This window comes from Oncorhynchus mykiss, chromosome 16 (genome assembly GCF_057628025.1).
Source record: "Oncorhynchus mykiss isolate SJ-2025 chromosome 16, ASM5762802v1, whole genome shotgun sequence".
Lineage (NCBI taxonomy): Eukaryota > Metazoa > Chordata > Actinopteri > Salmoniformes > Salmonidae > Oncorhynchus > Oncorhynchus mykiss.
The window spans coordinates 23,659,711-23,731,799 of NC_143037.1; the positions used below are offsets into that span (position 1 = coordinate 23,659,711).

Here is a 72,089-nt window from a genome sequence, read left to right on the forward strand (position 1 = left end):
GAGAAGAAGGTGAGGACCAAGGTGCAGCGTGGTAAGTGTTCATCATTTTAATAAACTTTACTGAACACTAAATACAAAGTAACAAAAGAGAACAACCGAAACAGCTCCGTCAGGTGCAACACACACTAAACAGAAAATAACCACCCACAAACAAAAATGGGAAAACAGGCTACCTAAGTATGGTTCTCAATCAGAGACAACAATTGACAGCTGCCTCTGATTGGGAACCATACCAGGCCAAACACATAGAAATATAACACACAGAACAAAACATAGAATGCCTATCCCAAATCACGCCCTGACCAAACTAAAATAGAGACAAAAAAGGATCTAAGGTCAGGACGTGACACCGTAACAGTTTTCCAACCTTGGGTTGGGTTTATTTCAATCCTTCTCACATGCCCACAGCTGGCAGTGGCAGCACCCAAGTAATCGTCAATTCGGAGCACAGCTGCATGCAACCCAAATGTAATGCCCATGGTCAATTTGGTTAGGAATTCAATATCCCTATGGGGCAGGTTAAGGTCCATCAGTTAATTACACAATGTATAGTGTGTGGTCTGCACATGGGAAGCAGCAGCTCTGCACACACACACACACACACACACACACACACACACACACACACACACACACACACACACACACACACACACACACACACACTCTAACAGTGCCAGGTACGAGTTGGGTTACCCTTAGGACAGAGGGAGATGGAGAGATAGACAGCGAGCGATAGGGAGGTAGAGAAAGGAGGAAGATAAGAAACAAGCAAACAATGAGAATAGAGCAGAAATGGACAGATGAAAAAGAGAGGGCAGATAAAGAAATAATGGACGTTAATTAGACTCAATGACCTGAAAGCAGACGTCAAATTCATTTCTGAAAGGGATTGGGCAGCTCAATGACTTTGAAAGTACTTTGAGATGATTTGGGTATGAAATGTAACCCATGCTAACCAGTGGGGTAAAGTACTTAAGTAAAAATTCTTTAAAGTACAACTTCAGTAGTTTTTTGGGGTATCTGTACTTTACTATTTATATTTTTGACAACTCTTACTTTTACTTCACTACATTACTAAAGAAACAATGTACTTTTTACTCCTTACATTTTCCCTGACACCCAAAAGTACTCGTTACATTTAGAATGCTTAGCAGGACAGGAAAATGGTCCAATTTGCACACTTATCAAGAGAATGTCCCTGTTCATTCCTACTGCCTCAGATCTGGCGGACGCAAACAAAATGTTTATGTCGTAGTGTTGGAGTGTGCCCCTGGCTATCCGTAAATAAAAAAAACAAGAAAATTGTGCTGTCTGGTTTGTTTAACATAAGGAATATGAAATTATTTATAATTATACTTTTACTTTTGATTCTTGAGTATATTTTAGCAATTACATTTACTTTTGATACTTAAGAATATTTAAAACCAAATACTTTTACTTAAATAGTATTTTACTTGGTGACTTCCACTTTTTCTTGAGTCATTTTTATTAAGGTATCTTTACTTTCACTAAAGTACGACATTAAATAATTTTTCCACCACTGGCTATATCTCTGCAGATTATCTCTGCAGTGAACATAATTGTACACTCGTAAAACAGACAAAAAATTAGGGATATGGGGCTTACGTTGCAAACTTCCCTTGCTTGGCTAATCATTTAGACCACCCTCCAAGATGGCGACAGGGATTTCCCCCAAGGGCATATGGCAAGGGTAAGTGGACGAGGGTGTCTTTTAAGTGTTTGGACCGCAGCCCTTGTGTCCGAAGTCTGAATCAATCCCTGATTAGAGAGAACAATGGCCGTGGTGACATTTCCCCTAGGTACAGATCTAGGATCAGCTTCCCCTCCACCTATCCTAACCTTAAAGCCTTAGTGCGGTGAATGAACCCAAGATCAGTGTCTCGGGGCAACTTCACCCAACACCGAAAATCAGCTGCACTGACTTGAGAAGAGGTATACTGTCAGTCATTTGTCCTGCTACTGTCCTATACTGACATCTAGTGGCCAACAGTGATATCGCACATACTTTGTCCTGTGAATGTAACGCCTGCACACGCACACACATATTATCGTATCATAGCAATTGTATTATTAACAAACATGGGAGTATCCATATAATTGTAAAAAATGCAGACAATGCACATGGTTAAACAAAAAACGAACTTTTACTTTTCTTTAGTACCATGCGCAACAAGCTACATGCTAACTGTTTCGTCAATGTTACAAAAAAGAGTACTTCCACATATCAAAGCAGACGAAACTAGCCCTCAATGTCGTGGTCACGTTCCAGGCTGTGTTTATTGCATGCACCGTGCAGAATATCACACCTTTTCCTAGCGAAGACAAGCTTTATTACGGGAAACAGTCCTACAGCAAACCATTCTTGAAAGTTGCTTAAAGTTAGCTTGTTTATTTGTTTTACGATGGCAGATGAAAGTTGCTATCAAAAGGTTATCACAGTAATACAAAATAAAAGGCTATAACACTGCAAATCAGCTTTACCTGCCAATGTTGTACATCATAAAAATAAGCTAAACCTTACTATATTAAAGACTGATTGAAGTGTATTGCAAGTAACTGATACCCAATCGTACAGTAAAACAATATACACTCTTAAAACAGATGCCGGCTTAAACCCTTGAACTAAGTGGTTGGCACAGTACAACTGCATGTCTGCCATTTTTAGCATGGCTGATAAGGCTCTAAAGCTCTATCTGCAAAAATATTCCACTTGCATAACATGGGACAGCTGTGCTAGTAGTGTATTGCCTTTGCTCATGGCGACTGTAAATACAATAAACACACAAAAGGCTTTTTTTTAATCACCAACCCACTTTGAGTGTAGTGATACGTTCTGCTACATACATGATACTGTACCTTCTAACACAAGAAAATGTCATCTACAGTGGGGCAAAAAAGTATTTAGACACCAATTGTGCAAGTTCTCCCACTCAAAAAGATGAGAGAGGCCTGTAATTTTCATCATAGGTACACTTCAACTATGACAGACAAAATGAGGAGAAAAAAATCCAGAAAATCACAATGAAGGATTTTTTATGAATTTATTTGCAAATTATGGTGGAAAATAAGTGTTTGGTCAATAACAAAAGTTTATCTCAATACTTTGTTATATACCCTTAGTTAGCAATGACAGAGGTCAAACGTTTTCTGTAAGTCTTCACAAGCTTTTCACACACTGTTGCTGGTATTTTGGCCCATTCCTCCATGCAGATCTCCTCTAGAGCAGTGATGTTTTGGGGCTGTTGCTGGGCAACACGGACTTTCAACTCCCTCCAAAGATTTTCTATGGGGTTGAGATCTGGAGACTGGCTAGGCCACTCCAGGACCTTGAAATGCTTCTTACGAAGCCACTCCTTCGTTGCCCGGGCGGTGTGTTTGGGATCATTGTCATGCTGAAAGACCCAGCCACGTTTAATCTTCAGGGTAGCCTAGTGGTTAGAGCATTAAACTAGTAACCGAAAGGTTGCAAGTTCAAATCCCTGAGCTGACAAGGTACAAAATCTGTCGTTCTGCCCCTGAACAGGCAGTTAACCCACTGTTCCTAGGCTGTCATTGAAAATAAGAATTTGTTCTTAACTGACTTGCCTAGTAAAATAAAGGTTTACAATTTTTTTTTTAAATGCCCTTGCTGATGGAAGGAGATTTTCACTCAAAATCTCACGATACATTTATTCTTTCCTTTATACGGATCAGTCGCCCTGGTCCCTTTGCAGAAAAACGGCCCCAAAGCATGATATTACCACCGCCATGCTTCACAGTAGGTATGGTGTTCTTTGGATGCAACTCAGCATTCCTTGTCCTCCAAACACGACGAGTTGAGTTTTTACCAAAAAGTTATATTTTGGTTTCATCTGACCATATGACATTCTCCCAATCTTCTTCTGGATCATCCAAATGCTCTCTAGCAAAATTCAGATGGGCCTAGACATGTACTGGCTTAAGCAGGGGGACACGTCTGGCACTGCAGGATTTGAGTCCCTGGCGGCATAGTGTGTTACTGATGGTAGGCTTTGTTACTTTGGTCCCAGCTCTCTGCAGGTCATTCACTAGGTCCCCCCGTGTGGTTCTGGGATTTTTGCTCACCGTTCTTGTGATCATTTTGACCCCACAGGGTGAGATCTTGCGTGGAGCCCCAGATCGAGGGAGATTATCAGTGGTCTTGTATGTCTTCCATTTCCTAATAATTGCTCCCACAGTTGATTTCTTCAAACCAAGCTGCTTACCTATTGCAGATTCAGTCTTCCCAGCCTGGTGCAGGTCTACAATTTTGTTTCTGGTGTCCTTTGACAGCTCTTTGGTCTTGGCCATAGTGGAGTTTGGAGTGTGACTGTTTGAGGTTGTGTACAGGTGTCTTTTATACTGATAACAAGTTCAAACAGGTGCCAATAATACAGGTAACGAGTGGAGGACAGAGGAGACTCTTAAAGAAGAAGTTACAGAAATCAACCATTTTCAGCCCACTGATGAAACACACCTCCTCCATTGGGAGTCTGCGGGCCTCCCAATATCTGGAGAGGGAATGGCGAAGGGAGAGATCCATCTCGCTCACTGTTTGTCTGCAGGGGGGGGTGGGGGGGGGTGTATGAAACAGTACAAATCTGGGTCTATAGTGAAAAAAAGTATTTGTATGTTGTATTTATTATGGATCCCCATTAACTACACCCAAGGCAGCAGCTACTCCTCCTGGGGTCCAGCAACATTAAGGAAGTTATGTACAATTTAGAATATTACATGACATGTCATAACACTGTGGGGTGCAATGCACATTTCTGTTGACCACTTAAATGCTTAGACACAGCATAGAACTGGCACTGCATCCTCACTGCCAGAGCCGCCCTGGCTCTGCATCCTCACTGACAGGGGTGGCAGGGTAGCCCAGTGGTCAGAGTGTTGCACTACTAACCGCAAGGTTGTGTCCTTCTTCCCCTGAACAGGCACTTAACCCACTGTTCCTAGGCCATCACTGAAAATAAGATTTTGTTCTTAACCGACTTGCCTAGTAAAATAAAATAGAGAAGATACACTGTCTTCTATCAAAGACTTCCCCCCCAATGACGTAGCCAGAAACGTGTTAGTTGGGTGGGCCTGCAGAAATGTGTGTGGCTTTTATAGCTAATGTCATGCTATTCTACACATTTTGCCATTCAGGCTGAAATATAATGTTGCCATTTTTAAACAAATTTCCTGCAATTCTACACATTTTGCCATGGGGCAGAGTGGAAAATGTGCAGTTTTATTGCTCATCTCATGGTATTCTACACAATTTGCCATGAGGCTGAGTGAACATTTAGCATTTATAAAGCTAATTAAAGCTAAAATATACAGTAGGTGTGTTGACTGTGATACAGGCGCTGGATTATGAGCTGTCTTGTTTGCTAAATGAACAAATTAAGTAGTCAGTGGCATGGTGCATATAGCCATAGGAGCACAGTGACATATGCCTTTCAGTTAGTTATTTTTGGCAACCCATCCAGTGAGAGTGAATGTCATTCCAGGTCATCTGTTCTGTTACATTTCATCAAGTCTGACTAACCCAGTGCACTGCTTGCTATGAATTCTATCTGATGGCTTTTAAATGTCTAGGTAAAAATAAAAATAATGTCCTATTTGGAAAACTGACAAGTAAAGAGCATAACATTTCTATAGAAAAACATGAGTGGGTGGGCCTGCAGTAGAAAGGATACCTAGTCAGATGTCCAACTGAAAGTATTCATAATATATTAAATGTGTCTGCTGCATTTAACCCAACCCCTCTGAATGAAAGAGCTGCCTTCATTGAGATCCACAGCACTCAGGGAACAGTGGGTTATGCACCTTGCTCAGGAGAAGAACGACAGATTCTTACCTTGTCAGCTCGGGGATTTTGATCCAGCAACCTTCCGGTTACTGGACCAATGCTCTAACCACTAGGCTAGTGTGTGTGCATGGAAGCTGCCACTTACCTGTCCTGTGGGTGCGAGATGAGGCTGAGGCTGTGCCAATGAATGCTATAGCTCCGACATCTCTCCCAGTCCTCCTGAACACTGCAGTCCAGCTCGGTCACCCGCACACTGCCCCCTGCCTTACCCATCAGCATGCTGACGCTCTGCATTCTCCCACTTCGTCTATCTGTCTGTCCGTCCGTCTCTGTCTGTCTGTCACAATGTCTGTCTGTCGCTCAGTCTGTTCGTCTGTCCTTCCTTATGTCTGTCTGTCTCTTTGTCTCTGTCTGTCGGTCTTTCCCTAGTTCTTGCTGGCCGGCTGGCTATATACCAATAAAATGCTAATTAATTACTTAAAAATAATACAATGTGATTTTCTGGATTTTGTTTTAGATTCCGTCTCTCACAGTTGAAGTGTACCTATGATGAAAAATGACAGACCTCTACATGCTTTGTAAGTAGGAAAACCTGCAAAATCGTTAGTGTATCAAAGACTTGTTCTCCCCACTGTAGATGTGTGGATGGAGAACTTTGTCAGCTGTGTGTGTGTGTGTGCTAGCTATGAGTACTGAGAGGATTATATACCCCTCTGCTGCTATTTTAGAGGGGCACAATGCACACCCTGGGATTGGTGACACTGTACACCAATTTAAAAAGTTGGAACACACACACCAGAGATAATAAGAGAGATGTCGGGGAAAGGGGAAACCAGCAAAGACGGAGAACTCGCTGTCATACGCACGCACACACACACACACACACACACACACACACACACACACACACACACACACACACACACACACACACACACACACACACACACACACACACACACACACACACACACATGGGATTACAATGGGGGAGACCAAATCCTTCCAAAATACCCTCCAGCCACAGTACATTACAACTCTGCATTAGTGCCCTGTGGTATACGGTCTAATATACCACAGCTGTCAGCCAATCAGCCAACCAACCACCCAGTTTATAACAGACCATATACCACAGGTATGACAAAACATGTATTTTTACTGCTCTAATTACATTGGTAACCAGTTATGAAGCAATAAGACACTTTTGGGGTTTGTGGTTTATGGCCACTATACCACAGCTAAGGGCTGTTTCCAGGCACTCCGGGTTGCATTGTTCATAAGAACAGCCTTTAGCCATGGTATATTGACCATATACCACACCTCCTCGGGACTTATTGCTTAAAAATCCTATATATATATATATTTTAAATGGTCTGGCTCCCTAGTGGTTAGGGGCTCTACACACAGCGCTTAGTCTGCCTATAGGAAGAGGAGGCTCTGTGCACACGCACACACACACACAGAGCCAGGTACGAGTTGGGTTCCCCTTAGGACAGAGGGAGATGGAGAGATAGACAGCGAGCGGTAGGGAGGTAGAGAAAGGAGGAAGATAAGAAACAGGCAGACAATGATAATAGAGCAGAAATGGACAGATGAAAAAGAGAGGGCAGATAAAGAAATAATGGATGTTAATTAGACTCAATGACCTGAAAGCAGACGTCAAATTCATTTCCGAAATGTATTGTGCAGCTCAATGACTTTGAAGTTACTTTGAGATGATTTGGGTATGAAACGTAACACATGCTCACTGGTGGGACATTGACTTAGTGGTTTTTGAATATTAGTTTTCCTAAATATTATCAGTTGCTGGCAGTTACTTGTTTTGCAAAACCAATTGCAGTCTCTCCCTGACTATAGGTAAGGAAACAAATCTGTAAATGTGTAATTTGGCTGAATTATTCCTTTAATATCAGGGATTGGCCAGATTCCAATCACATAGGCTGCTTTATACACGTGCAAGTTCAAGGTAAGGTTTTATTAGTCATACTGTATGAGAGGCAGGCAGCCCAATTATTATATTTTACCACACTAACTGGTATTTTGACAAATCATATCAGATCTTTTTCAGAGCCGATCTGATTGGTCAAAAGGCCGATTTGTGAAAAAACATGTCAGAATTGGGCAGCCTGCGTGAACGCAGCCCTGGTGTCCCAGGTCTGAATCAGTCCCTGATAAGAGAGAATAATGTCCCAGGCTGAAGTTTCCCCCAGGTACTTCCGGCGCCGAAAGAGATGGCCGCCTCGCTTCGCGTTCCTAGGAAACTATGCAGTTTTTTGTTTTTTTACGTGTTATTTCTTACATTAGTACCCCAGGTCATCTTAGGTTTCATTACATACAGTCGAGAAGAACTACTGAATATAAGAGCAGCGTCAACTCACCATCAGTACGACCAAGAATATGACTTTCGCGAAGCGGATCCTGTGTTCTGCCTTTCACCCAGGACAACGGAATGGATCCCAGCCGGCGACCCAAAAAAACGACTTCGTAAAAGAGGGAAACGTAGCGGTCTTCTGGTCAGACTCTGGAGAAGGGCACATCGTGCACCACTCCCCAGTATACTTCTCGCCAATGTCCAGTCTCTTGACAACAAAGTTGATGAAATCCGAGCAAGGGTAGCATTCCAGAGGGACATCAGAGACTGTAACGTTCTTTGCTTCACGGAAACATGGCTCACTGGAGAGACGCTATCGGAGTCGGTGCAGCCAGCTGGTTTCTCCACGCATCGCTCCGACAGAAACAAACATCTTTCTGGTAAGAAGAGGGGCGGGGGCGTATGCCTTATGGCTAACGAGACGTGGTGTGGTCACAAAAGCATACAGGAACTCAAGTCCTTCTGTTCACCTGATTTAGAATTCCTCACAATCAAATGTCAACCGCATTATCTACCAAGGGAATTCTCTTCGATTATAATCACAGCCGTATATATTCCCCCCCAAGCAGACACATCGATGGCTCTGAACAAACTTTATTTGACTCTTTGCAAACTGGAATCCATACATCCTGAGGCTGCATTCATTGTAGCTGGGGATTTTAACAAGGCTAATCTGAAAACAAGACTCCCTAAATTTTATCAGCATATCGATTGCGCAACCAGGGCTGGCAAAACCTTGGATCACTGCTATTCTAACTTCTGCGACGCATATAAGGCCCTGCCCCGCCCTCTTTTCGGAAAAGCTGACCCCGACTCCATTTTGTTGATCCCTGCCTACAGACAGAAACTAAAACAAGAAGCTCCCACGCTGAGGTCTGTTCAACGCTGGTCCGACCAATCTGATTCCACACTCCAAGACTGCTTCCATCACGTGGACTGGGATATGTTTCGTATTGCGTCAGACAACAACATTGACGAATACGCTGATTCGGTGTGCGAGTTCATTAGAACGTGCGTTGAAGATGTCGTTCCCATAGCAACGATTAAAACATTCCCAAACCAGAAACCGTGGATTGATGGCAGCATTCGCGTGAAACTGAAAGCGCGAACCACTGCTTTTAATCAGGGCAAGGTGACCTAATACAAACAGTGCAGCTATTCCCTCCACAAGGCAATCAAACAAGCTAAGCGTCAGTATAGAGACAAAGTAGAATCTCAATTCAACGGCTCAGACACAAGAGGTATGTGGCAGGGTCTACAGTCAATCACGGATTACAAAAAGAAAACCAGCCCCGTCACGGACCAGGATGTCTTGCTCCCAGGCAAACTAAATAACTTTTTTGCCCACTTTGAGGACAATACAGTGCCACTGACACGGCCTGCAACCAAAACATGCGGCCTCTCCTTCACTGCAGCCGAGGTGAGTAAAACATTTAAAAGTGTTACCCCTCGCAAGGCTGCAGGCCCAGACGACATCCCCAGCCGCGCCCTCAGAGCATGCGCAGACCTGCTGGCTGGTGTGTTTACGGACATATTCAATCAATCCCTATCCCAGTCTGCTGTTCCCACATGCTTCAAGAGGGCCACCATTGTTCCTGTTCCCAAGAAAGCTAAGGTAACTGAGCTAAACGACTACCACACTAACTGGTATTTTGACAAATCATATCAGATCTTTTTCAGAGACGATCTGATTGGTCAAAAGGCCGATTTTTGAAAAAACATGTCAGAATTGGGCAGCCTGCGAATTGGGCAGCCTGCACTCACTTCCGTCATCATGAAGTGCTTTGAGAGACTAGTCAAGGACCATATCACCTCCACCCTACCTGACACCCTAGACCCACTCCAATTTGCTTACCGCCCAAATAGGTCCACAGACGATGCAATCTCAACCACACTGCACACTGCCCTAACCCATCTGGACAAGAGGAATACCTATGTGAGAATGCTGTTCATCGACTACAGCTCGGCATTTAACACCATAGTACCCTCCAAGCTCGTCAACAAGCTCTGGGTCTCGACCCAAACCCTGGGTCTCGACCCCGCCCTGTGCAACTGGGTACTGGACTTCCTGACGGGCCGCCCCCAGGTGGTGAGGGTAGGCAACAACAATCTCCACCCCGCTGATCCTCAACACTGGGGCCCCACAAGGGTGCGTTCTGAGCCCTCTCCTGTACTCCCTGTTCACCCACGACTGCCAGGCCACGCACGCCTCCAACTCAATCATCAAGTTTGCGGACGACACAACAGTAGTAGGCTTGATTACCAACAACGACGAGACGGCCTACACGGAGGAGGCGAGGGCCCTTGGAGTGTGGTGTCAGGAAAATAACCTCACACTCAACGTCAACAAAACTAAGGAGATGATTGTGGACTTCAGGAAACAGCAGAGGGAACACCCCCCTATCCACATAGATGGAACAGTAGTGGAGAGGGTAGCAAGTTTTAAGTTCCTCGGCATATACATCACAGACAAACTGAACACAGACAGCATCGTGAAGAAGGCGCAGCAGCGCCTCTTCAACCTCAGGAGGCTGAAGAAATTCGGCTTGTCACCAAAAGCACTCACAAACTTCTACAGATGCACAATCGAGAGCATCCTGGCGGGCTGTATCACCGCCTGGTACGGCAACTGCTCCGCCCACAACCGTAAGGCTCTCCAGAGGGTAGTGAGGTCTGCACAACGCATCACCGGAGGCAAACTACCTGCCCTCCAGGACACCTACACCACCCGATGTTACAGGAAGGCCATAAAGATCATCAAGGACAACAACCACCCGAGCCACTGCCTGTTCACCGCACTATCATCCAGAAGGCGAGGTCAGTACAGGTGCATCAAAGCTGGGACCGAGAGACTGAAAAACAGCTTCTATCTCAAGGCCATCAGACTGTTAAACAGCCACCACTAACATTGAGTGGCTGCTGCCAACACACTGACTCAACTCCAGCCACTTTAATAATGGGAATTGATGGGAAATTATGTAAAACATATCACTAGCCACTTTAAACAATGCTACCTAATATAATGTTTACATACCCTACATTATTAATCTCATATGTATACGTATATACTGTACTCTATATCATCCACTGCATCTTTATGTAATACATGTATCACTAGCCACTTTAACTATGCCACTTTGTTTACATGCTCATCTCATATGTATTTACTGTACTCGATACCATCTACTGTATCTTGCCTATGCCGCTCTGTACCATAACTCATTCATATATCTTTATGTACATATTCTTTATCCCCTTACACTTGTGTGTATAAGACAGTAGTTTTGGAATTGTTAGTTAGATTACTTGTTGGTTATTACTGCATTGTCGGAACTAGAAGCACAAGCATTTCGCTACACTCGCATTAACATCTGCTAACCATGTGTATGTGACAAATAACATTTGATTTGATTTGATTTTAGGATGAACTTCCCCTTCACTATTCCTAACCTTAACCATTAGTGAAGTAAATGCAAAACTGACCCAAGATCAGTGTATAGGGGCAACTTCACCCTACACCGAAAAATCAGATGCACTGACTTGAGAAGAGGGGGAGTATAGTGTCAATTATTTGTCCTGCTACTAATGTAGACTGACATCTAGTGGCCAACAGTAGTATAATACAGACTGTGCTGGAAATGTAAAGCACCCACACCCACACACATTATAGTAACATAGAAATTGTATTGTTAACAGAGATTGGAGTATCCATATACTTTAAATATGCAGACATGGTTAAACAAAACATGACTTTCACTTTTCTTCAGTACCATGCACAACACGCTAGGCTACATGCTAACTGTGCACAGAGCATGCACTGTGAGTTCAGGACCCCTTTCAACAAAGTTTAAAAAAAATAAAGAATACAACTTCTACATATCAAAGCAGATGAAACTAGCCCTCAATGTAATGGTCGCGATCCAGGCCATGTTTATTGCATATGCACTGTGCAGAAAATCAGAACTCACAAAGCCCGGAGAAGGGTCTTTCTTGAATTGCGTCAGGCATATGTGTCCCCCGCGTTTGCAACCATGAAAAACACTTAAAAAATGTCAAATAGTTACACATCATACATGTTTTTTTTTGTTTATCGCGAGCTGTTTATCAATGATAAACATATACTGCATTCGGAAAGTATTCAGACCCCTTGACTTTTTCCACAGTGTTATGTTACAGCCTTATTCTAAAATGGATTAAATAAAAACAATTCCTCTTCAAACTACACACAATACTCCATAATGACACAGCGAAAACAGGTTTTAGACATTTTTGCAAATGTATACTTACAAAAACAGAAATACCTTATTTAAATAAGTATTTGGACTCTTTGCTATGAGACTCGAAATTGAGCTCAAGTGCATCCTGTTTCCATTGATCATCCTTGAGATGCTCCTACAACTTGATTGAGTCAACCTGTGGTAAATTCAATTGATTGGACATGATTTGGAAAGGCTCACACTTGTCAATATAAGGTCCCACATTTGAGAGTGCATGTCAGAGCAAAACAGGAAGGGTACCAAAATATGTCTGCAGTATTGAAGGTCACTAAGAACACATTGGCCTCCATCATTCTTTTTTTTGGTCCTTTTTCTCCCCAATTTCATGGTATCCAATTGTTTTTTTAGTAGCTACTATGTTGTCTCATCGCTACAACTCCCGTACGGGCTCGGGAGAGACGAAGGTTGAAAGTCATGCGACCTCCGATACACAACCCAACCAAGCCGCACAGCTTCTTAACACAGCGCACATTCAACCAGGAAGCCAGCCGCACCAATGTGCCAGAGGAAACACCATGCACCTGGCAACCTTGGTTAGTGTGCACTGGGCCCCGCCCACCACAGGAGTTGCTGGTGCGCGATGAAACAAGGATATCCCTACCGGCCAAGCCCTCCCTAACCCGGACAATGCTAGGCCAATTGTGCATCACCCCACGGACCTCCCGGTCGCGGCCAGTTACGACAGAGTCTGGGCGCGAACCCAGGGTCTCTGGTGGCACAGCTGGCGCTGCAGTACAGCGCCCTTAACCATTGCACCACCCGGGAGGCTGGCCTCCATCATTCTTAAAGAAGTTTGGAACCACCAAGGCCCTTCCTAGAGCTGGCCGCTCGGCCAAACTGAGTAATCTGGGGAGGAAGGTCTTGGTCAGGGAGGTGACCACCGGTCACTCTGACAGAGCTCCAGAGTTCCTCCGTGGAGATGGGAGAACCATCCAGACGGACAACCATCTCTACAGCACTCCACCAATCAGGCTTTTATGGTAGAGTGGCCAGACGGAAGCCACTCCTCAGTAAAAAGCCGATGACAGCCCGCTTGGAGTTGCCAAAAGGCACCTAAAGGACTCTCAGACCACGAGTAGCAAGATTCTCTGCTCTGATGAAACAAGATTGAACTCTTAGGTCTGAATGCCAAGCGTCATGTCTGGAGGAAACCTGCACCATCCGTACGATGAAGCATGGTGATGGCATCATGCTGTGGGGATGTTTTTCAGCGGCCGGGACTGGGAGACTAGTCAGGATCGAGGGAAAGATAAACGGAGCAAAGTACAGAGAGAGATCCTTGATGAAAACCTGCTCCAGAGTACTCAGAACCTCAGACTTTGGCAAAGGTTATCCTTCCAACAGGACAACGAGCCTAAGCACACAGCCAAGACAATGCAGGAGTGGCTTCTGGACAAGTCTCTGAATGTCCTTGAGTGGCCCAGCCAGAGCCCGGATTTGAACCCGATCGTTCATCTCTGGAGAGATCTGAAAATAGCTGTGCTGTGATGCTCCCCATCCAACCTGACAGAGCTTGAGAGGATCTGCAGAGAATAATGGGAGAAAATCCACAAATACAAGTGTGCCAAGCTTGTACCCAAGCCGACTCGAGGCTGTAATCACTGCCAAAGGTGCTTCAAAAAAGTACTGAGTAAAGGGTTCGAATACTTATGTCAATGTCATATTTCAGTTTTTTATTTATAATACATTTGCAAAAATTCCTATAAAACAGTTTTTGCTTTGTCATTATGGGGTATTGTGTGTAGATTGGTGAGGGGAAAAAACGATTTAATCCATTTTAGAATAAGGCTGTAATGTAACAAAATGTGGAAAAAGTCAAGGGGTCTGAATGCTTTCCCGAATGCCCTGTATGCATTGTTTAAAGTCGTTAGGGCAAGCAAATTGGCTTGTCCCAGTAGCGATAAGTAGAGTAGTAGTGACATGTTTTGGGGATTTAGAGATATCTATCAATTATTTTAAATGCTAGAAAGTAAACCAAATTATTTAAATATTGTATAGATCAATAAAAACAACGAATGCTATTAGAATACTTTTATAAGAATGATATTAAAACCAATATAATATGTGTCCCTAAGTTTTATTTCATTTGGTGTTACTGCCTTGAATATCACTCATTACAAAGATATACAAGAACCTTGAGCATTCCCTCCGGTGGCAAACTGTTATTGGGGGAGGGGTCTATATTAAATAAAATTATTAGTTAATCACACCCTTTTAGTATGTCATACATTTGAGGATTTCACTGATCATTTGGTGTGTCTAAATATCAAGTGTCATTGGTGTTAGTAAATGTAAATAAAAACCTTTGTCAGCCAAATGATTAACCTTACCACTTTAGCAAACAAGAATGATCTCCAGTGTTCTGCAACAGAACCGATACTTTCATCGTTATTATTTTTTGTTCCAAATAGAGTATATTCCTAATGTCTAGTGTAGAACTCGTAAGTCAGTGAAGTGATGATGCCTGTAATAGACTAAACACAATCCTATTCACGTCATGTCATGATGTTCAGTGCTTCAAGCAAAACCCCCTCCATGTCCACCCTTTTCTGTCGCTCCCTCTCCCCACCCATGAAATATCAGTCACTTCTCGTGCCTGCACTTAACAATCAAACATGTAAACAACTAGTTTACCTGTTCCATAGCAAGCAGCTCAATCCCGTACTTATTGGTGGAGTAAATGAATGAGTGAAATTGAAATGAATTGTGAATGCCCCGGATTCAAACCTGTGTTCAGCGACTGTCAAGCCAACACCTTAACTGTTAAATTGTTGGCTTAACAATTGCTGGACCCGGGTTTGAGTCCTGGACTGGGCAACCCCTAAAATTGGCCCCAATATACTTCCATGGTTGGTTAATTTGACTACTTCCCTTAACTGACCGATTTTTAGCTACAACTTCCGAGTCCATTTGAGAGGATCAGCTTAAGCAAAGTGAGGTGTAGAATTACTGATCTACAAACAGTATTCCCTGACAAATAATAGGTTTTGTGTGATTGAGATTCGCAGAGCCACGCCTCCCCTGGCTCAGGCCATCCCCTGCCAAACACACATGCACAACCAGACATTGATTGGTTGATTGATTCGAGACAGCTTGTGTCAATTACAGAACATTTCCTAGGATTTTCTACCTGCAACAACTAGAGGATAATGCTGGGAATACCGGTCAAATCACAGTGCCTTCATTTCCACAACAAAAAGCATGGACCTAAGCATGAGACGCACAGCTACAATCTGGAACGCGCTCAATGATAAGCATCGTCTCCCCTCCGTGGCTGCACAGCCACCAAGACAGTTCCTCAGACAGTGAAGACTGTTCCTCAGACAGTGACGTCTGCAATCTGGAATTCATAAGGAAGTGCTGTCTGGAACACTACCATTCAGCTTAAACACTTTAGAACTCTCTCTTTTTCTCTCTCTCGTTTTATTTCTCTCCCACTGTGTCTCTCTCTTTCTCACATGCATACAAACAGACACACAAAGATAGGCATACATACACACACACACACCAGTGGCGGTCAGTACCGTTTAAGATGAGGGAGGACGATTTATTTAAATCACAGCATATTGGATGACTCTCGTTCATATTCCATTCACCTAGTTCAATGTAACAGCAATAGGTTTAGGCCACTACGTGATACTAGAATACTTTTCCCTATACCCATCATGACGTTGCTACAACCTAGCCTATGAATGAATGTTTATAACGTAGCTGCACACAGGTTGAGAGACAAATTTGAGGCAACAGACAGTGACATCAATACCACCTTGCACAATACCACCTATATCAGCATACCAGCTGATATAGGGTGTAATCATTAGTCCAACAGTTGCAAACGAGAGTTTCTATTGGACAAATTCAAGTATGTCTATCCCTGTTTTTTTTCTGTTTGCTTCCGTTTAATAAGCATATTTCAACAGAATCGGCAGAACGAATTACACGCGTAAACACAGTTCACTTTCATAGCAGCCACGTTGTAGTCCGCGCTCTCCTCCTCTCATCTTGTCCCTTCGCCTATGGACTTCAATACACAACAGTAAAAAACCTTTCCAAGCTGAACCACTACACACAGCCTACATCGTTGTCACCATATTAGCTAAAGTAGCGTCATAGTCAGCATAGTTAATAGAACCAACCCATTAGTAAACCCGCTACAATCACACAGTAACGTTAGTGTACAGTGCCCTGGTGGCAATAAATTAGTAATACCAAAAGCTTACCTTGACTTGGAAGAGTTCCAGTCTTGTATTGGATGGTCATAGCCAGCTAGCTAACATAGCATCCCTCTGTTTGAACAGTGTGTTTCAGTAGGCTAAATTAGCTAGCTGCATTTGCTAACTAAGTGAAATTGAAAGTGAACAAAAAATGACAAAATCTCTCTCTATTTCTCTTTTGCTTCTCCTTCATTTTAGAAGAAATACATATTTTCATACCTCTTCAACTATTGTTTTTTCTCTCTATACACTGCAGTGCTAGCTAGCTGTAGCTTATGATTTCAGTACTAGATTAATTATCTGATTATTTTATTGGGTGGACAACATGTCAGTTCATGCTGCAAGAAATCTGATAGGCTGGAGGATGTCCTCCGGAAGTTGTCATAATTACTGTGTAAGTCTATGGATGGGTTGAGAACCTCGTGCCTCCTGGGTTTTGTATTGAAGTCAATGTACCTAGAGGAGGACTGAAGCTAGCTGTCCTCCGGCTACACCATGGTGCTACCCTACAGAGTGCTGTTGAGGCTACTGGAGACCTTCTTTGCAAAATAGTGTGTTTTAATCAATTGTTCGGTGACGTGATTGTATTTAGTATTGTTTTATCTAAAAATACTAACTTTTTGAATGTTTTACAATTTACATTTTTATGAAATTCACTGAGGAGGATGGTCCTCCCCTTCCTCCTCTGAGGAGCCTCCACTGACACACACACACACACACACGAATGCAAGCAAGCACACGCACAACTGCACAAACGCACACACGCACGCACACACACGTATTTAGATATTTTCTCCACGCTCTTTATATAATAATTAGAAAACATCACTCTGGATCGTCAATCATCTTTTGCCACAGAATCTGAATCTCCTCTCTGTAACACACAGCGCTCTGTTATTCTCCCTTCTTCTTTGGCCTTCTTGGTCCACCTTTTCCCCTCTTCTCCTCATCATCCAGCTCCTCTTCCTCCTCTCCGTGTGGGACTCTCAGGTGAAGAAAGTGGGCAATTCTTCCCTCTGAATTGACCCTTGACCCTGGGAAGAGGAATTGGCTATTGTTAAAGGTGTACTGTCAAATGTTGTTTGTTTTGCTTCTTAGCCAAATGTTTTTGTAGTAACTAACAGATTGCACCTTCAAGAGTGAGTAAATGAGAGAGTGAGTGAGTGAGTGAGTGAGTGAGTGAGTGAGTGAGTGAGCTAGAGCATGTATTTGTGTGTGAGTGCATGCGTGCAAGCGAGCGATAGAGTATTTCTGCTGATACTCCTCTGCGTTCCAATTCTCTACCCTTCAGCCTTAAGTGTACACTTGTTCACTTGCTGCATTTAAAAATACAGCACTGGTGTGGAAGTTGTGGAAACTCCCTATATCCCATGCTTACACCAATCCAATGCTTTGAAATTGGCGAGTGTGGGGAGGGGTGCACAAGTGCACACTGCGTGGGACTTGGGACATAACACCCGTGTTGTGCTTCTCTCACCAGTGGTGGAGACAGGGGATATATCCAGGCTCTCCTCACAGTCCACGCTTTCCTCCCCAGAGAAGTCATCTGTCTCTTCGGGGCCACAGGTTCCCAGAGACTTCATGCGGGCTTGAGCCATCCTCTGTACAGCTGTGAAACCACACAGACAAACAGGCAGACAGACGGAACGACAGACAGACAGACAGGCACAGAAAAGAGGGTAATAGTTTTTAGAACCAAAACAGTTTTAAGATCAGCTATGCCAAAAATGCCAAATTGTACTTTAGTATGCAGCCACAGAAAGAAATGGACGGACAAACAGATCGGGACACGAGACTTAATGCACGGCTTCAGGTATTGCTAATAGTAAATATACTATATCATAAGGAACAGGTCATGTGAGAGTGTGTGCGATGTTGCCTGTCTGCACTGCAGCTGTGTGCCCCATCCTATAATCCTGGATGATCCAGAGCAGTGGAGACTCACAGCTGTCTCTGCCCCTAATCTCACAACACCCACACGTTCACACACACGTTCACTTACACACACGCACACACACAAACTAACCCAACACACACACACCTCATGATTAAGCCATTTCCACTTAAAACCCTTTCAGTCAAGACAGATATAGACTAATCCCAGGCCAGAAAACATGGCTACAGACAGGAAGTGGTTTCCTCAACTCTCCCAAATGCTTTATGGGTCACTGTTTACATAATAAGATGATGGATAGTCAACCTACCTTTGAGTGATGGAGGCTGGTACACATGCGCATTGATGTTCTTGGTGAGGACGCCATTTTCCCCAATGACCCACTATGCAGGTAAAGAGAAAAACAATGTCAAATCTACAAAGGCACACTATTCCCTATGTAAGGCACTACTGGCCAAAAGTAGTGTGCAATATAGGGATCAGGGTGCCATTTAGGCTGCATCAAACTAACTCACTGCACATCCAACACATTGGCCTAAGAAAACGGTGCCTTGCTCTCAAATGAAAACTGAGACAACCACAACAGATTGTCACATCATGCAAGGGTCTTCACACCTGGTTCTTGAGAGCCACAAAGTGTGCAGATTTTAGTTACAGTCCAACACCTGATTCAAGTAATCAGTCTTGATAAGACATGTACAGATGTAGGATCTTCATTTGATCGCCCTGTTGCAGTAAAACCTTCCTGCAATGCAGGAATATTAACACTGTGTAGTGTATTTGAAGTTTAAAAAGGCTTCTGACGTTTGCAATTTCCACTTTGAAATTTCAGACTTGATTTTCCCTTACGATAAATGTATCAACCACCACAAGAATGTCCATAGAGTTGATGTGAGTGCTCACAGAAATCAAATTAGCATAATACAACAATCCCCATCAAAATCCGTTTTAAGATGCAGATGTCTTTTTGCATGGGCTGCGCCTCAATCCACCACATCCGCCAATGCGGTGGAAGGTGGCCGAACTACAGTGGTGTTTGTCAGACCTTGAGAAATATTCCCACGAAAACAAATGGTTAGGCCTGCAAAACTAATATGGCCAACATGGAAAGATAAGACTCTCACGATGGTGTCCATTTTGCTTGTCTGAAGGTAGCCCGGTACTAGTGTCAAACATTTATGGAAGTGTATATGGAAGTAGTTTAGTGCCCAAATGTTTTATTTTAATATGGGTCAAAAAATAAAAATAAAAATACTTCCCGATCTTTCTTATACCTCTCAGATATAGGACAGACACTTTAAAACATAACTTCTTTTGATGTATTGTTCCAGTAGCTGTTATTCCATGTGTGAATCAGCTATTCAAAGTGTTTCTATGGGCTAAATGGGTCCTAAAATTCATAATCAAATAGCTAAAGGATCTTAAAACAATTCCATTTGTTAGTTTAGAAAATCCTGCACAACCCATTGCTCTCCAGGACAAGAATTGGGGGACCACTGCTGACATAATGTAATTGAATGCTGTGGTTAGTACTTCAAGGACTGCATGTAGGTTTAGTGGTGTGATAGTACTTGCAGGCATTTCAGGTGGTGCTGTTTTACCTGGTGATTGTCGTTTTCCTCCTCGGGAGACGGTTGGTCTGTCAAACGGAATAGCGTAGCGGGTGTTGGTCTCCGCCTCCGAATCTGAACAAAAGTGAAAGCATTTGTTTGGATCTCTCAAACTGCTTATGGGTGAATCCTAACTTCCACCTCATTCCAATTTTCATTTAATTGGCAATGCATGACCAAGTGAAAATGTGAGTGACCAACTACTGTAGTTCTGTAGCAGTGAACGAGACAAGGCATGCCAGCCCGTGATGTAACACTATTCAGAAATTTGGGCCCTGGATTGTCCAAAATCAGGATTACATCATGTTGAAAATGCACGTCCTGGTTTATGAGTCTTGCTGGGATCGAGATAGCCGGATTACACCTCCCTCCACTATTTTGCTTTATTTCCTTATCCTCAGCCTCTGTAATCTTGTGCTTTTTCCACCACAGCCTAATCCTGGCTGTTCCTTCCCTCCTCTGATGCACTTCCAGTTCTCTTCACAAATAGTCTTGGACATTCTTACAGCCTCTCCCCCTGTTCTTTAGTCAGACAGGCAGACAGATAGTCAGTCAACTCTCATCCACTCATTTCAAGTCCAGTCTACATCCATTGCTGTCTCGCTTGCCTGCTCCATCTCCCTCCCTCATACAGTGCCTTGCGAAAGTATTCGGCCCCCTTGAACTTTGCGACCTTTTGCCACATTTCAGGCTTCAAACATAAAGATATAAAACTGTATTTTTTTGTGAAGAATCAACAACAAGTGGGACACAATCATGAAGTGGAACGACATTTATTGGATATTTCAAACTTTTTTAACAAATCAAAAACTGAAAAATTGGGCGTGCAAAATTATTCAGCCCCCTTAAGTTAATACTTTGTAGCGCCACCTTTTGCTGCGATTACAGCTGTAAGTCGCTTGGGGTATGTCTCTATCAGTTTTGCACATCGAGAGACTGACATTTTTTCCCATTCCTCCTTGCAAAACAGCTCGAGCTCAGTGAGGTTGGATGGAGAGCATTTGTGAACAGCAGTTTTCAGTTCTTTCCACAGATACTCGATTGGATTCAGGTCTGGACTTTGACTTGGCCATTCTAACACCTGGTTATGTTTATTTTTGAACCATTCCATTGTAGATTTTGATTTATGTTTTGGATCATTGTCTTGTTGGAAGACAAATCTCCGTCCCAGTCTCAGGTCTTTTGCAGACTCCATCAGGTTTTCTTCCAGAATGGTCCTGTATTTGGCTCCATCCATCTTCCCATCAATTTTAACCATCTTCCCTGTCCCTGCTGAAGAAAAGCAGGCCCAAACCATGATGCTGCCACCACCATGTTTGACAGTGGGGATGGTGTGTTCAGCTGTGTTGCTTTTACGCCAAACATAACGTTTTGCATTGTTGCCAAAAAGTTCAATTTTGGTTTCATCTGACCAGAGCACCTTCTTCCACATGTTTGGTGTGTCTCCCAGGTGGCTTGTGGCAAACTTTAAACGACACTTTTTATGGATATCTTTAAGAAATGGCTTTCTTCTTGCCACTCTTCCATAAAGGCCAGATTTGTGCAATACACGACTGTTTGTTGTCCTATGGACAGAGTCTCCCACCTCAGCTGTAGATCTCTGCAGTTCATCCAGAGTGATCATGGGCCTCTTGGCTGCATCTCTGATCAGTCTTCTCCTTGTATGAGCTGAAAGTTTAGAGGGACGGCCAGGTCTTGGTAGATTTGCAGTGGTCTGATACTCCTTCCATTTCAATATTATCGCTTGCACAGTGCTCCTTGGGATGTTTAAAGCTTGGGAAATCTTTTTGTATCCAAATCCGGCTTTAAACTTCTTCACAACAGTATCTCGGACCTGCCTGGTGTGTTCCTTGTTCTTCATGATGCTCTCTGCGCTTTTAACGGACCTCTGAGACTATCACAGTGCAGGTGCATTTATACGAAGACTTGATTACACACAGGTGGATTGTATTTATCATCATTAGTCATTTAGGTCAACATTGGATCATTCAGAGATCCTCACTGAACTTCTGGAGAGAGTTTGCTGCACTGAAAGTAAAGGGGCTGAATAATTTTGCACACCCAATTTTTCAGTTTTTGATTTGTTAAAAAAGTTTGAAATATCCAATAAATGTCGTTCCACTTCATGATTGTGTCCCACTTGTTGTTGATTCTTCACAAAAAAATACAGTTTTATATCTTTATGTTTGAAGCCTGAAATGTGGCAAAAGGTCGCAAAGTTCAAGGGGGCCGAATACTTTCGCAAGACACTGTACATGCTGTATCCACTGACTCTCCTCCTGACCTGGCCCAGGGGAAGAGCTGGTGGAGGAAGGAGAGTACACATAAAAAATACTTATACTATGGTCTAAATACTCTTTTGTTATTACATTTATATACTATAGTATTCATTGTAGTGTTTTTGCAGACATGGCTGTAGTATACTATATTTACCATAGTGTTTTTGCGGACATGACTAGTATACTGTAGTACTTACTGTAGTGTTTTTGCAGACATGACTGTAGTTTATGGTAGTGTTTGAAGAAATTAATGTAGTATTTACTGAAATGTTTTTGCAGACATGACTGTAGTATACTATATTATTTACTGTAATGTTTTTGCAGACATGACTGTAGTATTTACACAGACATGACTAGAATACTGGAGTGTTTTTGCAGACATGACTGCAGTATTTACTAAAGTGTTTTTGCGGACATGAGCTGTATATTGTAGTAACACCTGCCGACTAGGGTTAGCTAAAATGGCACAACTACCAGACTAAGCCTACTGTTAAGTGAGGGAACACCTCAACCAGAATAGAAGACCGTTCGTGATAGACCGCCTATTGAGTTGGGTCAACAGTTCTGAGCAATGCAACGGACCAGACAACATATTAGACAATATATATGTTTTTTTATTACAATTCTAACATCTAAACGTTACACAGGTTCTAGGCCCATTAAAGGGAAACTGTCATACCCTGATCTGTTTCACCTGTCTTTGTGCTTGTCTCCACCCCCCTCCAGGTGTCGTCCATCTTCCCCATTATCCCCAGTGCATTTATACCTGTGTTCTCTGTTTGTCTGTTGCCAGTTCGTCTTGTCTCATCAAGCCTACCAGCGTGTTTCTTCCGTGCTCCCGTTTTTCCAAGTCTCTGTTTTCTAGCCCTCCCGGTTCCGGTTTTCTGCCTGCCCTGACACTGAGCCCGCCTGCCGGACCATTCAGCCTGCCCTGACCTCAAGCTTGCCTGCCGCCCTGTACCTTTCGGACTCCGATCTAGTTAATGAACTTTTGACTGTCCTCGATCTGCCTTTTGCCTGTCCCTTGTATTTTAATAAATATCAGAGACTCAAACCATCTCAAACCATCTGCCTCCTGCATCTGGGTCTCGCCCTGTGTCGTTATAGAAACAGCACAGAAGCAGATAAAGAACAAGCAGAGTTTATTAAAGTTTAGAGGATTAGGTTTGTGTGTTTGACAGATAACACACAATGACAAGCGTACACCAAAATTACTTCTTAGATCAGCTACTTTTACTAGATAGCTTTCTGAAAGAGCTTTCACAGAAATTCAGCTGACCAAGCTCACAAGATGACCAAAAGCTATGACAAATATTGTACTTCCGATGGTGGAAAAGAAAGAACAGTTAACCACCACATTTCTTTTTTTACACTGCCGCTACTCGCTGTTTATTATCTATGCATAGTCATGTACATATGCATGTACATATTACCTCAACTAACCTGTACCCCCATACATTGACTCTGTACCGGCGGTACCCCCTGTATATCGTACTACACTGGCTCTGACGCTCGTCGGATGTGGCAGGGCTTGCAAACCATTACACACTACAAAGGGAAGCACAGTCGAGAGCTGCCAGTGACACAAGCCTACCAGACAAGGTAAACTCTTTCTATGCTCGCTTCGAGGCAAATAACACTGAAACATGCATGAGAGCATCAGTTGTTCTGGAGGACAGTGTGATCACGCTTTCCGCAGCTGATGTGAGTAAGACCTTCAAACAGGCCACAGGGCCAGATGGATTACCAGGACGTGTACTGCAAGCATGCGCTGACCAACTGGCAAGTGTCTTCAATTACATTTTCAACCTCTCCCTGTCCGAGTCTGTAATACCAACATGTTTCAAGCAGACCACCATAGTCCCTGTGCCCAGGCACACTAAGGTAACCTGCCTAAATGACTACTGACCCATAGCACTCACGTCTGTAGCCATGAAGTGCTTTGAAGACCTGGCCGTGTGGTGCCAGGATAACATCCTCTCCCTCAGTGTGATCAAGACAAAGGAGATGATTGTGGACTACAGGAAAAAGGAAGACCGAGCACGCCCCCATTCTCATTGACGTGGAGCAGGTTGAGAGCTTCAAGTTGCTTGGTCATCACCAACAAAGGAAGAAGGTCTATGCACACCAATAAAGTTGTGAAGAGGGCACAAAAAGATTTGGCATGGGTCCTCAGATCCTCAAAAGGTTTTACAGCTGCACCATCGAGAGCATCCTGACTGGTTGTATTACTGCCCCCCCCCCCCCTCTACACTGTTATGATAACTACTCGGCCTCCGATCTCAAGGCGCTACAGAGGGTAGTGCGAACGGCCCAGTACAACATTGGGGCCAAGCTTCCTGCCATCCAGGACTTCTATACCAGCCAGTGTCAGAGGAAGGCCCTAAAAATTGTCAAAGACTCCAGCCACCCTAGTCATAGACTGTTCTCTCTGCTACCGCACGGCAAGCGGTACAGGAGCGCCAAGTCTAGGTCCAAGAGGCTTCTAAACAGCTTCTTCCCCCAAGCCATATGTCTCCTGAACATCTAGTCAAACGGCTATCCAGACTATTTGCAGTTCCCCCCCCTCTCACCCCCTCTTTAAACCGTTGCTACTCTCTGTTGTCATCTATGCATAGTCACTTTAATAACTCTACCTACATGTACATACTACCTCAACTAACCAGTGCCCCTGCACATTGACTCTGTATTGGTTCCCCCCATAGTCTCGCTACTGTTATTTTACTGCCACTCTTTAATTACTTGTTACTTTTATCTCTTATTCTTATCTGTATTTTTTTGAAACTGCACTGTTGGTTAGGGGCTCGTAAGTAAGCATTTCACTGTAAGGTCTACGTCTACACCTGTTGTATTCAGCATGTGACTCATACAATGTGATTTGATATAGGCTCGTTGTTGTTTTATTGTGTTACTTTTTCTACTTTAGTTTATTTATTTAGTAAATATTTTCTTAAAACTGCATTGTTGGTTAAGGGCTTGTAAAGTAAACATTTCATAAACATTTCACTCACACACACACACACACACACACACACACACACACACACACACACACACACACACACACACACACACACACACACACACACACGCGGCCTTCCATGTACAAAGCCCTCACTTGAACATGACAAACGGGTGCTTTTATACATTTCCTGCATGTCCTCCCCTAACAAGGGTGCCCAGGGAAACACTGACCAAAAGTTTGTTTCCTAGCCTGTCACACAATATTTTTCAATTACAAGATTGTAACTGATTGAGGTTTAGGTTGTGGTGATGCCCATCTACTGTGGGAATCCAGATAAAGTGCAGGCGGAGTCTATATAGAGTCTTTATAGATTCAGGTAATGGAGATGATACATAGCAGGGAATGATTGACAGTTGACATGAAACTTGTCTTGAATTGGAACTTGATTGGCTGTATGGAGTTTATCTATCTAAAAGGAGACACAGAAAGGTGAAGATAACAGTCAAAAACAGCAATGAATATATTTAATGGAAATAATCAATGTCAAAATGCAAATTAAATAAGCATATAAATGGGTAAGGCTATATAGCAGGTGTTACTACAATACACTAGTCATGTCCACAAAAAACGTACAGTTTACTACAGTTATGTCTGGAAAAATAGTACAATTGTCACGTTCACTGTCTTCAAACTTCCTGTCATAGATGAGCCAAGGCGCAGTGTGCATGTAATTCCACATCTTTAATGAAGTGAAACCTTCACAAAAAAAAGGTAAACAGAAACCAAACGTGACACAACCGTGATGCATACGAACACACACAGAAAATAAATAGTTACCCACAAGTATGATTCCCAATCAGAGACAACGATAGACAGCTGCCTCTGATTGGGAACCACACTTTGCCAAAAACAAAGAAATAGAAAACATTGAATGCCCACCCAAATCACACCCTGACCTAACCAAATAGAGCAATAAAACGTCTCTCTAAAGTCAGGGCGTGACAACAATGAATACTACCGTATACTAGACATGCCCGCAAAAACAATGAATGAGTATATAGTATGTTAGACACGCCTGCAAAAACACTACAGTGAATACTACAATAAAGTCAGCAGAGACACTACAATGATTACTATACATTTACTTTGACCATAGTATATGTTTGTATTTCTTCATGTGGGTTAGCTGTAAATGTGTAACATGTTTAAACTAGGACCACAATGGTAATTATTCTCAACAAATGTCTAAATGCATTGTATCCACATTTGTGGTTGTACTGTGTTTTTAAATAGTAAAATAAAAATAAATCAAGGGATACTACAGTGTGGAGTATACTTTAACATTGTATAGTAAGCACTTCACGATTGAAGGGGAACGTGAGGAAATCCTTGGCAGGAGCTCCCCAAGGACAGTACATTCAAATCAAAACAGCATTGACAGTCCAATCGATCAAAAAAAGTCTAAAGTAAGCATTACAGTGTGTAGTATAGTATTCTACACAGTATACTTTCTAAAGTAAGCACTACATGATCAAGGGATATTACAGTGTAGTATAGTATTCTACAGTATACTCAAAAATATTATAGTAAGCACTACACGATCAAGTGATATAAAGTGTGTAGTGTATAAGTATCCAATATACTACAAAATTCTATAGCAAGCACGACATGATTTAAGGATATTACAGTGTAGTATAGAATTCTCCAGTATACTACAAAATTCTATAGTAAGCACTACATGATCGAGGGGGATATTACAGTGTGTAATATAGTTGTAATGATGTACGCTGAGAAACACAAACAACGCACTGACATGAAACAGTCAATAACACCTGAGGAAAGAACCAAGGGGAGTGACAGATATAGGGTAGATAATCAAGGAGGTGATGGAGTCCAGGTGCGTGTGACAGGTGTGCACAATAATCAGCAGCCTGGTGACCTGGAGGCCAGAGAGGGAACACACGTGACAGTACTCCCTCCCTGACGTGCGGCTCCAGCCGCAGGACGCCGACCAAAGGGACGATCCCAGGGATCAGGAGTGGAGTGGACCGGAGGCTCAGAAACTTGACCGGGTCGTGAGAGGCGTCTCACGAACCTGGCCGGGGCGTGAGAGGCGTCTCACAAATCTGGCCTGGTCGTGAGAGCCGGACGAACCTGGCCGGGGCGTGAGAGCCCGACGAACCTGGCCTGGGGCGTGAGAGCCCGACGAACCTGGCCTGGGGCGTGAGAGCCCGACGAACCTGGCCTGGGGCGTGAGAGCCCGACGAACCTGGCCTAGGGCGTGAGAACCCGACGAACCTGGCCTGGGGCGTGAGAGCCCGACGAACCTGGCCTGGGGCGTGAGAGCCCGACAAACCTGGCCTGGGGCGTGAGAGCCCAACGTACCAGCTGAGGCCTCCCTGGTAGCTCTGGTACTGACACCTGGACCAGACATACCTTCCAACACAAAAAAACACTCCCTCCCTTCCCTTAGGTGAGGTGTTATTCTGTAACGATGTACACTGAGAGTTGGGAAGCAAGTTCAGGGAGTGAGTGTTTAATAAATGGTACATAAAAACAAGAAACACAAACAACGCACTGACATAAAACAGAGTCAATAACACCTGAGGAAAGAACCAAGAGGAGCGACAAATATAGGGAAGGTAATCAAGGAGGTGATGGAGTCCAGGTGAGTGTCATGAGGCGCTGGTGCGCGTGACGATGGTGACAGGTGTGCTTAATAAATCAGCAGCCTGGTGACCTAGAGGCCGGAGAGGGAGCACACGTGAAAATAGTATTTTACATTATACTACAAAATTCAAAAGTTAGAATGATCAAGGGATAGTACAGTGTGTAGTATGGCATTCTATAGTATACTTCAAAAGTCTATAGTAAGCACTACACGATGGAGGGATACTACAGTGTTGAGTATAACATTCTACAGTTTACTACAGAATTCTATATCATTCTATAGTAAGTACTATAGTAATCTATGGTAAACTTTACTATTCTTTTTATATGGGTAGGAGGCCAGAACTGAAGGGCATCAATTTAAACTCCCCTCCTTCTCCTCACAACTAGTCATGGTAGCCTCGAGAGCCCAGGTTTCAGATGGCCACGCAAGACAACTGTCAAGATGATGTGCAATTCCACCAATATTGCTACGTCGATATGTGTTAAGTGGTAGTAATATAATATACTGCAGCGGGCTTATTGAAGCTAATTGGAGTTACTTTGAAGTTACTAAAATGATACAGATGTTGTTCAGTTATTGGACTGACTACACAATTCCTATTGGTTAATTGACAGAGCATGTGACTTTATTTTAGCATATTTAAACCCCCTGTTTTTGTGTTCCAGGCGGCCAACCACAGGAAGTGAATGCAGTAGGTGGCATGGTGGTGCCTTGTGTGTGAGAGAGCGTGTAGCCGATATGTTTGGTGAGCGCACATGTTTAATGGAGTTGTGCTGTAGTGAATACATTCTGAGAAAAGAAAATGATACATGCCTGCTGGACTATGTTGCTTCCTGTATCCCTTTGTTTGGTTTGTATATTTGTCCTGTAATTTTAAGTAGCATGGTTTTAAGAGTAAAAAAAAAAATCAAGAAATTGATATGGGGATGAAGCGTAACAATTGTGGAACTGAATTGAGAAATGGCTTAAACGAAATGCGCTGATGCTATGATGTAAACCATGCCTTACAAAATAAACGTTAAATGGTATTTTGGGCATTGCCTCTGCTTCACGCTGTCTGCTCAATCACAAACCTATAACCTGTCCTTATCCACCTTGTGAGACTTGCATTAAGCTACATTTCCAAGGGAACATATTCACTACCCACGTGTCAATTGAAACATTGGCCTACTATAATAGAAATAACGATAGAATGGTTATCCACTGTTCATGTCTATAAATGTCCATTTTAGTGTATTTTTGTAAGGTTTTATTTATTCCTCACAAAAAGAAAACAAGTGAAATACTAAACAGTACTTTGTTTTTTTAAATGCTAAAACATTGCAGGTGAGTTGGAAACCCTAAAGGGATTAAATGAAAACCACACAAAAAGTTTTAAAGTGTTCAAATGTAACACTTTAAGTATGTGTACCTCACATACTCAGTATACATAAAATAAAACACATTTGATTATGTGTGTGGAGACTTGGAGACTACTGGGTAGTTTGGTTTATCAGGATGACCCCTAGTCTACGTATGAAGTTGAGGGATGTTTTGGCCATGTGAAGATAGGAATTCCAGAGTATGGAACCTCATATCTGAAAGAGAATTGACTATGTGGCAATGGGGAGGGTGAAGGTTATAACAGTGTCTTGATTTTTTTTTTGCGTTATTTGTAAATTATTTTGGACATAATGTTTCTGCCACCGTCTCTTAGGACCGAAAAGAGCTTCTGGATCTCAGGATAGCAATTACTTACCTCGTAGTGGACAAAGATTTTTCCCTATCATTCGCATGAAGAAGAGAAGGAGATATCGGGGGCGTAGGTTGGGGTGCCTTGTAAGGATCCGACTGCGAGTGAGGAATCCCCCTCTACCATCAGTCCTATTAGCCAACGTGGAATCATTGGATAACAAAATGGATGAGCTCCGTTCACGACTATCCTACCAACGGGTCATTAAAAATGGTAATATCTTATGTTTCACTGAGTCATGGCTAAACAACTTGGATAGATAGAATCTGCCCCCAGGTAGAAGTGGCAGTCTGTGTCTATTTGTAAATACCAGCTGGTGCACGACATCTAATACTAAGAAAGTCTCTAGGTTTTGCTCGCCTAAGGTAGAGTATCTCATGATAAGCTGTAGACCACACTATTTACCAAGACCAATCTATATTTTTCGAAGCTGTCTATTTACCACCACAAACCGATGCTGGCAATAAGACGGCACTCAACGAGCTGTACAGGAGGCGGCGCTCCTACTGTCCGGGGACTTTAATGCAGGGAAACTGAAATCTGTTTTACCTCATTTCTACCAGCATGTTAAATGTGTAACCAGAGGGAAAAAAACTCTAGACCACTTTGACTCCACACACAGAGTACAAGGCTCTCCCTCGCCCTCCATTTGGCAAATCTGACCATAACTCTATCCTCCTGATTCCTGCATACAAGCAAAAACTAAAGCAGGAAGTACCAGTGACTTGCTTGATAAGGAAGTGGTCAGATGACACAGATGCTAAGCTACAGGACTGTTTTACTAGCACAGACTGGAATATGTTCCTGGATTCTTCCGATGGCATTGAGGAGTACACCACATAAGTCACTGGCTTCATCAATAAGTGCATCGATGACATTGTCCCCATGGGGACCGTACGTACATACCCCAACCAGAAGTCATGGATTACAGGCAACATCCGCACTGAGCTAAAGATTAGAGCTGCCGCTTCAAGGTGCGGGACATTAACCCAGACGCTTATTAGAAATCCTGCTATGTCCTCCGACGAACCATCCAACAGGCAAAGCGTCAATACAGGACTAAGATTGAATCGTACTGCACAGGCTCCGACGCTCGTCGGATGTGGCAGGGCTTGCAAACTATTACGGACTACAAAGGAAAACCACAGCCGCGAGCTGTCCAGTGACACAAGCCTACCAGATGAGCTAAATTACTTCTATGCTCGCCTCGAGGCAAGCAACACTGACGCATGCATGAGAGCATCAGCTGTTCCGGGTGACTGTGTGATCACGCTCTCCGTAGCTGATGTGAGTAAGACCTTTAAACAGGTCAACATTCACAAGGCGGACAGATTAGACGGATTACCAGGACGTGTACTCCGAGCATGCACTGACCAACTGGCAAGTGTCTTCAATTACATTTTCAACCTGTCCCTGACCGAGTCTGTAATTCCAGCATGTTTCAAGCAGACAACCATAGTCCCTGTGCCCAATAACACTAAGGTAACCTGCCTAAATGACTACCGACCCGTAGCACTCACATCTGTAGCCATGAAGTGCTTTGAAAGGCTGATCATGGCTCACAACACCATCATCCCAGAAACCCTAGACCCACTCCAATTTGCATACCACCTCAACGGATCCACAGATGACGCCACACTGCCCTTTCCCACCTGGACAAAAGGAACACCCACGTAAGAATGCTATTCATTGACCATAGTTCAACACCATAGTGCCCTCAAAGCTCATAAGAACCCTGGGACTAAACAATTCCCTGTGCAACTGGATCAACGACTTCCTGGCGGGCTGCCCCCAGGTGGTAAGGGTAGATAACAACACATCTGTCACGCTGATCATCAACACAGGGGCCCCTCAGGGGTGCATGCTCAGTCCCCTCCTGTACTCCCTGTTCACCCATGACTGCATGGCCAGGCATGACTCCAACACCATCGTTAAGATCACCGACAACAATGAAACAGCCTACAGGGAGGAGGTCAGAGACCTGGCAGTGTGTTGCCAGGATATCAACCTCTCCCTCAATGTGATCAAGATAGAGGAGATGATTGTGGACTACAGAAAATGGAGGACAGAGTACACCCCCATTCTCATCACCAACAAACTATCATGGTCCAAACACACCAAGATAGTCGTGAAGAGGGCATGACAACACCTATTCCCCCTGAGGAGACTGAAAAGATTTGGCATGGGTCCTCAGATCCTCAAAAACATCTACAGCTGCACCATCGAGGGCATGGTTGCATCACAGCCTGGTATTGCAACTGCTCGGCCTCCGACTGCAAGGCACTACAGATGGTAGTGCGTAGTGGGCCAAGATTCCTGCCATCCAGAACCTCTATACCAGGCGGTGTCAGAGGAAGGCCCAAAAAATAGCCAAAGACTCCAGCCACCCTAGTCATAGACTGTTCTCTTTGCTATCGCACGTTAAAGGCTTCTTAACAGCTTCTAGCCCCAATCCATAAGACTCCTGAACAGCTAATCAAATGGCTACCTGGACTATTTGCATTGTCCCTCCCCCCATTTTCATGCTGCTGCTACTCTCTGTTTATTATCCATGCATATTCACTTTACCTCTACCTAAATGTACATATTACCTCAATTACCTCGATTAACCGGTGCCCCCGCACATTGTCTTTGTACCGGTACCCCCTGTATATAGCCTCGCTACTGTTACTATTGTTGCTTCTTAATTATTTTTAATTTTTTTATATAAATATTTTTTACTTGAGTTTATATTAGGAAATACTTTCTAAACAATTTTTCTTAAAACTGCATTGCTGGTTAAGGGCTTGTAAGTAAGCATTTCAGTGTAAGGTGAGAACCTGTTGTGTTCGGAGCATGTGACAAATACAATTTGATTTGATTTGATTTTGCCTTTTGTTGAATGCATGGATTTGAGAATTAACCAGGAGGAATCCATTGAAGGGTTTAGGTGGGCTATCTGGGAGGTATGGTATGTATATTTGTAGATAAAGGTGCATAATTGGACTATATTAATGTTGTAGATAGACAGTATATTGAGTTTCTTAAACAGAGGGGAAGATGGAGCCAAGAAGTTAGAGAAGGTGTAGCCACCTCTCATTATTCTTTGTGATGAGTCATTTGTGTAGGTAGGAAGAATACTGTGTGTACTGTCCCAGACAGTATTGCAGTAAATGAGATATGGCTAAATTAGGCTGTAGTATAGTGTTAGGAACCAAAGCAATAATCTTTCTCATGATACCAACGGACTTCATCACTTTGCTGCAGACAAAGTGAACACGTTCTTTCCAGGACAACTTTTCATCAACTAGAACACCACGGTGTCTGATGGATGAAACCTGGTCCATTTCATTCTCACCAATTGAGATTCTGTCTGTTTTTCCCCCCTTCCTATTCTTACCACTTACCTTTCATCTTCTGCAAATTCTACCATTCACGTGTTTAATTGCTATATTGTAATTACTTCGCCACCACGGCCTATTTATTGCCTTACCTCTCTTATCCTACCTCATTTGCACACGCTGTATATCAATTTTTCTACTGTATTATTGACCGTATGTTTCTTTATTCCGTGTGTAACTCTGTGTTGTTGTATGTGTCGTACTGCTTTGCTTTATCTTGGCCAGGGCGCAGTTGCAAATGAGAACTTGTTCTCAACTAGCCTACCTGGTTAAATAAAAGTTTACATAAATCAAATAAATAAAACCAGCAGGGTAAGTTGGCTAGCTTATTTACAGATATTGACACAAGCGCATCAGTCATCACCAGTGGGAAGCCTATTCTTCATCTTCATCATTGAGTGAGTCAGTGTCCCTGGAACGTTTATTTTGTAGCCAACTGTAGCCGATACGATACACTGAGTGTGTACAAAACATTAGGAACACGTTCTGAAAATGTAGTTGCACCCCCTTTGGCCTTCAGAAGAGCCTCAATTTGTCGGGGCGTGGACTCTACAAGGTGTCGAAAGTGTTCCACAGCGACGCTGCATGTTGACTCCAATGCTTCCCACGGTTGGGTCATGTTGGCTGGATGTCCCTTGGGTGGTGGACCATTGTCGATGCACACGGGAAACTGTTGAGCATGAAAAACCCAGCAGCGTTGCAGTTCTTTACACATTCAAACCAGTGCGCCTGGCACCTACTACCATATTCTGAATGGCACACATTCACAATTCATGTCTCAATTGTCTCAAGGCTTGAAAATCCTTCTTTAACCTGTCTCCTCCCCTTCATCTACACTGATTAAAGAGAATTTAACAAGTGACATCAAGAAGGGATCATAGCTTTCACCTGGATTCACCTGGCTAGTCTATGTCATGGAAAGAGCAGGTGTTCCTAATGTCTTGTACACTCAGTGTATACTATTTAACAGGGTTTCTGTCAGGAAAATTTGGCACCGGCAAGTGACTGGGAAGATTTACATTTATCGGACATTTGAGAAATGCACCAGGCATCCATATGTATTGGGTGCGTAACCCATTGGGGCAGCCATGCGGCCAGCACCATGCAGCACCCATGCAGCCAGCACCATCAATAAACAAGGAATATTGGCCAAATGAGCCACAAAAAGAAGCTTGGGCCTAACCCCAAAGAGAGAGAGAGAGGGAGAGAGAGAGATATATGTCGTTGGCATGCAATTACACCACCATGCATTTCTTTATTCCTATCAGATAGGCTACTGAGTCAGCTATACAGCAGTGGCAGTCGTGCCATTTAAGATGAGGGAGGACGATAATGTATTTTTATTGCCTTATTTCTATTACAGCATTATTGGATGGCGGTCATTCATATTCCATTCTCCCAGCTCAATGTAACGTTGATAAGTTTAGGCTACTACATGATACTCAAATCTTCCCTACACCCATCATGAGGTTGCTACAACCTGGCCTTCGAATGAAAGTTTACCACATAGGTGCACAGGTCAAGAGAAATTTGAGTGATCAACCTGACAGACATTGACGCATTCAATACCACCTTGCACAATCTTACCTGCATCTAGCTGATCTAGAGTGTAATCATTAGTCCAACAGTTGCAAACGAGAGTTTCTATTAGACAAATCCAGGTATGTTTATCCCCGTTTCGTTCCATTTGCTTCCGGTTAAGAAATGTTTTTCAACAGAATCGGCAGAATGAGTACACCTCTGCTCACTGGCAACACAGTTCACTTTCATAGCAGTCACATAGAAACAGCACGATCCCTATGACTGTTGTATAATTCCTCCTCTCACCTTTTTCCTTTGCTTGTGGACTTTAGTGCACAACACATCAGCTGTCTGTGACCTACCAAAAAAAACTTTCCAAGCCAAACCTTCATATTATAACTGCTAACCGCTACATACAGCCTTCATCATTGTCACCATATTAGCTAACGTCAAGTCAACATAGCTACTAGAACTAACGCGTCAGTAAACCCGCTACAGTCATGTAGTACAGTGTACGGTTAGCAAGCAATTTTGCAGTTACATCGGCGGGCCCAGGTCAGGTGGCAATAATCTCATAAAACCAAAAGCACACCTTGACTTGGGAGTTCCAGTGTTGGGTAGCGATAGCCTGCTTGATAGCACAGCAACCCTCTCTGTTTAAGGCGTGTGCTTGAGTAGGCTAAATTGGCTAGCTGCATTGGCAAGCTAAGTAAGTGAAAGTGAAAACAATACAAACAAATAGCTTTCTCTCTCTCTTGCTTCGCCTTCATTTTTGAAGAAATGAATTTGTTTAAAACTGTTCAACTATTGTCTTTCTCTCTCTTTGAGTCAACTACTTACCACATTTTATGCACTGCAGCGCTATCTAGCTGTAGCTTACGCTTCAGTGCTAGATTCATTTTCAGATCCATTGATTGGGTGGAAAACATGTCAGTTCATGCTGCAATAGCTCTGATAGGTTGGAGGTGGTCCTCTGGAAGTCTATGGAAGGGGGTGAGAACCTCGAGCCTCCTGGGTTTGTATTGAAGTCAAAGTACCCAGAGGAGGACAGAAACTAGCTGTCCTCTGGCTACACCATGGTGCTACCCTATAGAGTACTGTTGAGGCTACTGTAGATCTTCATTGCAAAACAGTGTATTGTTCTATCAGAATCGTTTTAAATAAAGATAAGTATTATAATGTTAGATTATAAGAGTAACTCCGGTAGGCCTAAAACCTTCTTCCTCACCTCAAGTTCAACTGCAAGAGTCATAGGCCTGCAGTATAAAAGGCTAACAGCCACACCACACCAAGCCTTCACAAAAGTTTCAAAACTTTATTAGGGTAATATCAAAAGTATCAAGCCATTGTTGATAAGGAAAATACAAGCACGATATTATGTCGCAGCAAACACATTAAACATTAAACACATTAAACATTATAGTTGGAATTTAATTTGGGCAAATATTTTTTCTATAAATATTTTTTCTACCTGAATAGCTAGTTGCAACTTGTGTGGTATTAAACATATTCTGCTAATGTCTTCTATCATGTAAATTACATAGCATTGCATGAAATCTGTTTATAAAAGGCCCATTTTCCCTCATGACCCTGCTAAAAAAATATCCCCATGTGTGGAAATCCTAAAAATGTGTCTGCTCAACTGTATGCCACTTCACAAATGCGATTATAGATGCATGCAATTCTTAATTATAAAGGGACCCCCCCCCCCCCAACTCAAAACGTCAAACATCTCATTCCATAATCATGGGCATTAATATGAAGTTGGCCCCCCCTTTGCTGCTATAACAGCCTCCACTCTTCTGAGAAGGCTTTCCACTAGATGTTGGAACATTGCTGCGGGGACTTGCTTCCATTCAGCGATAAAAGCATTAGTGAGGTCGGGCATGAATGTTGGGTGATTAGGCCTGGCTCGCAGTCAGCATTCCAATTCATCCCAAATGTGTTTGATGGAGTTGAGGTCAGGGCTCTGTGAAGGCCAGTCAAGTTCTTCCAAACCGATCTCAGCAAATAATTTCTGTATGGACCTCGCTTTGTGCACGGGGGCATTGTCATGCCGAAACAGGAAAGGGCCTTCCCCAAACTTTTGCCACAAAGTTGAATGCACAGAATCATCTAGGTCATTGTATGCTGTAGCGTTAAGATTTCACTTCACAGGAACTAAGGGGCCTAGCCCGAACCATGAAAAACAGTCCAGACCATTATTCCTCCTCTACCAAACTTTACAGTTAGCAATATGCATTCGAGCAGATTCTTCTCCTGGCATCCGCCAAAACCATATTGGTCCGTCGTACTGCCAGACGGTGAAGTGTGATTCATCACTCCAGAGAATGTTTCCACTGCTCCAGAGTCCAATGGAGGCGAGCTTTACATCACTCCAGCAGACGCTTGGCATTGCTCATGGTGATCTTAGGCTTGTGTGCGACTGCTCGGCTATGAAAACCCATTTCATGAAGTTCCCGATGAACAGTTCTTGTGCTGACGTTGCTTCCAGAGGCAGCTTGGAACTCTGTAGTGAGTGATGCAACCAAGGATAGGCAATTTTTACGTGCTTCAGCACTCGCGGTCACATTCTGTGAGCTTGTGTTGCCTACCACTTTGCAGCTTAGCCGTTGATGCTCCTAGATGTTTCCACTTCACAATAACAGCACTTACAGTTGAGAAGGGCAGCTCTAGCAGGGCAGAAAGCTTACAAAATGAATTGTTGGGAAGGTGGCATCCTATGACAGTGCCACGCTGAATATCACTGAGCTCTTCAGTAAGGCCAATGTATTGCCAGTGTTTGTCTATGGAGATTGCATGGCTGTGTGCTCAATTTTATACACCTATCAGCAAAAGGTGTGGATGAAACATCCAAATCCACTAATTTGAAGGTGTTTCCACATACTTTTGTATATATAGTGAATGTCTATGGATATACCTGAGCCACTCTCTGAGTTTGCAAGGTCCCCAAAAAGTGATGGAGACAAGACATGCATCCTCTGATCATTGATCTTAATGACCCATATACAGAATTACCCTATAAAACAAGGGTTGTGTTCATTAGGGCACACAACGGAAAACCTTTTCAAACATTCTGCAACAGAAAATGGAAATGAGTGTTTCTAGTTGAGCCAAGTCCAAGGTAGTCCCTCCCTGTTTCAGCACATTTGAACACGGTTCGTTTGGTGCCCAATGAACACGGCCCTGCATTTTAACAACCTTTTTGAAATATTTTTTGGGGATTACTTGTACATCATACAGAGGACAATATACATGTGTAAGTGATGAAAAACAGGTACGACATCGATGTTGTGTAGCCCTCCTTTTCTTGAGGCGGCGGTGGCTTGCTGTAGTCACCAATCAGCCAGAGTGGCCAGGGAGCCATTACATGAGGATGATTGATTGGGTAGATGGAATCTGGAGGGCCAGATTAGGTAACCCATGCGTCACGATGGAGAGGATCGGAGACGGTGTATAAGAGATGTAAGAACAGATTAAACTTTTATTCAAGCGACCAAGATTGTCATGAGAGGTCATGCCAGGTCGGAGACCACCGACTGAGTCCATAGGCCAAAACAAACAGTGAACATCTGTAGCCTGGTGCCAGATCGGTTTGTGCTCTATAATTAACTCCTGTGGTTGTTGCCAGGACTGCAAAAATATATCTGGCAGGGGATTGATTGGGATTAAAAGGGGATGGACAACCTGCCAGGAAATAACTAAGAAAACTACAAATAATGTGTTCAAAAAAAAGAGGAAATAGCAAGCAAATTACCACTTTTTTCCTCAGTGCCCTGACTTTTGGAATCTGTTTGGTTTGCTCTGGCGTTCACTTGTTTGCATAAAAGTCTTATAATAACTTGTACTTATCATACTATTGAACTCCAGAAATATAGAACTTCAAAGTCATCTTCTGGCTTTGATCATAAGTAGTACAATAGGTGGCATTTCTTAAAATGCCAAAGATAATTTAATTAGGACAAGATGCTATTTGTTTCGCTTTTGCTGGTGACATTTTCCCAAAAGGGTAAAGTATAGACTCAACCCTGTACTAAAATGGAATTCTTTGGACTGCCATTTACAGTTATCATACCTCACATCGGATGAACTGATTCAATCACGATGTGAATGTAGATGTCAGAACATGATGGTGTGCAGTAGGAAATGAAACAGGGTGGCTTTTGTTGAAACACAGTATACTGTTGTGTGTACATGTTTACTCCATTTAGATATATTTATATCATAACTTCTGCCCCTCACAGTGTTGAGAAGGACCCGCACACTCTCTCATACACTACACACTTATTTGCAATGTCGGCCTACTGGGGAACAGTGGTTCAACTGCCTTGTTCAGGGGCAGAATAACATATTTTTACCTTGTCAGCTCTGGGATTCAATCCAGCAACCTTTCGGTTACAGGCCCAACCCCTAGGCTACCTGCCGCCCCAATAATGTCTCCACCCACTTGTTCACTAGTAACAACAGGTTGGCGAGCAACATGTTGAATGTATACATAATAATTACACCGGTCTGTTTCCTTTCTACCCCATGTTTCTATCGTATGCTTGCGAGGCCTGTGCGAGAGAGAGAAGTGCTTGCCAATCCAATCATGCACAGAACTGTAGGCGTGCGATGTGGGTGGCTTTTACGCTAGAGGAGCTCTTATCTGTTCAGGAACACACTGTGGATGGCATCTTAACACATACATTCAAATGACAGTCATTCATACAGTGTCTATCTGAATGTGTAATGAGCGAGTCGCGCAAATTGAGGATGAATCCGGTATTCTCTGGCTGCAATTAATGGAGTATCTCAGCAATGGAATTGTTGTAGTCGCATGACTAAATGATCATAAAATCAGAATGTTTATCGACAACCAGACTGTGGTAATCGTCACAATGACCACACAATGACCCCTTCACTTGTTAAATATGTGTGTTAATTTCATTAATTTAAGGGTCCATGTATTGTATAGCGCATATAATACTAACGTGAGCATGACATAACCCTTGACAGTGGCTTTTTCCCTCATAATCCCCTTATACGGTACATACAATCCCAACATAAAAAATCTATAGGTCTGAAGCTAAATCTATTGTCTGTAGTTTAGGGTCGGGGTCAATTCCATGTCAATCTAGAAGATTAATATCAATCCAATTCATGAATGAGAAATTTGCAAGTTGTTTTTAAATGTTATTTTGTGTCAATTGTAGACTGCGTTGTATCCACACTTGAGTGATGAATATCCTTGCCTGCAGACCAGAAGACTTGCATTAGCTCCCTAAGGTGATGCCTAGGCTTTAGCTCAGAGGACTGGCACAGACCTCACTATTCTATCATAATTTCATACACTCAAAACAAATCTACTTTTGATTTAATCTGTCCTTTTCCTCATTTGTTTTCTCCTTATTTGTTTGTCAGTCCCCAATAACCTCTCTTCTCTCTTTTATAATTTCCCACCGTCACACTATAAAGGTCATGCTTCTCTATCTACCTCAATCCCTCTCTCCTTCCCCTCTCTCCCTCACCTCCCTCCAAAATAGCAGACCACATCTCTATGCTAATGAGGTGTGGCCGTGTTTTTTCGTATAGTTGTACACAGGCCTTGGATGGTCCTCATGTGCAAATTTTATACATGTAGCTTTCAGATGGGTGTTCTGTGGTTTGGAGTGTTCCCATTGAAATTCATGAAGGGACTCAAACGTTATGGTCCATTACAGTGCCACTATACATCAGGGTTTAACCATCGTACGTCATCCTAAAAGAGGTGACCACCACCTTTTGACATCCTTTGCGGAGTTACACAGAACACCCCATTCATATGCTAATGGTTATTCTCCACACTGGACATTGCCTCGACAACAAACTACGTGCTAGACTCCAGATAAACAGCTCTCAAGCATTTATGATGGCCTATGGATAAGGGCTAATAATGTCAGGGTGGTGGGGGGGGTGGGGGGGCAGCTAGTTGTTTTGTAAAGCCTCGGGCGATCTGAACCGTAAACAGCAGATGTGTACAAATGTTTATGTTCCGGGTGTTAGCTTAGCATTTGAGAGGGGGGAATTTCTGTTCCTGACATCATACCTAGTTAGTCATGCATGTCTACCCAGTGGATTCCCCACACAGCATAGACCAAATGGACATCTCTCACTGAACATCTGGGTGTAAATTAGTTCCGAAGATGACCCTTCGCTCAGAGCGAGAGGGCATCCAAGGAGAGGCGGAGAAGATTGGAGGAATACGTCTTCTCCCTTGACTCCCGTATGTCAAAGGTAGAACAGGCTTTATTTATTCCCGTAATACTCCTAGCTGATGGTGAGAACTGGATTCTGAACGCTCTCTTAGCTCTCTCTCTTCTCCAACCATTTACTCCTAACGTCACGAGTCATCCTACATTTCGATGGTGTCATCTTTGACCTTTTTCCTTTCTCTTTCTCTCCCTCCCTCTCTTTCTCTTTTGTCTCTTCGACATTTTTCGGGGACATAGTTGCCTCGTCAGTTTCTGGGCACTGAACCTGCAGCTGTCAGCTAAAGTAGCAGCAGCACCTCAGTACCCCTCTGCCCAGCTGAAAAATATGCACACAATGAAAACAAAAAGTCATGCTCGCTCAGTTATATAACTGTCTGTCAACACACTGATATTATGATGGGGTATCTAGTAGCTAGACTACAGATACCAGGGGAAGAGACACAGTGAAATGTGTGTATTGAGGAAGGCATTGAGTGAGCATTGTGCTCTTGGTGTAAGGTACCCTGTTGTGGGTAAACAAACTAAGACAAATATGACTTGCTTTGATTAACTCTTTTGAACTTGAACAGCTCTCTCTCCCTCTCACTAGTCTAGCACATGTCATAATGCGATCATATAATAAGTTGCATGGACTCACTCTGGGTGCAATAATAGTGTTTAACATGATTTTTGATTGACTACCTCCTCTCTATGCCCCACACAGACAGTGCATTTGGAAAGTACTCAGACCCCTTAACTTTTCCCACATTTTGTTAAGTTACAGCCTTATTCTAAAATGGATTACTTTTGAAATGGATTCAATTGTTTGATTTTTCCCCCAGCATCAATCTACACGCAATACTACATAATGGCAAAGACAAAACAGTTTTTTTAGAAAATGTTGCACATTTATTCAAAATAAAAAATATAAATATTACATTTACATAAGTATTCAGACCCTTTTACTCAGTACGTTGTTGAAGCACCTTTGGCAACAATTACAGCCTCAAGTCTTCTTGGGTATGACGCTACCAACTTGGCACACCTGTATTTGAGGAGTTTCTCCCATTCTTCTCTGCAGATCCTCTCAAGCTCTGTCGGGTTGGATGGGGAGCGTTGCTGCACAGATATCTTCAGGTTTCTCCAGAGATGTATGATCGGGTTTAAGTCTGGGCTCCTCCTGCGTTGTCATGGCTGTGTGCTTAAGGGAGTTGTCCATAATCATGGTCTCTAAACCTTCAAGCTGCATACTGGACCCTATTCCAACTAAACTACTGAAAGAGCTGCTTCCTGTGCTTGGCCCTCCTATGTTGAACATAATAAACGGCTCTCTATCCACCGGATGTGTTCCAAATTCACTAAAAGTGGCAGTAATAAAGCCTCTCTTGAAAAAGCCAAACCTTGACCCAGAAAATATAAAAAACTATCGGCCTATATCGAATCTTCCATTCCTCTCAAAATGTTTAGAAAAGGCTGTTGCGCAGCAACTCACTGCCTTCCTGAAGACAAACAATGTATACGAAATGCTTCAGTCTGGTTTTAGACCCCATCATAGCACTGAGACTGCACTTGTGAAGGTGGTAAATTACCTTTTAATGGCATCAGACCGAGGCTCTGCATCTGTCCCTGTGCTCCTAGACCTTAGTGGTGCTTTAGATACCATCGATCACCACATTCTTTTGAAGAGATTGGAAACCCAAATTGGTCTACACGGACAAGTTCTGGCCTGGTTTAGATCTTATCTGTCGGAAAGATATCAGTTTGTCTCTGTGAATGGCTTGTCCTCTGACAAATCAACTGTAAATGTCAGTGTTCCTCAAGGTTCCGTTTTAGGATCACTATTGTTTTCACTATATATTTGACCTCTTGGGGTTGTCAATCAAAACATAATGTTAACTTTCACTGCTATGCGGATGACACACAGCTGTATATTTCAATGAAACATGGTGAAGCCCCAAAATTGCCCTCGCTAGAAGCCTGTGTTTCAGACATAAGGAAGTGGATGGCTGCAAACGTTCTACTTTTAAACTCGGACAAAACAGAGATGCTTGTTCTAGGTCCCAAGAAACCAAGAGATATTCTGTTGAATCTGACAATTAATCTTAATGGTTGTACAGTCGTCTCAAATAAAACTGTGAAGGACCTCGGCGTAACTCTAGACCCTGATCTCTCTTTTGACGAACATATCAAGACTGTTTCAAGGACATCTTTTTTCCATCTACGTAACATTGCAAAAATAAGAAACTTTCTGTCCAAAAATGATGCAGAAAAATTGATCCATGCTTTTGTCACTTCTAGGTTAGACTACTGCAATGCTCTACTTTCCGGCTACCCGGATAAAGCACTAAATAAACTTCAGTTAGTGCTAAATACGGCTGCTAGAATCCTAACTAGAACCAAAAAATGTGATCATATTACTCCAGTGCTAGCCTCCCTACACTGGCTTCCTGTCAAGGAAAGGGCTGATTTCAAGATTTTACTGCTAACCTACAAAGCACTACATGGGCTTGCTCCTACCTATCTCTCTGATTTGGTCCTGCAGTACATACCTACACGTACGCTACGGTCACAAGACACAGGCCTCCTAATTGTCCCTAGAATTTCTAAGCAAACAGCTGGAGGCAGGGCTTTCTCCTATAGAGCTCAATTTTTATGGAATGGTCTGCATACCCATGTGAGAGACGCAAACTTGGTCTCAACCTTTAAGTCTTTCCTGAAGACTCATCTCTTCAGTGGGTCATATGATTGAGTGTAGTCTGGCCCAGGAGTGTGAAGGTGAACGGAAAGGCTCTGAAGCAACGAACCGCTGTTGCTGTCTCTTCCTGGCCGGTTCCCCTCTTTCCACTGAGATTCTCTGCCTCTAACCCTATTACAGGGTCTGAGTCACTGGCTTACTGGTGCTCTTTCATGCCGTCCCTAGGAGGGGTGCGTCACTTGAGTGGGTTGAGTCACTGATGTGATCTTCCTTTCTGGGTTGGCGCCCCCCCTTGGGTTGTGCCGTGGCGGAGATCTTTGTGGGCTATACTCGGCCTTGTCTCAGGATGGTAAGTTGGTAGTTGAAGATATCCCTCTAGCGGTGTGGGGGCTGTGCTTTGGCAAAGTGGGTGGGGTTATATCCTTCCTGTTTGGCCCTGTCCGGGTGTATCATCGGATGGGGCCACAGTGTCTCCTGACCCTTCCTGTCTCAGCCTCCAGTATTTATGTTGCAGTAGTTTGTGTCGGGGGGCTAGGGTCAGTTTGTTATATCTGGAGTACTTCTCCTGTCTTATCCGGTGTCCTGTGTGAATTTAAGTATGCTCTCGCTAATTCTTTATTTCTCTCTTTCTTTCTCTCTCTCGGAGGACCTGAGCCCTAGGACCATGCGTCAGGACTACCTGGCATGATGACTCCTTGCTGTCCCCAGTCCACCTGGCCGTGCTGCTGCTTCAGTTTCAACTGTTCTGCCTGCGGCTATGGAATCCTGACCTGTTCACCGGACGTGCTACCTGTCCCAGACCTATTATTTGACCATGCTGGTCATTTATGAACATTTGAACATCTTGGCCATGTTCTGTTATAATCTCCACCCGGCACAGCCAGAAGAGGACTGGCCATCCCTCATAGCCTGGTTCCTCTCTAGGTTTTGGCCTTTCTAGGGAGTTTTTCCTAGCCAACGTGCTTCAACACCTGCATTGCTTGCTGTTTGGAGTTTTAGGCTGGGTTTCTGTACAGCACTTTGAGATATCAGCTGATGTACGAAGGACTATATAAATAAATTTGATTTTATTTTATTTGTCCTGTTGGAAGGTGAACCTTCTACCCAAGCACTCTGGAGCAGGTTTTCATCAAGCATCTCTCTGTACTTTGCTCCGTTCATCTTTCCTTCAATCCTGACTAGTCTTCCAGTCCCTGCCGCTGAAAAATCTCCACAGGTTGATGCTGCCACCATCATGATCACAGTAGGGATGGTGCTAGATTTCCTCCAGATGTGATGATTGGCATTCAGGCCAAAGAGTTCACTCTTGGTTTCATCAGACCAGAGAATCTTGTTTTTCATGGTCTGAGAGTCCTTTAGGTACCTTTTGGCAAACTCCAAATGGGCTGTCATCGGCCTTTTACTGAGGAGTGGCTTCCATCTGGCCACTCTACCATAAAGGCCTGATTGGTGGAGTGCTGCAGATGAACTCTGGAGCTCTGTCAGAGTGACCATCGGGTTCTTGGTAACCTCCCTGACCAAGGCCCTTCTCCCCCAATTGCTCAGTTTGGCCAGGCGGCCAGCCCTAGGAAGAGTCTTGGTGGTTCCAAACTTCTCCCATTTAAGTATGATGGAGGCCACTGTGTTTTGGGGACCTTCAATACTGCAGACATTTTTTGGTACCCTTCCCCAGATCTGTGCCTCGACACAATCCTGTCTCGGAGCTCTACGGACAATTCCTTCGACTTAATGCCCTGTTTTTTTCTCTGACATGCACTGTCAACTGTGGGACCTTATATAGACAGGTGTGTACCTTTCCAAAACGTATGTGTTATGGCTTTACACCCCCTGCTATATTGTGGATAAAGAGTTGCCTGTCTAACAGAACACAGAGGATGTTCTTTAATGGAAGCCTCTCCAACATAATCCAGGTAGAATCAGGAATTCCCCAGGGCAGCTGTCTAGGGCCCTTGATTTTTTTCAATCTTTACTAATGACATGCCACTTGCTTTGAGTAAAGCCAGTGTGTCTATGTATGCGGATAACTCAACCCTATACACATCAGCTACTACAGTGACTGAAATTGCTGCAACATTTAACAAAGAGCTGCAGATAGTTTAAGAGTGGGTGACAAGGAATAAGTTAATCCTAAATATTTCTTCAACTAAAAGCATTGTATTTAAGACAAATCATTCACTAAACCCTAAACCTCAACTAAATCTTGTAATAAATCATGTGGAAAGTGAGCATGTTGAGGTGACTAAACTGCTTGGTGTAACCCTGGATTGTAAATTGTCATCTGTAATAAATACAAATACAAATGTCCAATCAATTGAATTTCCCTCAGGTGGACTCCAATCAAATTGTAGAAACATCTCAAGGATGATCAACGGAAACAGGATGCACCTGAGCTCAATTTTGAGTCTCATAGCAAAGGGTCTGAATACTTATGTAAAGAAGCTATTTATTGTTTTAATACATTTGCAAACATTTGAATATACTTTTAAGCATGGTGAAGCTATTAATTAATATTGATTAATACAACCAGTCACTACAAATATATGGGTGTCCTTCCTAACTCAGTTGCCGGAGAGGAAGGAAACCGCTTAGGGATTTAACCATGAGGCCAATGGTGACTTTAAAACAGTTACAGAGTTTAATGGCTGCGACAGCATAAAACTGAGGATTGATCAACAACATTGCAGTTACTCCACAATGCTAACCTAATTGACAGTGAAAAGAAGGAAGCTTGTACAGAATAAAAATATTCCAAAACATGCATCCTGTTTGCAACAAGTCACTAAAGTAATACCGCACATAATGTAGCAAAGCAATTCACTTTTGGTCCTGAATACAAAGTATTATGTTTGGAGAAAATCCAATACAACACATTACTGAGTACCACTCTCCATATGTTCAAGCATAGTGGTGGCTGCATCATGGTATGGGTATGCTTGTAATCGTGAAGAATTGTTGATTTTTTTCAGAATAAAAAAAGTAACGGAATGGAGCTGAGCACAGGCAAAATCCTAGAGGAAAATCTGGTTCAGTCTGCTTTCCACCAGACACTGGGAGATGAATTCACCTTTCAGCAGGACAATAACCTTAAACACAAGGCCAAATATACACTGGAGTTGCATAAAAAGACAACATTGAATCTTCCTGAGTGGCTTAGATCCTAACATGTATTGACTCAGGGGGTGTGAATACTTACATAAATTACATATTCCTCTATTTCATTTTTAATAAATTTTCAACATTTCTAAAACATGTTTTCACTTTGCCATTATGGGGTATTGTGTGTAGATGGGTGAGAATAAAATATATTGAATAAATGTTAAATTTAGGCTGTAACACAACAAAATCAAGGGGTCAAGGAGTAGGAATACCTACTCAAGGCACTATATCTTAACTTTACTATTTTTATTTTAGAAAATGTTTACTTATACTTCACTACACTCCTAAAGAAAATAATGTAATTTTTACTGCATGCATTTTCAGACATCCAAAAGTACTCGTTACCGGAAAATGGTCGATTTCACACACTTATCAAGAGGACATCCCTTGTTATTCCTACCGCCTCTGATCTTACGGACTCACTAAACACAAATGATTCATTTTTAAACTATGCTGAGTGTTGGAGTGTGCCCCTGGGTATCCGTACGTTTTTTTAAAACATGACAATTGTACCATCTGGTTTGCTTAATCTAAGGAATGTGAAATTACTTACACTTCTGATACTTAAGTATAATTGAGTAATTACATTTACTTTTGATGCTCAAGTAGGCTATGTTAAAAACCAAATACTTTTAGACTTTTCCTCAAGTTGCATTTCACTGGGTGACTTTCACTTTTACTTCTATTACGGTATCTTTAATTGAATTAAGTATGACAATTGGGTACTTTTTCCCCTCACACACACACACACACACACACACACACACACTCACCATCTCCACCTGTCGCGGGTCCAGCTGAAGGGGCACAGCGGACGGGACTGAGAACTGGATCTTGGTTTTCCTCTCCTTGTCCTTGGCATCTGCGTCCATCTCTGCAGGCAGCACCGGGTCTTTTGCAGCTCTGACAGTTCGACAAGGAGCCAAGCCACAGATGGCAAAGGTAGAACAACTTGGATGGCTGCTCGCTTGTTCACTCCACTGTCAATTCACTGAATCCTGATGATATCCCTTGAGAAAACAAACGCAAGACTGCAAGTTTAATTGATCTCATTGACCATGCACTGGGCTTTGACTTTGAATTTTCCCTCCTCTCCTCTGCAACCGTTTTTCTCTTTTATTTGGGCGTGTGGTCTTTGGTGCTCCTTCTTTCGCGCTCCTTCCTGACTCGTGCTCACACGCTCTCTCTGTTTGTCTGCCTGTGTTGAGGCTGTCAACTAGGTTTGCCTCTCTGTGAGTGGTTGGAGAGAGAGAGAGGGGGGGGGGGGGGGGGGGGGGGGATTGAGTGTGTGAGTGCGCGATGTTGAACTGAAGATGATTGGAGCTCAGTATAAAACATAATCTCGCCATGTGCTGCTGTAGTGTTTCGTGTCCTTGACCCTTGCTATTCTGTGTCTGTGTGTGTGTGTGCGTGTGCGCATGTGCGTTGCTCTGCGTGTATGTGTGTGTGTGCGTGTGTGTGCGTGTGTGTGCTGGAAAAGATGCATGTACTGTAGTGACGTAGGGAAAAAACAAGCTTCCACGGCATATCTGATGAGGACCGTTAATGAAATACTAGTCAAAACACCACCTCAGTAATGTATCAAATGTCCAACTTAAAAACTCTTCAGGAAACAAAACGTACATTGAGCCTGTCACTCACTAAAGGACTAAGTTAAAATCCTGATACTGTTCAACATGCTACAGAATAACAGAATGTTGCCACTGGCTGATATAACATTGATGGAATTAGATTTAGTCTAAAGGTTTGAAATGTTCACATTGCATGCATGTTGTGATAATGAAAATGTGAGCAGGGCACCTCAAACAAACCCTAGTCAATACATAAACCAATCATTTTATTCAGTTTTAAATCTTCATTGTCTTTTTTCAACCTTCATCATTGCATTTCAAGAAATGCTGGACAAAATCCCTTATACACAGCATAGTAATAAAAAAATGGAATTGCAATGGAAAAACCTATTGCCATGGCAACTATTACTGTACACACTGTGTTGTGTATTAGTGTTACAGCGGCCAGTCCTAGTGCCCAGAGGGAGGGATGGAGGGAGGAAGGGAGATGGGGGGGGGGGGGGGGGTATGGAGAGAGGGAGGAAGGGAGAGAGGGCGGGGGTGGAATGGAGAGAGGGAGGGAATGGGGAAAACAGGGAGGGATGTATAGGAGACAGGGCGAAAGGATTGGAGGGCAGGTTGTGAGAGGGAGAACGGAAGGAGGAGGAGAGGAATCACAGCTCACATGTAAACACAAACAGCTGTGTGCAGTTGGAGTGGCCTCTGTCTGTCTGTCTGTCTGTCTGTCTGTCTGTCTGTCTGTCTGTCTGCCTGTCTGCCTGTCTGTCTGCCTGCCTGTCTGTCTGTCTGTCTGTCTGTCTGTCTGTCTGTCTGTCTGTCTGTCTGTCTGTCTGTCTGTCTGTCTGTCTGTCTGTCTGTCTGTCTGTCTGTCTGTCTGTCTGTCTGTCTGAGCCTAGTGCCAGCCGGAGCTGGACAGGGCAGGGGGTCAGCAGGGCACTGGGCTGCTTACTGACGCGCAGCACTAGCTACACATAAAGTGAGCGAGGGAGGGAGTGGGAGGGAGGGACAGAGAGGTAAATGGAGGGAGGGAGGTGGAGAGAAGAAGAGAGAAGCAGAAGGAGGGAGGAAAGAGAGGGATGAAGAGAGGGAGGGATGGATGCAAAAAGGGAAAGAGAGGTGAAAAAAGAAATGAGGGGGAGAGAGAGAAATAGTAATTATATGGGGGAGGGGTGATAAATTGTTAATACACTTGTAATTTAATGCAAATTAAAGCAGAATCTAGTGTTTTGACCTGCAGTACATGCTGATAAATCACACAGGTAAAGATGCAGATGTGAACAGTTCTTTGCTGGTGGAGGCTCCACCTGGGAAATAGGGTGTGAACACAGCCAGTGGACTTAACTGGGGCACCAGAGACTCCAAGAATGTACAATACTGTATTATTCCATCTGCAGTTTTCGGCTTCATCCGCTATAGGCTCTGGTCAAAAGTAATGCACTATGTAGGGGATAGGGCTCCATTTGGGACATAACCATCTTCTGCATCTCTACCAACGGCAGGTGATGGTAGCTGGGAGCAGCCTTCTGGTTGCCAGTTCACCTAACAGTACTATTGCCAGGCCCGGGATTCAAACTACTCCCATGGGATTGAGATGCACTGTGATTATTGCAGTTGCAAACACATTTCAAGGTGTCTTAATTTCTACAGTAAATGTGGAACGGACTGCCAATGGAAAAGATGAAGAATTTGAGAGGATCGTGAAGCTATGCTACTGTAATATAGATGGCGCCTTTACCTTTCAAGAGTAGAGGATTGCCATTTTCATAACTAAGATTGGCACAACACACATGCCAGGGCTAGGGGGGGGGAAGGTGTGTACACCCAAACAATATGTAATAAGCATGCACACACACACACACACACACACACACACACACAACCCCCTCCCCCCTCCCTCCAAATAGCCCCTCCCCCCAGCCCTCCTCCCTTAACCCACACCCAGGATATGACATAAGCTGATAAGAGCAGGCACCGAGGTTAACGTGGGGGCACGATGAGCAGGTCTCTCTCATCACTCTAAACTAATGGCCAAATACAGAGATTACCCCACTGCTGCCACTGCTCCTCCTCCTCTGTCAGTCCTGTGATTATGATGGGTTGCGTCCCAAATGGCACCCTATTCCCCAGGAAGTGTTCTACTTCTGACCAGGTCCCATAGGGCTCAAGTCAAATTCAGTGCACTACATAGGGAATAGGGTGCCATTTGGGATGCAACCATGGTGATCTTCACAGATTCACAGACTCTGCTGAATGAGGACAGGAGAGGAGAGAGGCCACAAATTGATGGGATTAATCCACAGAGAGAAGGGGGGGGGGTGTAGGGGGTGAAAGATAAGGGTTGGGAGAGAGAGAGGAGAGGGAGAGGGAGAGCGAGAGAGAGGAAAAGAGAGGAGAGAGAGAGAGAGAACAATGTTTAAAAATCATGTGTTCGGTTTGTGTTTATGAACATTTAGGCCTATACAATTCACCATGCAGAAAAATTTAACCGCTGTTAGTCATGGTCATGGTTGGGTTCAATTTCATTTCAATTGAGTCAATTCATGAAATAAACCGAAATTCCAATTCCAATTATCCTCAATGCTTCTGTATGACAAAAATGTGGAATTGCAATTTCAGTAACCCCAACCCTGGTGGTGGTATCAACCAGTCTTGTTGCCAATGTAAAAAGGGCCTCACAGTGATGGGTGTGTAGGTATACTACTAAAGTACCTGTATACGACCACTAGATGTCACCCATGCATCATATACAGAGTCAGTGCTCAAATGTGCTGATTTAAACACTGAGTGTACAAAACATTAAAAACACCTGCTCTTTCCACGACATAGAATGAATTGGTGAATCCAGGTGAAAGCTATCATCCCTTATTGATGTCACTTGTTAAATCCACTTCAATCAGTGTAAATGAAGGGGAGACAGGTTAAAGAAGTGTTTTTAAGCCTTGAGACAATTGAGACGTATTGTGTACGCGTGCCATTCAGAGGGTGAATGTGCAAGACAAAACATTTAAGTGCCTTTGAACGGGGTATGGCTGTAGGTGCCAGCACACACCGGTTTGTGTCAAGAACTGCAACGCTGCTGGGTTTTTCACACTCTACAGTTTCCAGGTGTGTATCAAGAATGGTCCACCACCCAAAGGACATTCAGCCAACTTTATATAACTGTGGGATAGCATTGGAGTCAACATGGGCCAGCATCCCTGTGGAACGGTTTTGACACCTTGTAGACCCCATGCTCTGACGAATTGTGACTGTTTTGAGGGCTAAAGGGGAGGGGCTCTGCAACTCAATATTAGGAGGCGGCAGGGTAGCCTAGTGGCAGGGTAGCCTAGGGTAGCCTAGTAGTTAGAGCGTTGGACTAGTAACCGGAAGGTTGCGAGTTCAAACCCCCGAGCTGACAAGGTACAAATCTGTCGTTCTGCCCCTGAACAGGCAGTTAACCCACTGTTCCCAGGCCGTCATTGAAAATAAGAATTTGTTCTTAACTGACTTGCCTGGTTAAATAAAGGTAAAATAAAATAAATAAAAAAAGGAAGGTGTTCTTAATGTTTGGTATACTCAGTGAACACCAACTGGCACATTACACTTTAATGCATTCATAGGCTATTAGAGTCATAGACTATTAGCGCCACATACAGTTGAAGTCAGAAGTTTACATACACTTAGATTCCATTCATTAAAACTCGTTTTTCAACCACTCTACACATTTCTTGTTAACAAACTATAGTTTTGGCAAGTCGGTTAGGACATCTACTTTGTGCATGACACGAGTCATTTTTCCAACAATTGTTTACAGACAGATTATTTCACTTACAATTCACTGTATCACAATTCCAGTGGGTCAGAAGTTTGCATACACTAAGTTGACTGTGCCTTTAAACAGCTTGGAAAATTCCAGAAAATTATGTCATGGCTTTAGAAGCTTCAATTGGAGGTGTACCTGTGGATGTATTTCCAGGCCTACCTCCAAATTCTGTGCCTCTTTGCTTAACATCATGGGAAAATCAAAAGAAATCAGCCAAGACCTCAAAAAAAAATTGGAGACATCCACAAGTCTGGTTCATCCTTGGGAGCAATTTCCAAATGCCTGAAGGTACCACGTTCATCTGTACAAACAATAGTACGCAAGTATAAACACCATGGGACCATGCAGCCGTCATACCACTCAGGAAGAAGACGTGTTCTGTCTCCTAGAGATGAACACACTTTGGTGCGAAAAGTGCAAATCAATCCCAGAACAACAGCGAAGGACCTTGTGAAGATGCTGGAGGAAACAGGTTCAAAAGTATCTATATCCACAATAAAACGAGTCCTATATCGACATAACCTGAAAGGCCGCTCAACAAGGATAAAAAAAAAGCCAGACTACGGTTTGCAACTGCACATGGGGACAAAGATCATACTTTTTGGAAATGTCCTCTGGTCTGATGAAACAAAAATATAACTATTTGGCCATAATGACCATCGTTACATTTGGAGGGAAAAGGGGGAGGCTTGCAAGCCGAAGAACACCATCCCAACCGTGAAACACAGGGATGGGAGCATCCTGTTTTGGCGGTTCTTTGCTGCAGGAGGGACTGGATGGCATCATGAAGTAAAAAAATTATGTGGATATTTTGAAGCAACATCTCAAGACATCAGTCAGGAAGTTAAAGCTTGGTTGCAAATGGTTCATACAAAATGGACAATGACCCCAAGCATTCTTCCAAAGTTGTGGAAAATGGCTTAAGGGCAACAAAGTCAATGTATTGGAGTGGCCATCACAAAGCCCCGACCTCATCCTATAGAAAATTTGTGGGCAGAACTGAAAAAGCGTGTGAAAGCAAGGAGGCCTACAAACCTGACTCAGTTACATCAGCTCTGTCAGGAGGAATGGGCCACAATTCACCCAACATATTGTGGGAAGCTTGTGGAAGGCTACCCAAAACATTTGACCCAAGTTAAACAATTTAAAGGCAATGCTACTAAATACTAATTGAGTGTATGTAAACTTCTGAACTACTGGGAATGTGATGAAAGAAATCAAATCTGAAATAAATCATTCTCTCTATTATTATTCTGACATTTCACATTCTTAAAATAAAGTGGTGGTCGTAACTGATCTTAAACAGGGAATTTTTACTAGGATTAAATGTCAGGAATTGTGAAAAACTGAGTTTAAATGTATTTGGCTAAGGTGTACGTAAACTTTCGACATCAACTGTATCTTATTTTAGCTTTAGTGATAATGGGTTTGCAGGATAGGTTCTCAACTAGGGGGCCTAGGATCCCAAGAGGGCCTCAGAGAGCTTTCAGGTGGTCTCTGAAAAGCCAGGTAGAAAACTAACAAGTAGAAAATAACAGCAGTAAGCCTGAAATATCTCACATTTGATAGGAGAGTACTGTTTAACAGGTATGACCAAATTAAAAGCAATGTTAATTTTGATATTTTGAGTATTGACAACGAATACCGAGCACAATTTACTCTTACATAAAAATGTAATCTCTGAAGTAGGGGTTTCCCAGATTTTCTGAAAGCATTTTATGAGGGCCTCGGAACAGAAAAGGTTGAGAACCACCTGCCAAGAGGTTAAGGGCCGAGCTTAAAAGCTGAACTCTGGGAACCTGAGGGCTGCTGGTCTCAGATACCATGTCCCATCTCCTGCCGTGGTGGGCTTGAGCAAGGCACTTAAGCACTGAAACTGCTCTACATCCTTGAGTGCTGCTCTGTGGCTGACCCTGTGCCACCCCATGTGTGTATATTTGAGGAGGTTTGGTTATGCAGAAGACACATTTCTGTTTCTCAAATGGACAAGGAAGTATATATTATATTCTATTTTATTCTAAGAAAAAGTATCCTAAAGCTGGCAGCCGCAGAGTAATCCACTTTTGGGCAGACACCCCCCCCCCCCCCCCCCACCCCCCCACACACACAATGACAACCAGCAGAAACAGCCTAGAGGTGAATTGCACCTTGGTCATACCAGCATCTTGGCCATCTATTTAACTTTGCTCCCATCTTGCCCAAAACATAGGCTATAACTAAACTTAGTTCAGAATAATGACTAATTATTCATGAGGTATTTCAATATTCAGCGTCATCTGTTGTAATGGTAATGTAATAAAGCAAAAGGGAAGGTGTTTGGGACTTACAGGCAGACAGGTCTGGAGGATCTACAAAGAGATAACCCAATAAAAACGCAAGTATTGTAGACCCTTAGACATCCATGGTCATCAAGAGCCGGAGTCATTTCCTGCAGGACATGAATCTATACCAGGACAGATATAGGCCTACCATAAGTATCTAAAACAAGCATTCATCGTTTCATTTGGTTTGAGTTATTTCGCCAGGATGGTCCACTCAGTAACAATTGCCACTGTTTTCCAGGGAGTCCTGGAGCATAAGAAATGCTCACTAGTCATAAAAGACGATCAAGCTTGATTTCACTTTATTTGGTTCTTTCCCCATTGAAGAGTATAGATGAACAACATGTCACTTGTTTTCCATACTTAGTGATTCCTGCCAAAACCAGCATCTGGATCTAGACACACTGCTGTGGACAGGTTTCTCATTTTCTTTTCTTTTTTACACTGGACTCCCATCCTTGTGGTCTGCAGTACTGCTCTATGTCCTTATTGTCTGGTCGTTAATTGATTGATTGAATGTCTTTGATTGTCCAGGGTTCCCTCACCTGGTTTCCCATACAGGCCTGTATCAGTCCCATAATAGAGGGGAAGATTGAAAACCAGCAGTGCTGTGGACCTCAAAGCCTGTATCTGAGAATATTTGACAATAGCTATAAACCTGATCATTTTGGCATTCATATGATTTCCTTTGAAAATATTTCATGTCAACATTAGCGGAGCACTTCCTGAGTGTCCTGCATTGATGCTTCTTATTTATTATGCTCTGTGACATGCTATCATGAAAAGTATATAGGCCATGGCTATTACAACACAGCATATACAATATTATCACATTGAAATTAATAGAGCTATTGTTGCATTGTTTTTTCACTCACTATGCCATGCATGCTGCCACATATTGGACACCTGGGTCCGTATGTCTCCCTCCCCAATTCAAGATGGATGCCCTGCCCGGTTCAGAGTTTGAACGATCACAAAGAATGCGTGGCTATTGAAGATCTTAATCTTTTCTCAATATATATTCTTCAAATGAACTGCATTGGCAATGAGAAATTAAAGCCACACATCAGTCTCTAAGTGCCATGTCATTGAGTGACAACGCTGACAGAATGGTCGAACTCTCGCTCTATCTCGGCTCAGTCTTCTTTTTGCCCCTCTTTCATTCCACCTTGTCCTCCATCTGCGCTCTGGTGAGTCTGTCTGTGTCACCTTGGGCACCACCCATCAGTATCCATGCCCACTAGTCCTGCCAGGCGTGTGGGTATCTCTAAGCTAGGGGGCTCTCTCAGAGCACAGCCCTGATTATCTTGGTTAAATTGACTCATTTAAGTAATTGTACCTTGGTGGTCTTTATGGTTTACTCTTTGGTTTGGTGTGCAATTCACATTGATTCTATATTTTATCTGATTTTAAGAAGCAGTGATATATAAAATCCCTGTTATTTAGCCTAAATGCATAGCTAGGCCTAAATATATTCATAAATGGGTGTCCATTGTTATGCTGTGATAGAAGTGAAATCGGTCTTCAAAACGACATCAAACGAGAACATTTCCTTCCTTCTCTCTCTCCGTTTTTGTTACTCTCTTTCTCCTTCCATTTTCATTGCCTCTCCTTCTCTTTCTGGCTGTGTGAGCGCGAGCGCAGTGACAGATGGCGAATCCCTCTTCCCTCGGGAATGCAATCTCTGTGAATGCGGGCGCATGTCAATCACCCGCGCTCATGTGATGGCTCTTGCCAATGACGTGCCAGCCATATGGCCTGGCATCATAACTGGTATGTAACCCACCCAGCCCTGGTAGAGGATGCCACACTACTGTCTCTGTGCGTTTGGGGTAGGGATAGCACAGCGAAGAAGCATCAAGCTAGGCTACAGCCGCACCTATTGGAGTGTCCGTGCAGGAGGGGTGTGGACTTGGACTGGCCACCCGGAGATGGTGTAAACAAACGCGCTTTCGCCCCTCACCGAGCTCCAAGACGGCGGTAGGTTGCATATTTTGGGATGGTCCGAAACGAATTATGGAATTAACACCAACGAGAGAATTTACACAAATGTCGAATGGAACATTTGTTATTTCATATAATTTATCGTTAGAGAAACAACTGATTATCTTGGGCATTAATCGAATTTTATTGTTCAGCGATATAAGGCTGCTCTCCTCGTTGTTTTATCTCCTATCTAGTGTGGCAGATCTAATCAAAGATACAATTTAATCCTGCTCCCAGCTATTTATTGGAGCTATCATTTAATGCGAAGACGGGAGGGGATTGATCCCACAGCGCGGAAGACTGTATTTAATAACCTAGCTAAGCATTTAATAAACTATCAATTCGACATACATTCTCCTAAAGATCTACACGCATTATTCTACTCATATCGCAGGCGTATCGATGGAGCAGTGTCATTTGCTTTGAGAGGGGGTTGGGACACTTTAAAGACCCTCAAATCTTATCTCCGTTTGAAATGGAGACATTTCGGGACAGAACCTAAAATCGAAATAAAAGGAAATCATGGTGTGTGTGTGTGTGTGTGTGTGCGTGTGCGTGCGTGCGTGTGTGTGTGTCCATGCAGAGCACTATGGGAGTGATTCTCTATAGAGTTACATGTAGGTTAATTGACAGGTATTGGTTTGCGTTAATTACATTGTACTTATATGATTAGAAAAATAAATCCACGGACTAACATGCACAGCTGGGCTCATTAATCTACAAGAGGCATTACGTTTTTCTTAACATGATCACAATATTTGGAACTCTAAAAGTGATTTAAGAACTATTTTCTAATATCAAGGTTGAATGATTTATCTAAAATAGATTGATAGATTAATGAATTTATTTGGCATGATGTATTGTGGACTTGGAGCCTGTTGGCCAAGACCAATAGAATAAATCAAGTTGAAATGGAAGCTTCTTGTTTCGAAGTAGAATACTTCTCAGTCTATCAATTCATTGAGGAGCATCGTGATTTTCAATTTATTTCGATCAGTAGAAAATCTGTATTCTTACACATAATTAACCTGTTAATTGTAATTAGGCCTAACTCTTAGCGTAGTTTTCCCCAGCTGATTTTATCCTCTTTTTCCCAATCCTGATACCCTCCTCCACAAATCTTTTTGAAAACTGAATCTGCTTGATAGTCACATATGCGTGGAAATGGTTCTAACTCAATGCAAATAACAATTAAGTAAAGCGTGACTATTATCAGAAATTAGCGTTCATATATGAGTATATTTGAAAATTCCACAATTTATTCTGCCTGTGTTGGAATGTGGCCAGAAATAGTGGGGGGATGCGGAATGGGGTGAATGGGTCTACCCGACGCCCAATGTGCCCCATGGGACCTTATAATAGGACCAGCACCGCAGAAACATGCTGTGAGAGGGCACGCCAAGGCACGTGCACGGGGAATTGGGGAAGAGCTTTCGTTGGGTCGCGTCTGTCGCCCCTCTATAGCAACAGAAACCCCCCAAATGTGTGAATGTAGGCTACAGCTGTTAGCCTACAACTTTAATTAGCCTACAGGACGAACAAAATTAATTAGGCAACTAAGATTGAAATATTTAATAATATGTTATTTTTGACGAGTAATCAAAGTAATTTTACACTTATGAATGAACAAGATGTCTACAAGTATTGTTTTTATGCAAATACATTGTATTCTTATTATTACATTGGCATATTATATTACAGGACTATAGAAGTTGGCTCAAGTGCACACTCAGGTCTAAAGGAATTTAGAACTTTGCATTCAACTATTATAGTTTATATGCCTATAACCCTTATTCTCTCACAGTATTTTTATTCTATCCATTTACTTTTTTTGTTGCATCTCGTCTGTCAATCAAAATCAACATTTGTATAAACAAAAATCTAGATTCGGATAATACATAGCCTATACACCTATGCACTGTCTGAAACTGCTTCTCTAGGCCTTTAGTTCTCATCTGTCTTGCGATGTTTTCCAGTGCCACCATGTTGACAAGGCTATTCAGCGAGGTTCTGCCGGATGTCCAGAAGCTCTCGGGTTGGGTGGACGACAGCGAGGGCGAGGACTCCAAAACCAAGGAGGACGACCTGGGTCACCTGGAAGACGACGACTTGGATGACGGCGACGCCAGAGAGGGAAGCAGCCGGGATCAGTCCGAGATGGCTGGGGATGACGACGACGACGACGATGACGTCGACGATGAGGACTGCGGGGATGAGAACGAGGGGGGAGACAAGCCCAAAAAGCGCGGCCCAAAGAAACGCAAGATGACGCCAGCAAGGATTGAGCGCTCCAAAGTGCGGCGTCAAAAAGCCAATGCACGAGAGAGAACGCGCATGCACGATTTGAACTCTGCACTGGACAATTTGCGTAAAGTAGTCCCATGTTATTCCAAAACGCAAAAACTCTCCAAGATAGAGACGCTGAGACTGGCTAAGAATTACATTTGGGCGCTCGGAGAGATATTGCGCAATGGTAAAAGGCCAGATGTGGTATCCTACGTGCAGACACTGTGCAAGGGCCTATCCCAGCCCACCACGAATCTAGTTGCTGGTTGTCTGCAGCTCAACTCTCGGAACTTCTTGACAGAGCAGTGTCCTGACGGGGCCCGGTTCCATGTCCCCAACTCCTCTTTCTCCGTGCACCCTTACTCCTACCCGTGTCCCCGTCTGTCTAGCCCTCAGTGCCAACCCGGCTCCAGTGGGCATATGAGGACCCATAACTACGGCTATGGCGACGCGGTCTACCCAGGGGCCGTCTCCCCGGAGTACAGCAGCCCTGACTACGAGGGCCATCACAGTCCGCCTGTGTGCGTCAACGGCAACTTTTCCGTGAGGCAACAGGAGTCTGTGTCACCGGATGCAGACAGGAACTATCACTATGCTATGCACTATTCTGGACTGTCTGCATCTCGGGCACCTGCTGCCCACGGCCTAGCGTTCGGCCCCTCAGGAGCGCGCAGCGGTTCCGCGCACTCTGAAAACGTGCCGCCGCCGTTTCATGACGTTCACTTACACCATGAAAGGGCGCCCGTGTACGAGGAACTGAACGCCTTCTTTCACAACTGAATCCTCCAAAACCCGAACAAAACTAGCGGACCCCTAAATACCCAAATGACAATCCTAATGGTATAATAGTCTACCCATTTTGACACTGGATGAGGTTTTTAGAGGATGGGAGATGAGGTGGCAGGAATTGAGAGAAAAAGCCCTATATTGTCAATGTTGGTCCTCTGTTTTATTGATGTCATTCCTGAACTATCATCATGTACATTTTAAGGTGTGTCAGAAATCAATATCTCCAATCAAATGTCGACCTGTATGCAGAATATGAGTGCAATCAAAACAAATGATGTATAGGCCTACATGAACGAAACATGCTATGATGAAAAAAAAATAAAACGATATTTTATAACTGTCTGACATGCGGTGATTGACCAAAGAAGTTATTTCTGACTTGATACATTGCGGGGTGGGGTAAACTGAAGGGCAAGGGCTCAATAATGGTATCGTCCCAAATAAATGATTTGGGGTACACAGGGTATTCCACGTGAGTAGGCTAATTCATAAGAACTGAGTTAATCAAAACATTATTTCAGTGACAACAACCACTTTCTGCAGCAGATTCGTTTCCAAATCCATTATTGAAACGAAGACCAATTTATCATTAAACTGACCAAACTTCAAATCCCTGTTTAAGGAATAGGCCTATAGTCTAACCTAGTTTTCATCTAGTTTTTTTTCCCCATCTGTGTTTTCCCCCTCAAGTTTAATGAACGAGAGATTCGACCAACCCTTCATGTAAACGTTATTCAGCTAGACACATTTTTTTGTATACTGTCTGTGGCTTAATCTTTTAATTTGACCACTTACAAGTAAATTGCTCTCAGGCAAAGAAGCATTCACAAACATCACGATTCACGCCTGAACCTATAGCTATGGAGACTGTCCGTGTAACTGTCAATTTTCTTTGAACTCATTTTGGTACCAATTTTGAGCCACTCGCTGCATTCTAAATACGGTTAATCGCCAAATTGTATATGCCTATCCCTCTAAACTAGAGAAGCCATACTAAGTTACTTATAAGTTGACTGATGGAAATTTGACTAATGCTTAATTTAGGCTTTGAGTTCCAATATGATGATTATTTTAGAATCAATGTGTGTCTGGCTACACAATGATACGACATGGGATATAAATGATAGTAGCCTAGTAATCAGATAACACACATTTATGATGGGAACAAAATAGAACAAGTACAATTTTTGGATCATTTAAGGAGAGGAAATGAAATAGGAAACTGATTGAGTCGAGGAAGAAAAATGTCTGATAGGCCTATGATATATACTTGGAGCCTAGTGTTAGACGAGAAATTGCTACACTATTAGACCTACTGCAAAACAAACTCAACCCAATATTTATTTCTAAACGTTATCACATTACAATACTTGATCAGCTGCCTATTGCCCCCCTTCGCCTTTTTCATGTTTATCTTTTCCTTATCGGACATAAAGACATGTCGCAAATTGCTCTCAGCATATAGATGTGGAGAAATGTTACGCCTTTCCTCTACTATTTTTGGTTCAGGGATAAAAATAAAACATAAAAAAAACACATGTTTAATATATTTCAAACAAACTTATTTCCCCAGTTAATTTAATATATGCAATTCATTGCAGACCTACGTTTATTTGCATATTTGAAAATAAGATGAGTCAAATCTAATCAACGTTTATTTGTCGCGTACACAGATCAGTAGATGTTAAAGCAGGTGCCGCGAAATGCTTGTATTTTATTGATTACATGTATTTTAACACTAGTTACAACGAATAATTTTATTTGAACAAAATTAAACACCATGCTCAGCTTCTAAAAACGTAGCATTCTCGCCGAGATAACAAATGCAAGACACATTTATGACAACATGTAGGCTATATCTTTCTTTAGAAATGTGGTGGCCAATGCGAATTATATAATATTGCTTACAATATTCCCATTTTCAGCATAGAACCATGTGTGTTTGTAGATGGTTAGTCCTTTATAAGCATGTTGGATTTAATATTATCAGTGGTGCTGACTTACTGAAAGGACCCGTCACTTTGGACCGCTGCCCCGGGACCCATATGTTCCACCGTCCGTCCGTATGATAAGCAGCGGGCACTGGGGAGCACGAAGAGGGGTCTGGCCCATCAAGGACTGCCCCTTAAATAAAAAGGGAATAATTAGCCTAATAGACTGTGTTGCACAGATATATTTCTTTGCAACTTATTTTCTGTTCAAAATCTAGCACCTAAAGTTTTTATTTAATTTGTTTATATCAAATACAATAGTCCGATTGCTCAGAATAGGCAGATAAATAGAGGTGATACATGCTAAAATAATGGCCTGAAATAACAAATGTGGGCCTGTTCAGGCATTAAAACGATCAAATAAGAAGTTCAATAGTCTTTAGTAGCCTGTGTGAGAGCTCGCCTCGATCTACCTCTGAAAAATTATATTTGCCTGAAACAAAACATATATTTTTTCGTGCCTAATATTTTAGCGTTTTAACATCACAGGGGTCAAAGGCACTTTGGCGAGGCAAAGGCCCACCACATTCGAGAAAACAGCTTGCAATGCTACAACTTGGCAGGTCCTCAAATGTAAGTGTCTGGACCAAACAAAAATATCGCACTCCCACCAACAGATATGAATAGTAATTTAATTATATTCATTTACAATGACTTTATAGAATAACCATATTTACAGGCATACTTGTCGTCGATGTGCCTTTCACCTTTCACTATTGAGAATAATTCACTGAACGTCCTCAACAATGAGAAGGGCGTGCGGCGGGCCACAGGTTGCGCGCTGATTAGGTCGCGAATGAAAGGGTTTGATTTCAATAGGCCTATCTAAAGTATGTTGTTATCTTTATACATTCCCAAACTTACAGTCGTATAAAGTGAAAAAATATCAAACTGCGATGAATTACAACAATATTGCAGCCTAATGACCTGGGCCTCCTTTCCCAGTTGCGATGTAAGCATTATGATGATCGTACCAGTTGCTTCGTTAATTACGAAGTGTTAAATGTCGAAGTGTTTCTCAAACAAGCACGTCGAGAGAGAGAGAGAGAGAGAGAGAACGTTCTCTTAAGTGCGTCTTTACACCATGTGTCGATTCTGATAGGATCGAAAGAAAATAAAATCTTACCAGAACACTATTTATTCCAGAATACTGACGACGGATCAGCTCCTAGAGAGACATAACCACCTATGGCTGCAAATATTGAGGCGTCTTATTATGCTTACCTAATTTTAGGGCACTAAATCACAGATTTGTCATATTATTACGCAAATAGTGTCACACATCATGAAACATATTGTTTAAAAATGACAGAGAGTAGCCTACTGGCAAAATCTAACAATATGATTGAAATACACATTCCCATGTTGCTTATTTATCTTTGAAAACAGTCATATCGGTTTTCATTTGAAGCTTCGTTGTATCTTTCACTTGTTTGTTTGTAAGATTGGCAAACTCTCTGGCAACTTTTTATTTGTTGTCAACTTCCTTGTGAAGTTATCGGCGGTCAGTCACATGAATACCAGCCTAAACATCTCGATTCTATGTTTAGCAGAGATCTTCTGTGAATAAAAAGACGCGGAATGGCAAAAAACGATGCACTTTGGCTGGTCTAGGACTGGTCTGGATCACTCGTAGATGTGCTAAGGTTTTTAAGAGCAACGACGAAAGCTCTGGGAAACAGATCCGCCAGGCCACTAATGATACACCACAATACGGTTCTAACGATCTTAACGATATGATATGGCTCTGGGAAAAGAGGCCCCGACCAATTTGAATCTAAACTTGAGGCCTATCCTATGGGCTAAATGCTGAACTCACCTATCATTTCGATAGCCACCGCAACCTATAGGCAGGCCTATGCCCGGGGCTAGCTTTCAACAAATACTCTAAAACGGTCTCATCATTTGGAATTCAGTGAAGTGAAGTTTCATTCCACTGTCGAGGGTGAAGGTCGGGCCATATAGGACACATAAAGAAAGAGCGGGGCGTGCACCCCTTTTTGTGCTATCCCTTCACTTTAACTGTAATGGTAGGATACAGTTTTGGGGGCGGGTGGTTGGCATTGGGTGGTGGCGACCGCTGCCAAAACGCTAAATGTCTCAGCACCAGTAGGCTAAGCACGGGAAGAGGAGCCCGCCCTCGCTCTGCCAGCTGTGCCACGTGCCAGCCAGCGCGCCCGGCCAAAGTGGTACTTCTGGGAGGGGCGAGTATTTCTTTCCTAATTCAGCGGCATCTGTTCATTATTCTCAAACGTTATAGGCTTTAAGAATGGTTCATGTGCGCGTTCCCGAACAAAAGTGACCTTAATTTTAATTTTTAATTATACAAAAAAAAAAAAATATGACGTCCTTGCACCTTTTACTGTAAACAGCAGAATAGTTGTCTGGGAATTTCTGAAAGGGAGAAAGAGATGTGTTCCGTAGCCATATGGGGTTCTCTCAGTAGGCCTATGGGGCCTGATAAAAATACAACCAACCCCATTTTGCTGTGCATAGCCTTCATGACAGGTTAACATAACCAAAATATCAAGTTAATTTTTTAAAATACATAAATTAGACCTACATTAACTGATATTAATGTTAAAGTGATATAAACAAGGAACCCGGAAGATTTGCAGAGAAACAGATCAAATACAAATAGGATACTCATAATGATTAAAATAATAATACATTATTGCTGACATCCAATATTGTAATATGATTATTATATTTGCTATTAATTATCAAATATATTGATTTTGGTGTAGATCTAGGCCTACCAATAAAACGTATATGGTCATTATAAAATCATTCATTTGTTTTTAACCAGCCCTTGTGGGCACCAAATTAGATGTTATAATTACTTTAAGCAAACGTGTATCGCATCCTGCTTATAACTAAAGGTATGAAATATAATACCAAACCAGTAATGTATATATATAGTTATAAGCAGGATGCGATACACTTTTGAGAGGAGATCACTAAGAAAATGTGAGTGGACAGACTACAAGGTAACTAAGTGGGCTTACTTTATTCTAGTTCCAGAGAATATTGATTAATGGAATGACAAATCTCTAGTAGCCTAATCCTTATACTAAATAAACGTGTTTTTAGTTTTACACCTGAAGCCAGATGACAGAAAAATAACCCAAACGAAAATGCCTATACATGTACAGGCATAAGTAACTGTGTGCTTGTATAATTTTGTTTAAATTGTCATTATCCAGAAACAAAACGTATTCATTTCAGCGAATAGACCTGTTTTAATCTGGCCTAACTAACTATTTTGCAACTGCTGCCAATTTTCACTAATCGGTCACTCTATCCGTGATCCACTGAAATTACGCCACGTGAGGATTGGGACACTGCGTTCCAAATTGGATTTAAAATGCACACTCCCCATCTGTGTAGTTTTATTTCAATTTATCAGATTAAACGTTTGTCGGATTAATGTCTTAATTATTTTGGGATTAAATAATCTCTGCGCTAAATTATCACTATGGTTAATCATTTTCATAATACCTTCGAAGCACAAAACATCTATCCCACATTTAGCTTGCTATGTAAAAGAGCAGTCGTCATAATGAAGAGGCATATGCTAGGTTACATATGCAGCACATGCCTCTAGTTTCTAAAACGGATAAGTAGTCGAAATCACCATTTCAATAGTAAAAGGTGAGTGACAATATCTTGTCGTGATACCATCATCACTCAAGCAATGCCTCCTGTGGATACTCCGGCCCATATGCCCCTCCTGTGTGAGACTGACACACACACACACACACACACACACACACACACACACACACACACACACACACACACACACACACACACACACACACACACACACACACACACACAAATAAACTGTCTAAAGTTAGTACAAAGTATTAAACCAATATAAACGACATGGGCACTGCATTTAGACTGACTACACCCACAGAGGTCAGTTTCCTCCGCAGTGGGTACTGGCTGCCACCTCAGCTCTGCCCATCCGCCTGCCCGGCCATCTCACTCTGCCAGACTGTACGCCACGCCCAGTGCCCAGTGCCCAGTGAGGAACAGAATTCCACTGCATCAGTGCACAATGGAGGTGTGTGACTCTCAAATGCTCAAACGCTCACAGGAGACAAAGCGGGGGGGGGGGGGGGGGGGGGTTCTCTCATGTGTGTGGTCCTGTATGCTACAGTATACCATACCATGTGTGCTTCAACATTAGCGTGCCACTTCACCTCAGTCTGCATATCTCAGATTCCCAATTCAGTCCGATTAAGCTGTCAATATCGTAGACCCATGAAAGTTAATTCTGTCAAGTGTCTTCGTATTGATGAGGTGGACACGTGTGGACCATATCGCAGGTACGTTGCATGTGCCTGCGATATTTGTGTGTGTTTATACATCAGGAGTGTGTGTATACAGTGTATTATGTGCATGGGAGGGTATAGAATAGAGGTTGTTGCTGGTCTGCACAGATGGTGGGAGTGATTTTTCGGGGGGGGGGGGGGGGGGGTAGAGGAGAGGGGTGGGCAGCTCTGACGAAGCCATGCCACGGTGGTCACGCAGGCAGCCAGTAATTGGCCCCCATATTGACCAGTTTGTGGTGCTGTGGGGCGGGCAGCCTCCCAGCTGGACCTGTCAGATGGCATCGCATCCAGCTCATTGCCCTCTCCTATCCTCTCTTACTCTCCCCCTCTTTCGTCTCTTCCGTCTCTTTCTGTCTTTCTTTCTCGGTCGGCCTCGCTCACACGTGCACGTATGCAGATATGCACATCGTATGCACGCACACACTCCCACACACTTTCTCTCTCGCTGGCTCTTAACTGGAACATTAGCCTATGACATGAATAATATGTTTCAACGCTATTCTTACATCCTCGGATTTGTTATTTTTTCAATCTACTATAAATCTATGTTCGAGTTTCCATGTGTTATCTATGCCAAGGTTTCAGCCTGTAATTATACAAGGTATCAATAAACATCACATCACAGATTATCATGGCCTCTGACTGAGGCCGTTTGAACTCTTTTGTTGATTTAACCTTTCATTCAAATGGCAAAGCAATTAAGAATAGATTTTATATTTGCGACGATGAAACTGTCGGAGTAGTATGTCCAGATGAGCATATCCTTCGTTTTAATTGTTAAGAAGACTTCCCGAATGTCAGCCAGGAAACATTCCAACCTGGCAACGTGTGGCTCCTAGGAGGAACATTGTGAGACAACATCAGAGGAGCATTGCTGAAGTGAAATGAGAGGGGTTAGATAGAATGTGTCAAAAAATGATCTAATGCATTGTTTTTGTTCTCTGTAAGAGCAGGTGGTTGCCAAGTCAGGGTTCAGCCAAACAGTCTCAGGAATGAATGAATGTGCGTTTGTGTACATGTGTGTATGTGTGCGTGTATGTGGGTGCGCATGTGTGTGTGTGTGTGTGTGTGTGTGTGTGTGTGACAGGGTTGGGGCAGAGTAAGTGTGTATGTGTTGAAATTCAGTGGCAGCTGTTCATTAGTACATTACAACCACACTCTGGTTATTTCCGAAACAGGCAGACACACAACCAGATCGCCAGACTGGCCTACTGGCAGCACCACTGGGTATAATGGAATGGCCTGTTTCCTCAATGAATGAAACGAGGAAACAATGGACGCAAAAAGAGGAAGACTGACGCTGTCCACTATCCTCTGATTCTGAATGTCCCCAATGCTTTGTTGACTTTAGCATTGGAACTTTTACTCCTGTGACAAATTCACCTCAAGTACCCCCCAGCCCAGAACTACCACACTCAATTCAACTATTAAACGGCTTTAGTGACATGTTGATTGGTTGAATCAGGTGTGCTAGTAGTTCTGGGCTAGAACAACAGAGGGATTAGGTCTAATTAATTGAAATTGCCATTTTATTATCATTATCAAGTCCTTGGCCCGAGCCAGAATGACCCACAAGGCAGGCAGCTTGATGTACATGTCCACCCCCTGGAGAGGACGTAAATCTATCGCAAGGCTGCTAGTCTATTTTATCATCATACAATGGCATAGTTGAGATTATTATTTATTTATTTTTATTTTTTTAATGCGGAAACAACAAATAAAAGACCACAGAAGAGCAGAATGGGAACGTCCACACGGTGTATTTGGCATAGCTTTCATTTTTGAATGTGCACTCAGGGTGTTGAGCACATATGGCCCGGTGGATGCTTCAATTTCTATGAGCTGTAAGTTAGACTTAAACACCTGGCTGTACCTGCAGTTTAACTAGCACTTCCCTGCAGTGTGTCTTCGGTAGGGTAACGGTTAGCACGCTAGTTCCTGCAGTACCGAGACGTTGTTGGCAAGGGTTCGCGTCCCGGGTTGGCCCTGGGACGTCAAACTGGCGCATACAGTGCATTCCCTATCCCTCACCCTCTATCTCTCTTGGACCCTCACCTCTCTTTCAGTGATCTCCTTCTCTATCTTTTCCCTTACCTGCCTGTTGTCATCTCTCTCTTCATTTCTCTCGTGACACCACGAGAGGCGCAAACACACCCATGTGTGTGTCCCTGCCTTCCATTCTCTCTCCGCCTGTCTTTACTCACCACCCCATGTCTCTCTCCCGCCTGGTCTTCCCCTCTCTCATCTCAGTCTTTTCTCGCCTGCATAAAGAGGAGTAAACACATCAACGTGTGTGTCCTGATGCGAGGCTTGAGATGCTCGAGATGGAGTGTTGACACAGCAGGCTCTGTTGCTTTTCTCCATCGCCCCCCAGATTAAAAGAGATTAGGACGGGAACAAGCTAGAAGTCTCACGTCAGGAGAGAATCATGGGTCGTGCTCAACACGAAACGGAAGAAAATGGGCCGAAACCGAGGAGGCATTATCTGAACTTGTCCAATAAGAAACACTCATTTACACTTTCCTATCACAACATTTTTTTAAACGTTTTGCGACATTGTGCCCCAATGAATTTACGGCCCAGATTTGAACCTCTGTATTTGATTTCCTGTTCTTTTAAGTAATGCAGACAAAGAGCGAAGATAAAGGAAACAAATTCACGCTAGCATGTAGGCTACACAAGGCCTCTGCAGTAACATTTTGTGGGGCAGGTACTCAGTCTAAAAAGGAAGTCAAAGATCAGGAAGATGTATGTTTGCATCACTGAGCAGTGCCCAATAAATAATTAAATCAAATTGTTCATTGCTACCACCTCCCTCCAAATCAAAACCAAACATGGATTCCATGTTGTGTTCCCACTTTGTTCGCACACCTGTCTGTGTTTCACACCTGTTTGTCCTAGCTAATCAGCCTCGTAGACAAGGAAGCGCCACTCAGCGATGCAATCAATGCATTCTTTATCAGAGCTGTCCGAATATACCCTCCGAAGTGGGAAAAGCGTCACCAAACAGGCAAAGACACAAGTTGGTAAATAAGTTGCACTGTGGGCTAGTTTTATACTGCTAGAAGGAGATCCAATCGAGACACTGGGCTAGTCTTAGAAATCGCCTTCCAAACTTTAATCCTTAGAAGTCAACTAGACTCTTATAAGTCTTTTAGAAAAGTCTCACTTGTATGGCATTATAAAACTAGGCCTTTAAACTACTAACTGTTTTCTTGTCACAAATATTCTCTCTACCGCATGCTGTCGAAAATGGCTCCCCCTTACCTGACACACCCACATCCTATATCAACTCAAACCAGGAAGTGACTCAAACCAGGAAGTGAGTGTGTATAGCCCACAGCCTATACACACTCAAGGAATCATGGAACCTTCTTCTTCTTTGGTATCGTGGAATTAGCACATTTTATTTGTTCATGTCGCCACCTTCTGTGAGGTAGTGTGTTCAATCACATTATATTTGTGATACAAAAATAAAATAGAGTGAATAAATCTAAAATTGTACCACCAACACCTACAGTATATACCACTATTTCCCAGAAATACAAATCTCAAAATATCTTATAACTCTTCTGTAGTAAAATCTCATACACCCAGGTACTTCTCTGCAGCTGCCACGTACACTCATTAAAAACCCACTACCCCATTCCACTACTTTGACACTATCTGCTCCTGCACCATGCCAACGGCCTGGGAGGACGGGACACCATCCTTCAACACACACTGTAACTCTTCTGAAGTCAAATCTGGTATACCCAAATACTTCTCTACAGCTGCCACCACAATATCTATATTCTGTGATTTTACGTTCCATTTCTGCAGTACAGTTGATAACCATTGCTATGAATGCTAAGAAGCAAACCTTACTGAAGCATAAATCACTCCCTCAAATATACTGCTCACTGGGATCCTCTCAGCATCCCTCCCCCTTGACCCATCCTCCTCTACTTTCTTCATTGCCTCAGCATACGAAACCTTCAGCACTACTCTGACTCTGGCCACTTCAACCTGCCTCTCTCGCACCGGACACTTCCGATCCCCAGCAACATGGGCGCCCCTACAGTTGACACACACAACTGTATCCACTGAAACTAACACAATCCTCTGTCCCATGCCCTCCTGCACACTTCCCACCACCCCTGCTACACACTTCTGCGACATGACCATTAAAGTCAGCAACAAAAGCTCTAACGGAATAACTAATATATCTTAACACGACGTTGTCGGGTAGAGATTTCTTTATCATGTTCAACGATGCCAAGCTCGGGGTTCCGAGCTCTTCACCACACCTTCCACCTCATTTAACTCGCCCTCATTCCCTGTCCCCTCATTCCGTTTGCACTCGACTCCAATCTTCTTCGACATCCCATCTCCATTTTTAACGCCGTCTTCCTCAGATTCAAATCCGACCTCTGCTTTCCTCATTCTCTTCACACCTCCTCTGCCTCTTTTTCCGCCCCCTCTCAGAAATCCACGTTTCTGTGACCCTGTCCCAATATTCCTGTTCTTGTTCCATGATTCCCTCTATGACCTCCTGCAGACATGTCTCTCCCTGGGCTTCTCCTCCTGCCTTGCTCTATGATCACAGTCATTGCTATTAATGAACTCGAAAGCATTTTCTAAAATCTTCCAATCATGGAACCTTGTGGGTTACACTTTAGTTATTTTAGTTACACTGCAGCACTTCTGCAATGTGCAGTTGCCAGATACATTTTTTTTGACTTTCAAATTAGCGATGTGATTTTTGAAGAATATAACTTACTAAAAATGCATTGTAGATTAGACTGAATTTCAATTTCAGTTAGCTACGCCATTCGCTTTGATTTCCAAATGCTACACTGGGCGAAAACTGGTTGTATCAATGTCGTTTCGACGTCATTTCAACCAAAAAAAAGGCATCAACGTATGGGAATTTCATTTCGCACAGCTTTTAACCTAAATCCAATGACATTGTGAAATGGTTGGTTGATTTCACGTTGAACTCACGTTAGTTGACAACTCAACCAAATGTAAATCAAAACTAGACGTGTGCTCAGTGGGTCGGTGAGCTAAATTCATCTGTCGTACCCCATCAGAACTCAAATTATAAACTGTTTTACCCCACTGTTTATAAACAATGTAATTGTAAACAAACACGGTATAGCCTCAAAACATGTTTCAAGCTATCATTTTGATATCATGGATGGTCAGTCCTTGTATCCAGAGCTCTGCCCATGACTTTCAGTGGTTACATTTCTACAACCCCATCCCTCAGCTGTAGACCAAATCAGTGGCTTGGTGTCCACTTTGTTATTGTTCAAAAGGCAGATTGCCCCTGATAAGGATCACTTTACTCGAAACAAATTTGGGTGCAAATGTCATCATCATCCCAGTTTTTTGCTCTGGGCTCTATCTTGAAAACTTGACTGCTGACAATCACCATTTTTTGGGGGGGACTAACGAACAAAATAATAAAATATAGTTTTTGAGTGAACTATCACTTTAATTTAAAGGAGGATCACCCCAAAAAATATAGGAAGGACAAACACGAAAAATCACAACTCATAACAGTCAGAATTGATCAGGCGCATCATTGCATTTCCAAACCCACATCACAGTGAATGGGAGAGTGAATCAACATCCACAACAATGAATAAATCAACCAGATTCCTGTGAATTAATCTCTCTTAAGTTTGTATTTCATTGCAAATGTGCTCAGACATCGCCATGGTAACAGGAATTCCATGAGCATTCCCAAGTGCATTGGCAACTCACTACAGACGGTCGGTGTGACATGCACTGCGAATATACACCCACACACACACACACACACACACTTTGCAAAGATGTGTTCGGACACACACACACGCACACACGCACACACACACATGCACACACACATACACATGATTTTAGTATACATAGTGTTGGAATCAACTCTACACAGTCACAGCCCCACCATCCACCAAATACTTCACCAGATTGTCATTTTATGACACACAAACCATCTAGGTCATACTAACCTTGTGTCATTCATACAGACAATATAATATGCAAATTATTTTGTTAACTGTTCAACAGCAGTTTCACAGTATGACAGCATTCCCTGTACCCCTCAAAGAGGGAACCAAAGTGTGATGTACAGTACACACACTTTATACACGTCTCACACACACACACACACACACACACACACACACACACACACACACACACA

General features: G+C 42.9%; 2 protein-coding genes across 2 annotated transcripts; one reads left to right on the forward strand and one right to left on the reverse strand.

Annotated features, from left to right (window-relative positions):
- Nucleotides 1-11,859: 11,859 nt before the first annotated feature.
- LOC110491678 (protein phosphatase 1 regulatory subunit 1B-like) lies at nt 11,860-48,199 on the reverse strand. Its single transcript, XM_021565303.3, has 5 exons — nt 47,575-48,199; nt 20,179-20,262; nt 18,888-18,960; nt 18,161-18,292; nt 11,860-17,717 (listed from the first exon to the last, which is right to left on the reverse strand). The coding sequence occupies exons 1-5, from the start codon at nt 47,671-47,673 to the stop codon at nt 17,578-17,580; spliced, it is 528 nt and encodes a 175-aa protein (XP_021420978.1). The 5' UTR covers nt 47,674-48,199; the 3' UTR covers nt 11,860-17,577.
- An 8,016-nt stretch (nt 48,200-56,215) lies between these two features.
- On the forward strand, nt 56,216-59,898 carry neurod2 (neuronal differentiation 2). The gene is made up of 2 exons (XM_021565304.3): nt 56,216-56,475; nt 58,458-59,898. The coding sequence occupies exons 1-2, from the start codon at nt 56,249-56,251 to the stop codon at nt 59,545-59,547; spliced, it is 1,317 nt and encodes a 438-aa protein (XP_021420979.1). The 5' UTR covers nt 56,216-56,248; the 3' UTR covers nt 59,548-59,898.
- The last annotated feature ends 12,191 nt before the right edge of the window (nt 59,899-72,089 follow it).

Coding starts and splice junctions, on each gene's coding strand:
- LOC110491678 (XM_021565303.3), bottom strand. CDS start 47,673: ATGGACGCAGATGCCAAGGACAAGGAGAGGAAAACCAAGATCCAGTTC. Junction 20,263..47,574: donor ACCCGCGACAGGTGGAGATG/GTGAGTGTGTGT, acceptor ACTTTTGTTCAG/ATTCGGAGGCGGAGACCAAC. Junction 17,718..18,160: donor ATCCCCTGTCTCCACCACTG/GTGAGAGAAGCA, acceptor TCCTCTTCCCAG/GGTCAAGGGTCAATTCAGAG.
- neurod2 (XM_021565304.3), top strand. CDS start 56,249: ATGGCCTGGCATCATAACTGGTATGTAACCCACCCAGCCCTGGTAGAG. Junction 56,476..58,457: donor CACCGAGCTCCAAGACGGCG/GTAGGTTGCATA, acceptor GATGTTTTCCAG/TGCCACCATGTTGACAAGGC.